This window comes from Sarcophilus harrisii, chromosome 3 (genome assembly GCF_902635505.1).
Source record: "Sarcophilus harrisii chromosome 3, mSarHar1.11, whole genome shotgun sequence".
Taxonomy (NCBI): domain Eukaryota; kingdom Metazoa; phylum Chordata; class Mammalia; order Dasyuromorphia; family Dasyuridae; genus Sarcophilus; species Sarcophilus harrisii.
The window spans coordinates 329,951,135-330,012,082 of NC_045428.1; the positions used below are offsets into that span (position 1 = coordinate 329,951,135).

Here is a 60,948-nt window from a genome sequence, read left to right on the forward strand (position 1 = left end):
AGGATTTAGGCCATAAAACTGTGGAGTGGTCTCAGGAATTTGGTTATCACTGACCAGCAGATCTAGGACTATCCTAAGGCCAGAAGACTTTAGAATCATTGACAGATAGATAGATTGTCAGAACAATAGCTCTCTAATGTTAGAGACTCTCAGGTTCACTAATGTATCTTCCCTAAAGTTTAAGGGAAGAAATATTATATTCCTAGGTCAAAAGACTTTTACAGTCATCGATGGACAGATTGTTAGAACAATAACATTCTAAGGTCGTTGGGAGGAGAGAGGAGGAAGACCTGAGATGGGGCTTGGAATCACTGATTCTAAATCCAGAAGACTAGAGTCATTGACAGATTGTTCCAAACAGAGCACCTCAATGTCAGGGGGACCTCCCTTCTGCTGTTTCCCCCTATAAGCTATATTCCATCAGAAAGAAGGAATTTTAGTAATTCAGTTTAACTATAATGCTGATTGTGCAAAAGGAAATAGATGAAGACCCTGAGCTAGCCAGAGATGAAAAAAATGTTATAGTTAGGATTTTGGTGCTAAGGATATTTTATTCTATGGGAAATAGGAAGCAAATAAAAGAGGTTTTTGAGTAGGTGAGTAACAGTCCCTTATGTACTAGAAAAGTTATTTGGTAGCAGTGCACACAATGGATTGTTTAGTTCCCTTTTTTTTTTTTTTTTTTTTTTTAAATCAGAAGAGAATAGAGATTTTCTTTTAATAAGTTTTAGTTAATCCAACATTAGGTAGACTTCAATTTTACAAATAGTAATAAAATTCAAATTCTCCATCTTAACCTATACAAACTTTACCTGAGTTTACTCTATATCCTATTACCATCTGATTACCAACAATTACTTTTCTTTTCTTTTTTCTGGATTGTCCTTTAAATTATATTCTATTTCTCCCCACCCTTCCTGTACTTTTGTCCTATTTTTTTTTTCATCTACTAATCCCAGATTGCTTAATAATTAACTTGGGAATAGCAATGCAATTCCATAACTGATGGATTTGTAAGGGCTTTTCTTTCAATGTTATTGAGAGGTCAAAGGATTTTTTAAATTTTAATTTACTTTTTTTTTCTTTTTGCTGAGGCAATTGGAGGTTAAGTGACTTGCCCAGGGTCACACAGACAGGAAGTGTTAAGTATCTGAGGCCAGATTTGAACTCAGGTCCTCCTAATTTCAGGGCTGGTGCTCTATCCACTACATCAACTAGCTGACCCTAGGATTTTTAAAAGATAAACAAACTGGAAACTCAGTGCTTTTAAGGAGGAAACAATGGGGCCACAAGCAGTGGTCAAGTTAAAGGGCTAAATAAATTAACTGTGTAGGCATCTTCATCTCAGGGTAACAGAATGGTTGATTTAGATCTAGAAGAGACTTTGACATGAACTGAGATCTTTTGGGGGGACTGGATGTAAACTGTATCCCCTTCAGGGAGCTCCCAGACACTGGGAAAAGCCTGCAAACTCCCAGTTAAGTTGTTTCATTCAATTAGAGATCTTGGTCAATCACCCTCCACTGAATTGCCATAAACAACTCTCAGTGGCTCAGACTCCCAGTTAAGTAATCTCATTCAATTATAAATTGAATTGAAAATCAGTTTCTCAGAAGTTGTCTCCCCCCACCCCCAATTAAAGCAAACCCCAATATGCCAAGGAAGCTGTCTTCTTAGCAAGCTGTCCTGCCAGGACTTTTTGCCCACTTGTGAAGATATTCTCTTCTCAGTGGTAACCTTTGCTATCTTTCTAACAGGATCCTTTGCCCACTAAGAAGTCTGTCTTCCTAGCAAGCTGGCTTCTGAGTGCCAATAAATCCCTTTTTGCCACATAGATTTTGGGTTTGTGAATTCTTTTGAATAGGATCTGTGCCTCTGAAGACAGGGGATTTCCCACCTCAATTTTCACACCTCATTACAACTACCACTAATCTCATCATTTGCATCTCATCAACCTTAGAGGTTGATTTGTCCTATCCCATAGTTTTACTGATAAGAAACTTTGGCTTAGTTAAGTTCAATGTCTTGTCTTTTTATTTTTTAAAATTTCAATAGTATTTTATTTTTCCAAATACACGTAAAGACAATTTTCAACATTTGTTTTTGTAAGACTTCGTGTCCCCAATTTTTCTCCCTCCCTCCCTTACCTCTCCTCTCCCTCAAGGCATCAAGCAATCTAAGTTAAATATGTGTGACCCTTTTAAACATATTTCTGTATTTGTCATATTGTACAAGAAAAATTAGAGCAAAAGGGAAAAAGCCATTAGAAAGAAAAAAAAGCAAACAAGCAAAGAGTGAAAATAGTATGCTTTGAGTCTTCATAGTTCTTTCTTTCAATGTGGAAAACATTTTCCATTCTAAATCTATTGGAATTGGCAAACTCACCACTTCCTTTAATGGTAGAACCAGGATTTGGACTTAGACCTTCAGACATCAGATTCATCTTTCCCCTGAAGCTGGTTTCTTTCCTCTCCCCAAATCTTACATCACAGAATTTAAGAGTATATCAAAGTACTGAGATGGATCAATTATAATTCAGTTAATTTTTTTTTTAAATCTGTAGGACAAAGAAAGTACGTGTAGTAGCAAGACAAAAGTCAAAATGAGTAGTGATGGGGGCAGCTAGGTGACACAGTGGATAGAGTACCAGCACTGAAGTCAGGAGGACTTGAGTTCAAATCTGATCTCAGATTTGACCTTGGGCAAGTCACTTAACCCCAAATGCCTCAGGGAGAAAAAGATGACTGGTGATGGATTGAGATGTGGTGTTTTTATTTCTAACTAATCTCTAAATACTCCACAGAACCTGCTTCAGCCACCTTCAAAGGCCAATGGAACATATTGTTCTCATCTGTAACATCTGCCTTCCTTTCTTCCTTCCTTTTTCCTTCTATCTAGCACAAAGCATCTTTGTATGCTTGGGGTAAACAAGCCCCTAATTCACCAATGAATTTGAGACCCTTTGATTACTTTCAACCTGATTTAGTCCTTCTGCCAAAATAGTTCACCCAGGTGTGATTGTGATGGATGCTACAGCTGCTTGGAGCCACAGTGAGAGTTGAATGAATCAGTAGACTCCAGAGGTGGATGAGCAGCCCTGTAAAGGGACTCAGCAGTTCTCTTACCACACCTGATAGTTTTCTCTGAACCTCCTATATCTCTGTGGTATTGTAAAAAAAGTATAAAAAGGACAGTTTTAGAGAAACCCGGGAAGACTTGAGTAAACTAATATAGAAATGAGCAGAACCTAGAGAGCAATTTATGCTATAACAATATGGCAAGAAATGAACAAATTTGAAAGACTTAAAAATTCTGGTCAGCACAGTGATCATAATTCCAGAGGAATGATGATTTTAAAAAACAAAACTATTCACCTTCAAACATGGAGTAAATATACAGAATAAGATACATTTTAACCAATATGCTTGATTATGTGTATTTGTTTAAAGGGTTTTACTTCTTTTCTCTACTTCTTTCTTTCCAGTGGTATGGGAGAGATGGCAGAGAGAGAGAGAAAAAAAAGTTTGTTAATTAAAAAAAAAAAAACCCAAACTGAAAAACCAGCTTCTGCCCTCAGGGGACTTACATTTTTGAGAGAAGCAAAATGCCAATTTGATGGCTATGAGTGAAATCTTAGATTTATTTTAATTTGCATTGCTTTTAATGTGTGACTTGGAACATTTTAAATTATTTTTGATGGTTAGTAATTCTTTTGAAAACTGTTTATATCTTCTAACAACTTATCTATTAGAGAAGAGCTCTTAGCCTTCTATAATTGTGTTGATTTCTTATATATTTTGAATATTAGACTTTTATCTGAAATATTTTATGAAAAGTTTCCTCCAGTCTGGTACCTTTTCTTCTTATTGCTGTTGCACATTGATCTTGCAATATGTATTTTGTATTTTGTGATTGCTCTTCTTACTTCTCTAGTTATGAAATGTCCTTATCTGCCAAGAAATGTTTTTTTCTGTTCTCTAATTTTCAAATAAAATATGATCTTTTATATATAAATCATGCATACAATTTGCTTCTGACCACCACTTCCCTTCCTTTTTTCAGTCTCTCCCCCCTTTCTTAGCCCTTTCTCCTTCTATTTCTGCCTTCCCTTCTATTATCCTCCCCCTTTCCTTTCCCCTCCTACTTCCCTATAGGGTGAGACAAGTTTCTATATCAAACTAAATATGTATGACATTCCTTCTTTGAGCCAAACCCTATGAGATTAATGTCCCAACAATATTCATTCTCCTCCTTTCTTTCCCTCAATTGTAATAAGTCTTTTTTGACTCTTAATGTGACATAATTTATCCCATTTTACCCCCTTTTTCCTCTTCTTCCAATATAATCCCTTTTCCATCCCTAGTTTTTTTTTCTTTTTATATCATCACATTATTATACACCCTTTAAATACACCCTAAAAAAGACAGAGTTCTTAAGAGTTATACATAGTATTTTCCCAAGTAGGGATGTAAATAATTTAACCTTTAAAATATAGTTTTTTTCCTTTCTTTTTTATCTTCTTATGCTTCTCTTGAGTTCTGTATTTGAAAATCAAATTTTCTGTTCAGCTCCAGTCTTTTCATCAAAAATACTTGAAAATCCCCTATTTCATTTAATGTCCATCTTTTCCCCTGAAAAATAATGTTGAATTTTGCCAGGTAGTTGATTCTTGGCTGCAGTCCAAGCTCCTTTGTCCTCCCAAATATATTATTCCAGGTCTTTCTATCCTTTAAAGTGGAAACCTTCAGGTCCTAGGTAATCCTGATTGTGGCTCCTTGATATTTGAATTGTTTCTTTCTGGCTTCTTACAATATTTTCTCCTTGATCTGATAATTCTGAAATTTAGCTACAATATTCCTTGAAGTTTTCATTTTGGATTTTTTTTCAGGAAGTGATTAATGAGTTCTTTCAATGGCTATTTTACCTCTGGTTCTAGGATATCAAGGCAGTTTTCCTTGATTTCTTGAAAGATGTCAAGCAAGGCTCTTTTTTTTTTTTATCATGGTTTTTCAGGTAATCTAATAATTCTTAGATTGTCTCTCTTGGATCAGTTGTTTTTCCAATGAAGTATTTAACATTTTCTTCTTTTTTCTTTTTGTTTTGTGTGATTGATTCTTGATGTTTCATAGAGTTATTCCCTTCCATTTGTCCAATTCTAATTTTTAGTAAATTTTTTTTTTCAGTTATCTTTTTTTTAAACCTCCTTTTGCATTTGGCCAGTTGTACTTTTAAAGGAGTTGTTTTGTTCATTGGATTTTTTTTTTTCCAATTTCACCAATTCTATTTTTCAAGTTGTTTTCTTTTTTCCATTTCTCTAAGTCTATTTTTTAAGGAGTTGTTTTCTTCAACTTCTGTATTTCTTTTTCCAAAGTTTCCTGCAAAGCTTTCATTTCTTTTCCCCATTTTTCTTTGAACTCTCTTTTAGGATCTTTTTAAAAATTCTTCCAAGAGAGCCTTTTGAATTGGAGATCAGTTCATATTCCCCTTTGAGGCTTCATCTGATGTGAAGTCTGGGTTAGCTCTCTGGAGGCCTCAAGAATCAGCCAGAGTAAGGATAAGCAAAAGTCCTTGGTCTTTAGGGGGGGGAAGTGAAGGGGATGGATAAGACTGCCACACACTCTCCACTGACCAACTTCCCCTCTTCTCGTCCTCCTCTAAAGTGACTCTGGCTTTTCTTACTCTATCCCCTAATCCCTCCTACGATTATCTATATACACCAAAAGATGGAGCCAGCACGGAATAGTGAGAAGGGCCATTTTCCAAGCATATGCTAATAGAGTATTGGCCAATAGGTAATTAGCCTTAAGTGCTCGGTTGTCTGATTCCTATTCAGAGTTTCAGCCCTTTACAATCTGGAGGTGTTTTATCTTTAGTGTTGTCAGGATTTGAGTTCTGTTCTTCCCTATCTCTTAATAGAGCTCTATGGACAGAGTTCTTTTTGCTTATTTTAAAAGGTTGAGGTCTGCTTCTAGGGCACAGGGGAAATTGTATCAAGTTTCTTTTACAAGGTGACAGGGGGCTTCAGGCCTTGCTGGGGCTGTTGACTTAGGCTTCCTCAGGCTTCCTCCCTAAGCTGAGTGGCCAAGTCTCACTTGTTATGCTGGGATTCACTGCTCACTCTTTGCCTTCTATAGCTGCATTGGAGGTCTCATGGCTAGTCTGCTGATCTACTGGCCTTCTGAACCAGACTGGAGTTGTCAATGCTGCTGTATTTCAGCTGAGAGCCTCCCACTAGATTCCTTCAACATGAGGCTTCTCTGCCCTGGTCCTCTCTGCATTGAGACTGTGGCTGGGTTATGTCTTGTAGTAGAAATATTGAGATATATTTAGATCAAAGAGACCATAGTGAAAGCCTCTCTTGGGAAATGATAAAATCAAGGCTGTTGGGGAGGTCAAAGCTGGGCGTGAGTGGGTAGGTGGAGATGGAGAAACTCCAAGGAGTATTACAAGACATTAGAGTGACATTTTGATTTTAATTCTGATACTTAATGCTTTTCTATAAATGATTTAATCCAAGTCAACAATTTCTTTTCCTTCCTTCCTTCCTTCCTCTAGCCCTCCTTTCACCCCCCCCCCCCTCTCTTTCTTCTTTCCTTCCTTTTTTTTCTACCCAGCATAAAGTATTTTACTGCAATAATAAACTATGAAATATATGTAGAACTAGGTGAAAGTAATAGTGGGAGTAGCTACTCAATCAGGCACTATTTAAATAAACATCTTTTTGTTCTTATTGGAGCAGAGTGATATGAAAGTAAAACTAAATGATCTTGAAAAACTGGTTTTTCTCCAGAGAGTTCTTGGACTTGCCTGCTCCTCTTCTGTTAAAAATATGAATTTAAACTAGTTACTTGTTAAAGTTGTGGCAGCTCTAAATATCCTATTTTGGGACATCCCAGGTGAGCACAAAGAAGAAAAGACAAGGAGGACTGGAAGGAGACCAGAGTGATCTTCCATCAGAGAGAGAAGGCTGCCAAAACCTGTGTACTACTGCTGCCTACAAAATGGAATTAGTCAAAGAAGATTTCTTGGCATACAGAGATTGTCCTGATCCAGGTGAGAGCTGGGGTTCAAAGGAAAAGAATTTCAGTGAGTGGAGATGAGAATGAGCGTGTTTCAGGTTTTAGGAACAGTCTGTGAATGATTAAAGTTCTTTTGATAGTTGTGTACAAGATGGGATTGTTCAATTGCATTTGTTCTATCAGAAGGAAATAGAGTCTTTAAAAAAAGGGATAGCTAAGTTGGACAGAGCATTAGCTATGTGACCCTGGGCAAATCACTTACCCCAATTGCCTCACCAAAAGGAGAGAGAGAGAGAGAGAGAGAGAAAGAATTATCTTCCTTAACAAAAAAATTAAATTAAATAGAATTTGGTCTGTCTTATGAATATTAATAAAATTCAACTCCCCACCTCAACCCACACAAACTTTATTTAACTTTACCCTATATTCCACCACTCTCTAATAACTAGCTGTTTCTTTTTAAAATTTACATCACTCCTTAAATCTATGGGTTTCTCCTCAGATGCTTCTTGCATTTTTGTTTATGTTCTTTTCTACTAAGCTTAACTTAATTGCTTAATGATTGACAAGGATATAGAACTACATTTCTTTTCTTTTTCATTTCCCCTCCTTTTTGATCTGATTTTTCTTGTGCAGCATAATAAATGTAGAAATATGTATAGAAGAATTGTACAAATTTAACATATATTGGATTATACAATATAGGGGCGGGAGTAAGGGGAAGGGAAGAGAAAAATTTGGAACACAGGTTTTGCAAGGGTGAATGTTGAAAACTATCTTTGCATGTATTTTGAAAATTAACAGCTATTATTAAAAATAATGAACTCCCAAACAAAAAAAAAATATTAGTCCTTTCCTAACCAATTTTAGTTAAGGAATACTTGAATTCAAATCTCACTTGTGACATCTACTAGCTGAGTGTGTCATTAATCTTCTGTTAAAACTTTCGTTTAACCTCGCCTGTAAAATGAAGATCGTTTTAGCATCCACTTTCCGGGATTTTTGTGAGGAGCAAATATGAAAATAATTGTAAATCCCTAATGCAGTGCCTGCCATCTAGTAAGTGTTGTGTCACTGAGAACTGTTTATTATAATTATTACGTTCCAAGCATTGTGAAAAGCGTTAAGGTTTATGTGAACTTTGACCTGAAGTGGGTGGAGCGCTAGCCTTGAAATCAGGATGACTTGAGCTCAAATGTGGCTTCAGACATTTCCTCTTTGTGATAATTCGGTGGATACATCACTTAGCTGCTGATTACGCGGTTTGTAGAGTGAAAAGACCACTGGCCTGAAATCAGAAGTAATCCAGGAAACGTGGAGGAAAGTGTGCACCAGTGAGGGTGAAGGACCTCTCTAATGTCTTGCATTTAGTTCTAATACTCATTTTCTTCCTCCGTAAAAAAAGGAAGAGCGGGCTAAGGGAACTCTTTAAGGTCCTGTCCAGCTGTGGCTCGGAAAAGGCCAGCAAGCGTTCCTTTGGTCGTTAGAAACCAAAAGGCAGAAGGTGCCACCCAGTGGCAATCCTCATCCGCAAACATTCCTCTAAAAGTTCCCTGTCACGTTGACTTTGGGTAGCGTGCCCAGCCTTGAAGTCGGGCTCATCTACCTAAGTTCAATTTGTCCTTCGACATTCACTTACGTGACTCTGGACTCGCCACTGAACCCTGTTCGTTTCAGTTCCTCACTTGTAAAAAGGAGCTTGAGAAGGAAATGGCAAACAATCCATTAACTTTACCCAGAAAACCCAGAATGGGATCGTGGAGAGGATGAAAAGGCTGAAAAACAATATGCTGAGGGTTGGTTCTACTTACTTTTACTCTGTTGGAATGAATATGAAAACTTGTTGGAGACCAAAAGGAAACCTTTCATGTAATTTTGTTGTTGTTTTATAGTTTTAAAATAGTTTCAAAAATAATAATATCCTTAAGTAGCAGATACTTGATTTGTCTCAGGAAAGTCACTTTTATATGGATTTGCTAGTTTCTCCTCCCTCCCCAATAAAAAGAATATAGGATGAAAAAAGCGGCTGTCAGAACCAATTTCAGTAGTTCTCAGTGTAGGAAAATTTTTGTCACTTAAAACAAGGCTTGTTGGTGATGAAATATCAAATTTTCATGAACAAATATCAAGAGAAATAATTACACATTGTTAAGAATTAAAATCTATAATCCGTTGAATGATTTGATGATGTCCACATTCAATATGTCTCTTCTTTTAACCTGCATAGGTATATAAGATCACTCTTGATATCCCAGTCAGCATCTGTTTCAGAATTACTGGAGTGAATGTCAAATAGGGAAGACGTTCTAGGAACAGATCATAATTCATCTGTTTGTGTAGCTGCAGCCCATGATTGTTTACTTGATATTTTTACTTTGGCCTGAATGCCCACACTACCACGAGGAGGCCTTTTCAGAGAAATTTGTGTACTTTCCTGCATCTTAAGTGCATGAACATCAACAACTACAGACACTAAGCCTTCTTCTCAATAAGCAAACACCGAAGTGACATCATTAGATTGGTGATCAACATCTACTTGTGTCTGGGGAGCTTCATATTCATATGCAATCCGGGTACTCACAGGCTTCTTCCCGACGGGGTGGAGGGGTCTGCAGGACTGGGGGTCGGCTGGGGCGGCGTCTGGCTGCTGAGCGGCCATTGGGGAGCTCCGTGCTTCTCCACTCTGGGGGCCGGGGCTGGCTCCTCCGGGCGCTCCTCGGGTCGGGATGGGGGTGGGGTAAGGCCGGCGTTCGTTGCAGTGTAACCACCGCGCGAGCCACCAGTCGCAGACACTGGCAGAAGTGCAGGTTCTTCTAGATGACTGACAGGACGTAGAAGCCGCAGGATGACTTCCGGCTGCTGAGTGGCGGCTCGGGGCTCTTTCACCCTGGGGGATGGGCCTGGCTCCTCGGGGCGCTCTTCGGTGGGGGTTGGGGGGCAGGGCCGGCGTCCGAGCCCGCCACCGGCGCAGGAAGAAGTGCAGGTTCTCGGGGATGACTGACGAGATGTAGAAGCCGCAGGATGACTTCCGGCTGCTGAGTTACGGCTCCGGGCTCTTTCACCCTGGGGGCTGGGCCCGGCTCCTCTGGTGGGGGTGGGGGGCAGGGCCGGGCTCTTTCACCCTGGGGGATGGGCCTGGCTCCTCGGGGCGCTCTTCGGTGGGGGTTGGGGGGCAGGGCCGGCGTCCGAGCCCGCCATCGGCGCTGGAAGAAGTGCAGGTTCTCGGGGATGACTGACGAGATGTAGAAGCCGCAGGATGACTTCCGGTTGCTGAGTTACGGCTCCGGGCTCTTTCACCCTGGGGGCTGGGCCCGGCTCCTCTGGTGGGGGTGGGGGGCAGGGCCGGGCTCTTTCACCCTGGGGGATGGGCCTGGCTCCTCGGGGGGCTCTTCGGTGGGGGTTGGGGGGCAGGGCCGGCTTCCGAGCCCGCCACCGGCGCTGGAAGAAGTGCAGGTTCTCGGGGATGACTGACCGGACGTAGAAGCAGCAGGGGGCGAAGTTGTCAGAGCAAATGACGGAGCAGTGGTTGCCTCCGCACCAGTCCGAGTGGTGGCCCCTCGGGAACCAGAACTAATAACTTTTTATTGACAGAACCCAGGCCAGGGTAATTTTTTACAACATTATCCCTTGCCCTCACTTCTGTTCCGATTTTTCCCCTCCCTCCCTCTACCCCCTCCCCCAGACGGCAAGCAGTCCTATACATGTTAAATATGTCACAATGTATGTGTGCAGAACCAGACAGTTCTCTTGTTGCACAGGGAAAATTGGATTCAGAAGGTAAAAATAACCTGGGAAGAAAAACAAAAATGCAAACCGTTCATACTCATTTCCCAGTGTTCTTTCTTTGGGTGCAGCTGATTCTGTCCATCCTTGATCAATTGAAACTGAGTGTGCCAAAATGTTTGTGGCAGCCCTGTTTGTAGTAGCTAGAAGCTGGAAAATGAATGGATGCCCATCAAGTGGAGAATGGCTGAGTAAATTGTGGTATGTGAATGCTATGGAATATTATTGTTCTGTAAGAAATGACCAGCAGGATGAATACAGAGAGGCTTGAAGAGACTTACATGAATTGATGCTGAGTGAAATGAGCAGAACCAAGAGATCATTATATACGTCAACAACGATACTGTATGAAGATGTATTCTGATGGAAGCGGATTTCTTTGACAAAGAGACCTAATTCAGTTTCAATTGATCAATGATGAACAGAAGCAGCTACACCCAAAGAAAGAACACTGGGAAATGAATGTAAACTGCTTGCATTTTTGTTTTTCTTCCCGGGTTATTTTTACCTTCTGAATCCAATTCTCCCTGTGCAACAAGAGATCTGTTGGTTCTGCACACATATTTTGTATCTAGGATATACTAGGACATATTCAACATGTATAGGACTGCTTGCCATCTCTAGGGGAGGGGGTGGAGGGTGGGAGGGAAAAATCGGAACAGAAGTGAGTGCAAGGGATAATGTTGTAAAAAAAAAATTACCCAGGCATGGGTTCTGTCAATAAAAAGTTACTATAATTAAAAAAAAAAAAAAAAAAAAAAAAAGAAAGAAAGAAACTGAGTGGATCTTCTCTTTGTGGAAGAAATCCACTTCCTTCAGAATACATCCTCATACAGTATCGTTGTTGAAGTGTATAAGGTCGTTATTATTATTATTATTTTTTTTTTTTACCTTGCTTCCCTCCTCTTTTAAATAGTGGTGGTTGTTGTTTAGTTATTTCTGACCGTACTTGAAGTTTTCTTGACAAAGCCACTGGAGAGGTTTGCCATTTCCTTTTTCAACTCATTTCATGGGGAAATTGAAATAGGATTAAGTATTTGAATCTGGATTTGAACTCAAGTCTTCTTGACTTCAAGCCTGGTACTCTATTCATGGCTCCGGCTTGATGCTTTCCTCTCTTAAGCAGGGATCATAATAACACCTACTCCCAGCATTATTGTTGAGAGTCACACTGCATATTTGTAAAGCATATCTGCCCAGCAAAGTGCTTGGCAAAGAGTGATCACTTTATAAGCATAAATCACTCACCCTCATTTTGGTTTTCTCATTTGTAAAATGGAGACAATAATAGCAGCTCATTATCAAATTGAATATTTGTAAAGTGCTTAGAAAACCACCTGGCAAATAGGGATGACTTTGGAATTGGAATTGGAATGTAATATTATTACATCCCAAACATCATGTTGAGGGGATGGGGTTTACAACAGCCAAGAAATGCCATGGATAGAATGCAAAGTGGGGACTGCAAATCTGGCCTCAGATTTGCCTCAATTCATTCTGAATCTTAACATAATCCTTACAGTGTTTTTTACAAACCGATTTAATCTTTTGTATTATCAGCTCATTCCCATCTTCTGTATATGTCTCATGTTCCCAATACATCCAGAATCATTTCTAGTTGTCCTGATCTATATCTAGCCACTGGATGCAAATGACCCCAGATGGAGGAGAAAGTGAGTTTGGTGACTTTGTTCAGCCCTCCCTCAATTAAATCCAATTTATTTGCATGTCATAGCATCACCCAGTGATGTCATGGTCTTCTTTAAAAATGAAGGACAAACAACCTCTGTGAGTAGTAGTAGGGGCTATTCTTCTGGATACTCAATTAGATCTGGTCATGTGAGCAACACAACTCTCTGTTCTTTTCTTTCCTCCATCTTCCCTCCTTTTCTCCTTCTCTCCCTCCCTCCCTTTCTTTCTTCCTTTCCTCCTTTCTTTTTCTATCACTGTCTCTCTGTCTTTCTCTTTTTTCATTTTTCCCTTTTCTCTGTCCACATGGAGTATCTTACTTTTACTTGTGAGTGGTCTGCCAAAGAAATGTAAATTTTGATAGCTGAAATCTCACAAGATATCTTGGGGTTTACAGGACTTAAATGCAATCGCAAGATGACTGAAGATTGCCCTGGATGCAGTGGGAGACCTTGGCCTTTTAAAATTAAGGTCTTTAACAGATCTCAGTTTCACTGCCCAACCCGTAATTAAAACTAGATAAGAAATGAGGCAGAGAATGGCTTCTTTTTACTTAGTTAAAAAAAAAATCTGGGAGGGAAGATTCTCAAGATTTATGGCCAAAATAAAAACAATTGCTATTTATATTCACTGTGAGTCAAAAACTTTCAGACCTCCAGAACTAGCTCTGAAAACATTAGTACAAAGAAGTCACTGAGGGGGTCATTTAACCAGTAACTGTTAGAAGCCATTAAGAGAGAAGCAGAATCTAGAGTTTTATCCCACCAAGAAAATATTAAAAAAATAAAAATTGAATAAATATATACATATATATATACTGTTCTTTTTTGTCATGTCATCTATGTTTAAAATCAAATTAGCCTTTTCCTGAAGTCATTTTCATATACCTTTATTTTTTGTTTAATTGTCCATTAACCTGTCGATCTGTGTATTTGTGCCTCTCAGAACCTGTGTGAATGTAATTAGGTATACCTACATTAACCATGTCTGCTAGTTTTGTTACTTCTAAGATAGACTGAGTCTGGGAGAGCTGTGGTCACTGCTCTCTTTGTCTCCTCTGCTTTGGTTTTCACCCAGACCCCTGCTCCCCTACACCTAAAAGTGCTAGTGTTCCTTTCCTCTTTGGAACTGTGAGCAGGGTTCGTCCTCCCTTGTGATTGACCACATGCACTCCTCTCTATTCTAGAACTGAGATCAGAACTGTGTATGGGCAATAGAGTTGCCAATCAACACCAGCTATACTGCATGCCAGAATAGGATCTTCTATAATCTCTTTCTGGTCAGTTGTCTCACCCCCTTACCATTTATAGAGTAAGCATTCCTTAACTTCTGCTATCGCTGGCGCTGCTGTCATGGCTGCTTTCAAAGCTCCTTCTGTGTTATGGGCTAGAACTCTGAACTTGAAACAAAGGATTCTTACAAGGTACTAAGTCAGTGGAATTGATAGAGACAATAGTTATCTAATTTAGCATGGTGCTTAACAGTTCTCTAGTTCAGTACATGTACTTAGTACTTACTATAGTTCTACAAGATTCACATCTTTGATAAGAGAGCATATATAAGCTAGGAGCCTCAGCCAGTATTCATTTAGGGAGATTCAGAAGTCAGAGAAGGCAGGCAGGAGCTTAAGTTCTCAGAACCCAAGATCAGATTGAAAGGCTTTCCAGAAAGCTGCCCAGCCCCAGGAAGGAGATAATAAAGGATCTGGACTATAAGAAAGCTAACTGGGCCCCAGGAAAGGAGACAAGACTGAAAGAGATAATAAAGGATTGGGACTTTAACACCTGGCTGAACTTGTGGTGATTACTGAACTGACACGAAGGCTGCTCCCAGAGAACCCCAAGAAAACCCCAACAAGAGACTATTGCCTTTTAGAGAAGAATATTACACTTCTGGAAGGCCAGGGCCCACCCTGCTATCATTTCTCCTACTAACTTCTTAAATTGTCATTGGCTGGAAAAATGTCTTGTTTTGACCTTTTTTTGGTTTTGCTGCTCTAAAAATTTATTTGAGGTGTTATTTTAAAGTTGTCTGAAGGGAAATACTAGAAGAATTCATTTGGGTCTCAGGCTGTCATCTCAGGCTGTCATCTTGGATCCTGCATTGCAGTTTTTTAAAGTGATATCCTTTTCTCAAATTTCCCTTCTCTACTCCACCTCCCACTCAGTTGCCAGAGTGATCTGAGTTATAGGCCTACACTTGTGCTTAATAAAGTCCACTATGTGGGGATTAAAATTGTCCTACCTACAATAAAGGAGACTGAGGAAGAGCTCTGAGCCAATGACACTTTGTTAAAGGATCCACGGTCCCCTCTAATGAAGTGGATCTCACATTTTCCTCATGGTTTGAGATGTGTCCTCATTCTGGGGCCCTATTTTTATAGAGCCAGATATCTAGACATTTAAGAACATAATAATTCTATGAATTGACATAAGATTCATAAGATAAATAAGCAAAATGATGTGTCAGAAGATCATGAATTGAACAAGCAAGGAGTATCTCCACTGACTAGCTGGTCATAAGATGAATGGCCTTCTCCTTAGGTTAGGCAAAAGGAAATGGTACAATTTATCAGATGAAGCAGGGCCCATCTGACTAGGTGGTCATAAGAGGGTCATCTGTTCTTATTGGACAAGAGAGAATGACCTGAAGGTGCAAAAATATACTGGGTTACTTTTTACATAGTTGAGTCACCACTGCTACACTGACCTTGGTTGCTATGACAAGGAAAAACAAAGGTGGAGGGCTCTAACTTCCTATAATTAAACAAAGGAACTTAGAATTTTCAGTTCATAGCTCTGGGGCCTAATATAGAGAACTTTGACATGACTCTATTAAATTGATTAATATTGATTGGAATAGATTAGGGGTGCAAATGAATTGTTTCTCACATTCCTCCCTTTCAATCTCCAGGAAAATGCTAATCTTTCTTTGAATCATTACAATTGAAATGCATGGAAGGCTGTCCTCAATGAGCAATGCAAAACCAGAAGGGAGCAGCCCCCTTACTAGGGTGCAAAAGTGACACTAGAGAAGAGGGAAATGGGCATAACTTATAACATATTCATTATGTTCCATTATGAGTTAATACTTTATAATATATTAAATGTAACTATCTGTGGTGATGCTCTCACTAACCAAGAACAGTTAAACATGTCATACAAGACATGAAAATTCAGGGATCATGGGGCATTTGTTCAAGCATGGCAGTATAAACATTGTTTGTCATACATACAATTCTGGAAATCTTTTGAGTTTATGAAAATGACTCAAATAATTTTGACAAACATCACATTATGGTGATACAAGGCCTCTAATGTACTCCTATGGTATACTAGAATCTAGTGGATTTGGTTTTCCAGTTTAGATTGCAGAGATTTCCCTTCTCTGTTAAACATCTCTGGCAAAATAGATCTAAATACAATTCTATTACAATATCTAGGTCAGGTAGTAAATGTCAATTCAAACCTTAATAGCACTAATATGAATATCACTAGATCAGAGAACTTGCAAATTCAAATAACAACTAAAAATGCTGAACCAGAATTTTATATTTGATATCTATAATTACCTAATCTTATTACAACTAAGATGGCACAATGAATAGAGCATCAGCCCTGAAATCAGGAGAATCAGAGTTTAAATTTGGCCTCGGACATGTAACACTTACTTGCTGGGACACTCTGGACAAGTCATTTAACCCCAATTGCTTCACCAAAACAAACCCCTTCCTATTTATTAAATCAATTTAATATTTATCACTCTAGCTATTTTCTCTTATCTGTTCATCCTCCCCTAGGAAAATGAGATTTTGCTAGGGAATTTTTAATAGGGAATTTTAAGATGACCCCTGAATTCATTTAAAAGTTGCCAAAATAATTGCAATTGTCAGAAAAAGTTCTGGAATGGAATATATAAATACATTTGATGGTTGATATCAAGATAATTTGGGCCAAATAAGTTATTTATAATAAAACATTTTTGCCTTTGAAAACATGTTCAAAATTCAGGTGGTAATAATAAAAACAAGCAAAATTGGTTTTTCTCATTTAGGTAACACAAGATATTTTATGATTTTTCTTAAAAAATACAAAAACTAAAGGTGTATTGCTAAATTGTTAGTAGAAAAATAATTTGGTTCCACAAATTGTTCCATTACTACCCAGTTATCCTCACATTAATTTTAAGAAGGACTAAAATTTTAGGCTAACTACCTCAAGTCATACCTGTATTTTATTATAACAGTTCCAATATGCTTCCACATTAATCTATGAAATGAATACTTAATATTGTATTTATACTGATAACTTCCATGTTGATAGAAATTTGCCAAAGAAAGAAATAGGGACATTATAAAGGAAGGGAAAACTGTTTCCTTAACCCCATGTCAATTCCATACTGGAGTCACTAGATAGCCACTGTTATTGAACCATACTTGAGATGGAATATTTTCCACTTAAAAGAAAATATTGGGTAAATCAAGTGAGGAATAGCCTACTTCAGCCTATGGCAAGAATCATTCTTCCAGCCTTCTCCCCAAGAACTCTACTTATAATTCATGGATGTTAACCCCATAGAATTACTGGCATTATGGATCATTGACTAATAAGATTCCTTGATGATCATACCTGGAATCATGCTCAGAATAATGTCAAGTACAGTCCCATGAAGTCTAGCAGCAAGTACCAGTAATCATAGCTTCTTGGTTTTAGGTGGATTAAGTTATTAAGGACCATATATCCTTGGTATAGGTGAAAAAATTCAAAGTGTTTAATTTTATAAATCTAAAACAAACCACATTCTCAGATCAGCTCTGAAGGGGCTTCTTCCTTTTAAATATATGTCTCAGATGCCAAGATTTAACACAAACTCAATATAAAATAGAGTTATAAAAAGAATTAGTATGTTAAAAATATACAATTCATCTAAAACTTCAGAAAACTTTAATTGTATCATGAGGGCCTGAATAAAAATGTCATTGTCTCCTTTGATATCATTTAATAAATGTTTCACACCAATTTTCCATGTGAAATTTTTAATACAGTTTTTAAAATTGTGTCACATTTCCTATTGATCATATTATCATGATGAAAGAATGTTATAGGGTAGACTTATATAAATTAAATAGCTCACCAATTGTAAGACTTTATGGTCTTTATTATCTGTGAATCAAATGACAAGTCAAAATGATCTCTTACTATATACTAGCATGTATTACTTAATCAAAAATCACCAATAGAATTGATCTTCTTTTTCTTATTATTTTTACTTTTCTTTATCAATGGAATTTTCTTTGTGAGGAGAAAGGCAGGGACAGTGTAGCATATTAGTTCTGTTTGATTTCAGGTATGAGTCTTAGGTAACCAAGTATGACAAGATGTCATGGTCAGGTTCAGAATTAGCCAGATGGGAAATTTTCTTATTTACTAAGATGGGAATAGGTCAAAAGAATCCTACCTTCACTTTTACAAGGTCATTTTCTTTACTTTCCCAGGGACAAACATCTCTACTGTGGCAGTCAGATTGTAGGGGAACATGGCATTTCATATGAATGATGAACCAGCAGTCAAGGGTCAAGATGCAAAGTCAAGACACTAATACCTGGCTTCAAGACTTAGAATAGCAACAAACTGAAGTTCTTCAAATAGCAAAATTTCACTATTTTTTTTTTTTTACTTAGGGCTAGATAATTATTATTTTCCTTTATATATTAGCCATAAAATCCCATCTAGAATTAAAAAAAAAAAAAAAAAAACATTCAGTTATTGTTCCCTACCTTAGTCTACAGATAAAGCCAAAGGGAGAACATTAGACAATTTCTAGAATACAATGGGATGGAAATGAGATGAGATTCTTCCAAGAGTTTATGGAGACAATGGGTCATACCTGGGCACAATTTTCTTGGTAAAGGTTATAATATCAGAAGGAGCTGTGGCTTTAGAAGTAGGGAATAGTTCAGTCTTGGTCAAGGACTTACCTGAGCACAATAATATTCTTTTTCTGTAAGTGCTCAAAAAGGGGTGCAACTAATGGCCATTGTGATTTGAAATATAAGATAATTAAAAGCTACACAAATTAACAAGTGCCTGTCATGCAAGTTGCCACTAGGATAGTATCTGGTGTAACCCAACCCACTCTTGCTTAATTAAATCTGTTATACCTGTCTCAGTCATCCAGACCCAAAGATCTGTTGAACCTTGTATTATTGTTTCCACTTCTTCACTACAAATTCATACACAGCTAATAGTTGGTTTAATAATGGCATTAAAAGATACACAAGTTTCTAAATGATTCCAAATTATCTCCTTTTTATTATTCAAGAGTTTCAGTTCTCTGCTTTAGTTAAATACCTTTCAAACTTATCAATTCATAGAAAGTTATCTTATTACTCCTGGAATTTTCATGCTAATTCTAGTAGTTTAGGTAGTGCCTACCATGTGCCAGGCTTTTTCTATGTATTGAAGGTTGCTTAAACCTGCTTTGAGTAATACTTTAAAATTTTTAGTCTATAATTTCCCAGTTTTGTTAACATTCCATGCCAATTAGAAAAAGTACATGTAAAAGGTATAGCATTTTGCTCAGTTGTATTCCCACAATACAATATAGCACTCATTCTGTACATAAGCCAGTCACTGTGGTAAGCACTTCACAACTGGGGTTTTCTTCCAACAACACTGGGAGCTAGGTGTAAATATTTGTTATTGCTTTTATACATTCAAAAACTGATTAGATTCTCTAATTTACTATTATTACAATTTCCAACCCAATCAATTTTGATTTATAATCAATAATTAAACTTCATTTATTTTTAGTTGGTATATAATTAAAAAAAAATCTTGGTGATGCTACCAACTTTGCATTACTGCTTCTTTGTTTCCTTGCATTACCCACAGAGCCAAATCAATTCTTTTAAATTTTCTAAATTATTAACCTTTTAGCATAGACTTTTGAAACCAGAGCATAGAGATAATTCTTTCTCTATCAATCAATTAATTAGCATGCATTTTATGAAACATTTTGTGATGTTAGATTGATTGGGGAAGAAAGATATGCAGCAACTATCAAAAAGAATGCTTAAGAATGCTATTTCAGTGGAATTAAGACCCTCTCTGAAACTTTCTTTTCAAAACTCCAAAACTCTTTACTTTCAAAACCCTAATTTATGCTGAATGTGCGAACTCCAAATTTCTTTACCGGTCCAATCTTTCTTAACTTTTTTTTATTTTGTTATGCATTTCTACTCTTTCTTTTTTTCTACTTACTTAATTTCTTTAATAAACCTCTTTTTAGTTTTTTAATGGTGGCAAACACATACTTTAGACCAATTTCTGTGAGGGCTTTTGAACAATTAGGATTACTTATACTCATAAATATTTTTTGTAAGTGATAGGCAAATAAACTAAAAAACAACTCACTCAGCACAACAAATTCCTCATTTTAGGCTGTCACAGATTTTAGCAAGCAAGATGACTTGAGAGAAGAAATGATCTACCCCTCAAAGTCAGCTTCTTTTTTTTTTATTTTTTTTATTTAATAGCCTTTTATTTACAGGATATATACATGGGTAACTTTACAGCATTAACAATTGCCAAACCTCTTGTTCCAATTTTTCACCTCTTACCCCCCCCCCTCCCCTAGATGGCAGGATGACTAGTAGATGTTAAATATATTAAAATATAAATTAGATACACAATAAGTATACCTGACCAAAACGTTATTTTGCTGTAGAAAAAGAATCAGACTCTGAAATATTGTACAATTAGCTTGTGAAGGAAATCAAAAATGCAGGTGTGCATAAATATAGGGATTGGGAATTCAATGTAATGGTTTTTAGTCATCTCCCAGAGTTCTTTTTCTGGGCATAGCTAGTTCAAGTTCATTACTGCTCCATTAGAAATGATTTGGTTGATCTCGTTGCTGAGGATGGCCTGATCCATCAGAACTGGTCATCATCTAGTATTGTTGTTGAAGTATATAATGATCTCCTGGTCCTGCTCATTTCACTCAGCATCAGTTCGTGTAAGTCTCTCCAGGCCTTTCTGAAATCATCCTGTTGGTCATTTCTTACAGAACAGTAATATTCCATAATATTCATATACCACAATTTATTCAGCCATTCTCCAACTGATGGACATCCATTCAGTTTCCAGTTTCTAGCCACTACAAAAAGGGCTGCCACAAACATTCGTGCACATACAGGTCCCTTTCCCTTCTTTATAATCTCTTTGGGATATAATCCCAGTAGTAACACTGCTGGATCAAAGGGTATGCACAGTTTGATAACTTTTTGAGCATAGTTCCAAACTACTCTCCAAAATGGTTGGATTCGTTCACAACTCCAAACAATGCATCAATGTCCCAGTTTTCCCGCATCCCCTCCAACAATCATCATTATTTTTTCCTGTCATCTTAGCCAATCTGACAGGTGTGTAGTGGTATCTTAGAGTTGTCTTAATTTGCATTTCTCTGATTAATAATGACTTGGAGCATCTTTTCATATAACTAGAAATAGTTTCAATTTCTTCATCTGAGAATTGTCTGTTCATATCCTTTGACCATTTTTCAATTGGAGAATGGCTTGATTTTTTATAAATTAGAGTTAATTCTCTATATATTTTGGAAATGAGGCCTTTATCAGAACCTTTGACTGTAAAAATATTTTCCCAGTTTATTGCTTCCCTTCTAATCTTGTCTGCATTAGTTTTGTTTGTACAAAAACTTTTCAGTTTGGTATAATTGAAATTTTCTATTTTGTGATCAGTAATGATCTCTAGTTCAAAGTCAGCTTCTTTTATGTTAAAAATGCATTCATCTAGCTATTTTGACAATGTCTGAGGGGTTTGGCCAAAGCACAACTATGGCATAGGAATGTAACAGGTATTGCACTATTTGAAATCTGATAAGAGATTACTTTTCTGAAGGGCTCAGGATGTAATTTTTCCCCTATATCCTTTCAAATCCCTCAAAATTAAGTCCATGTATTTTTTTTTTTAAGAATTTGCAAATTCTGCTTTTACCTCTCAAAATTTTTGTATTTTATACCTTCGTAAACCATGAGTTCATCTTAATTTGATCTTTTCTAATCTAATCCAGAATGATGAAGAATTAAGCAATATCAATAGTTCATTTGTTCTAAGCTGATTTTGGGAGATTGGTTAATAAAATTCCATAAAGCTCTAAGTAAAGTTTTGATTACTTATCAATTGGTCAAAACAACCCTAAATTATTTTTATTCTCAAACCAAACTTTACTCAATTTAATTGCTCTTTCTTTAGTCATTCCTATTCCTACTCCCCACATAGGAAGTCCATCCTTTTTCCAATTGGGATCCTATAAGATTCATTTCTCCTATTATGCCCGACTCCATCTATCCTGTAGGATTCCTGACCAGGTGTAGCACTTCTTTAGAGGAACTGAAGAATTAGACTGAATATCCAAGGACACTGCTTATTGGCTTTTCCTTCTGACAAATTCTGGGATAATCCCAGAAGATCTGAGGAAAAATACTAGGACAGAGGCTTGATCTATGTGTGAAGTGAAAACATATCCAGGCTAGTTGCACTTGGACAACAAGCAGTGAGCTCTGGGGCTAGTTAGCTTGGGAGATGGTCTTGATTGCAGTCACAGGAATTTTCACACCTAGATAGCATAGGGAGTGAGATATCTGAGTCAGAAGTTTGAGGGAACCTTTGCTGATCAGGAATGCCAGTCCCTGCAATGCTGACAAGATGGCTCTGGGTAAGAAGCAACCAGCACAGCTGCCTGAGTGCAGAAGAAGTGGGGCAGGACAGCTGTTGGCTGAAAAGTATTTACAGGAGGGCAGAGTTCTGGATCCCAGATCAGAAGGGAGAACTGAAGGAGGATGGGCCTGAGGCTAGAGGCACATCTCTCATATTCCAGGATTATAGGTGACTACAGCAACAATCTGCTGTAAATTACAAACATTGAGCATGCAAAGAAGAACGCACTTAACCACAGAACATCACTAGAGGAAGATTGGGGTTCATGTTCAGAGGAGGATACTGAAGCAAAAAAGGCTTCTCCTACCCAAAGAATAATGTTAAATGATCACCTGCCCAAAAAGAATTCACAGAACTCAAAAAAAAAAAAGACTTTAAAAAGCAAATGAAAGAGTTTGAGGAAAAGCTAAAAAACAAACTAAACCAAACCAAAAACCAAACCAACAACAACAATCTAAGAAAAAAAAAGATTATGGAAAGAAACTCAACTGACCAGAAAAGGAGATTCAGAAAGTTAAGGAAGGAAATAACTCCTTGACAACTAGAATTGGGCAAAGGGATGACAGAGAAAGTATAAGAGATCAAGAAATAATAAAACAAAATATAAGGAATGAAAAAAATTGAAGACAGGGTGAAACACCTGGTAAGAAAAAGAATTGATCTTATAAGATGTTTTATATTCTCTTCTATTTTTTTATTTTTAAAATTTTGTTTATCTCTTGATCTCTTATACCTTTACTGGTTTCCCTTGACCACTTCTAATTTTCAAAGAGTTGTTGAAGGATCAGGTATGTGTCATGGTGTCACCTCTGAAAGAATTCAGGCTCAGACAATCTCCAACCCAGGCAAAGGCATTTGAATGAGATTTCTACTTTCAGTGGGTGGGCCAAGCTCCCTGAAGGAGTCAACTGTCAAAGCAAGACAAGGATATTTATAGAATAAATGGTGCTGATTACATCACAAGATATGTAGTTTGTAGGAAGACTTTGCTAATATGGGGATGTTCTAAAGCAGTGGTGCAATAGCCCATGTGGTTACCCAGAATGCATATAGAAAAGCCCACTTAAAGGCTTATTAATGTATGGTAATGATATTATAACTAGCTTTGGTTCACCCAAGGACAACAAAGAAGGGAATTTTGTATGCATCATATTGGGATAAAGAGCTATTGAGGTTTGCAATTCAATGTCCTTTTCTGCATCCTGTTGGTGCTACTTTTTTTTCCCCCGAGGCAATTGGGGTTAAATGACTTGCCCAGAGTCACACAGCTAGGAAGTATTAAGTGTCTGAGGACAGATTTGAACTCAGGTCCTCCTGACTTCAGGGCTTGTGCTTTATCCACTATGCCATCTAACTGCCCCTAGTGTTACTTTCTAATTGACTGATTTCTGTTTGTGGTAACCTGGTGAAGTAGTTACAGAATATGCTGACCTGGTGAGACCAATGACTAATGCTTTCTGTGGGGCTCAGGGCTGGGGGCAGGTATGGGGGTAGCCTGGGAGCAACAATCAAAATCCCATTAAAGTCATTTTCTTCTTGAAGACTGGAACTTTTTTTCTTGTTGGTTATTATATTTGACTGTATAATTATTTGATTTTGTTATTATTTTTTTGAAAACAAAATTTTCTAGTTATTTAGTCTAGTTATTTACTTATAGCTGCTCATTCCTCCCTCAGGAGGATGAGATTCTGTTAAGGAATTAATAACAGAACATTTAAATAAGATGACTGCTAATGCACAACTGAATTCTTTTAAAAGATGTCATATAGGGGCAGCTAGGTGGGCAGTGGATAGATAGAACACTGTCCCGAAGTCAGGAGGACCTGAGTTGAAATCTGACCTCAATACTTCCTAGCTGCATGACCCTGGTCAAGTCACTTAACCCCAGATGCCTCACCCTCAAAAAAAAAAAGTTGTCATATTAATTTTAAGTGCAATTAAATTTTCTGAGTTGGAATGTTTAAATACATTTTATAATTTCAAAACAATGCATGTCAAATAAGTTATTCATAGTAAAACATGTTTGCACTTCAAGATATGCTCAATACCCAGGTGTAATTCTAAATTAAATTATAAACTCCCCCAAATCGACTTTACCCCTCTTAGGTAACATAAGATATATCATAAATTACTCTCTTAGAGAATTGATTGCATTAAAAATGTTCTCTTCAAAACAAACCAAGTTGTTTCTGATTTATTCTTTTTTTCATGTTAAACATGTTAAAATATATGTTAAATACAATATATGTGTACATATTTATACAGTTCTCTTGTTGCACAAGAAAAATCAGATTTAGAAAGATAAAAATGCCCTGGGAAGAAAAATAAAAATGCAAGCAGTCCATCACTTCCCAGTGTTCTTTTTCAGGGTGCAACTGGTTCTGTTCATCACTCATCAATTGGAACTGAATTGGATCTTCTCATTGCCAAAGATAGCCACTTCCATCAGAATTAATTCTCATATAGTATTGTTGTTGAAGTGTATAATGATCTGGTTCTGCTCATTTCACATAGCACCAGTTCATGTAAGTCTCTCCAAGCCTCTCTGTATTCATCCTGCTGGTCATTTCTTACAGAACAATAATATTCCATAATATTTATATATCACAATTTATTCAGCCATTCTCCAATTGATGGGCATCCATTCAATTTCCAGTTTCTAGCCACTACAAAAAGGGCTGCCACAAACATTTTTTGCACATACAGGTCCCTTTCCCTTCTTTAATGTCTCTTTGGGATATAAGCCCAGTAGTAACACTGCTGGGTCAAAGAGTATGCATACTTAGATAGCCCTTTGGACATAGTCATAGTTCCAAATTGCTCTCCAGAATGGCTGGATCTTTTCACAACTCCACCAATAATGCATCAGTGTCCCAGTTTTGCTGCATCCCCTCCAACATTCATCATTATTTTTTCCTATCATCTTAGTCAATCTGACAGGTGTGTAGTGGTATTTCAGAGTTGTCTTAATTTATATTTCTCTGATCAATAGTGATTTGGAGCACTCTTTCATATGAGTGGAAATAGTTTCAATTTCATCATCTGAAAATAGACTGTTCATGTCCTTTGACCATTTATCAATTGGAGAATGACTTGATTTCTTATAAATTAGAGTCAATTCTCTATATATTTTGGAAATGAGGCCTTTATCAGAACCTTTAATTGTAAAAAATGTTTTCCCAGTTTGTTGCTTCCCTTCTAATCTAATGGCTTGCATTAGTTTTGTTTGTACAGAGGCTTTTAAATTTGATATAATCAAAATTTTCTATTTTGTGATCAATAATGATCTCTAGTTCTTCTTTGGTTACAAATTCCTTCCTCCTCCACAAGTCTGAGAGGTAAAGTATCCTATGTTCCTCTAATTTATTTATAATCTTGTTCTTTATGCCTAGATCATGAACCCATTTGGACCTTATCTTAGTGTAGGGTGTTAAGTGTTGGCCCATGCCTAGTTTCTGCCATACTAATTTCCAGTTTTCCCAACAGTTTTTGTCAAATAGTGAATTCTTATCCCCAAAGTTGGGGTCTTTGGTTTTGCCAAACACTAGATTCCTGTGGTTATTAACTATTTTATCCTATGAACCTAAACTGTTCCACTGATCAGCTAGTCTGTTTCTTATCCAATACCAAATGGTTTTGATGATCACTGCTTACAATATAGTTTTAGATTGGGTACAGTTAGACTGCCTTCGTTTGATTTTTTTTTTTCATTAGTTCTCTTGAAATTCTTGACCTTTTGTTCTTCCATATGAATTTTGTTGTTATTTTTTCTAGGTCATTAAAATAGTTTCTTGGGAATCTGATGGGTGTAGCACTAAATAAATAGATTAGTTTAGGTAGTATTGTCATCTTTATTATATTTGCTTGGCCTATCCAAGAGCACTTGATATTTTTCCAGTTGTTTAAATCTAACTTTGTGTGGAAAGTGTTTTGCAGTTTTGCTCATATAGTTTCTGATTTTCTTTTGGCAGATAAATTCCCAAATATTTTATCCTATCAATAGTTATTTTAAATGGAATTTCTCTTTGTATCTTTTGCTGTTGGATTTTGTTGGTGATGTATAAAAATGCTGAGGATTTATATGCATTTATTTTGTATCCTGCAACTTTGCTAAAGTTGTAGATTTTCTAATAGCTTTTTAATAGAATTTTTGGGATTCTCTAAGTATATCATCATATCATCTGCAAAAAATGATAATTTGGTTTCCTCATTACCTACTTGAATTCCTTTAATCTCTTTCTCAACTCTTATTGCTGAAGCTAGCATTTCTAATATATCAAAATGTAACGGTGATAGTGGGCAACCTTGTTTCACTCCTGATCTTATTGGGAATGGTTCCAGTTTATCCCCATTACATATGATACTGACAGTTTTAAATAGATGCTACTATTTTGAGGAAAAGTCCATTTATTCCTATCCTCTCAAGTGTTTTTAATAGGAATGGATGTTGGATTTTATCAAATGCTTTTTCTGCATCTATTGAGATGATCATATGGTTTTTGTTAATTTGGTTATTGATATAGTCAATTATGCTCATAGTTTTCCTAATATTGAACCAGCCCTGCATTCCTGGTATAAATCCTACTTGGTCATGGTATATTATCCTGGGAATGATTTTCTGTAATGTTTTTGCTAATATTTTATTTAAGATTTTTGCATCAATATTAATTAGGGAGATTGGTCTATAATTTCCTTTCTCTGTTTTCAACCTCCTTAGTTTGGGTATCAGTATCATGTCTGTGTCATAAAAGGAATTTGGTAGGACTCCTTCAATCCCTCTTTTTTCATATAGTTTATATAGCATTAGAGTTAATTGTTCTTTAAATATTTGGTAGAATTCACATGTAAATCCATCTGGTCCTGGGAATTTTTTCTTAGGGAGTTGATTAATAGCTTGTCCTATTTCTTTTTCTAAAATGGGACTGTTTAACCAATTTACTTCTTCCTCTCTTAATCTGGGCAAGCTATATTTTTGAAGGTATTCATCCATTTCATTTAAGTTATTGAATTTAATGACATAAAATTGGGCAAAATAACTCTTAATTATTGTTCTTATTTCCTCTTCATTAGTGGAAAGTTCTCCCTTTTCATTTTTAGAACCAACAATTTGATTTTCCTCTTTCCTTTTTCTAATCAAATGTACCAAGGATTTATCTATTTTGTTGTTTTTTTCAAAGAGCCAACTCTTAGTTTTATTTATTAATTCAATAGTTTTTTTTTTACTTTTAATTTTATTAATCTCTCCTTTTATTTTTAGAATTTCAAGTTTATTGTTTGACAGGATATTTTAAATTTGCTCCTTTTCTAGCTTTTTTAGTTGCAAGCCTAATTGAATGATTTTCTCTTTCTCTATTTTATGCAAGTAGTCCTCTAGAGATGTAAAATTTCCCCTTATTACCGCTTTGTCTGCATCCCACACATTTTGATATGATATCTCATTATTGTCATTCTCTTGGGTGAAATTATTAATTGTGTCTATGATTTGCTGTTTCACCCAATCATTCTTTAGGATGAGATTATTTAGTTTCCAATTATTTTTTGGTCTATTTTCCCCTAGCTTTTTATTGAATGTAATTTTTATTGCATCATGATCTGAAAAGGATGCATTTACTATTTCTGCCTTTCTGCATTTGAGTTTGAGGTCTTTATGTCCTAATATATGGTCAATTTTTAATAGATTCTATGAACTGCCAAAAAGAAAGTGTATTCCTTTCTGTCTCCATTTAGTTTTCTCCAAAGATCTATCATACCTAACTTTTCTAATATTCTATTTACTTCTTTAACTTCTTTCTTATTTATTTTGTGATTTGATTTATCAGTTCTGAGAGTACAAGGTTGACATCTCCCACTATTATAGTTTTGCTGTCTGTTTCTTCTCGCAGGTCTCTTAAGTTTTCCTTTAGGAATTTAGATGCTATACCACTTGGTGCATATATGTTTAATATTGATATTGCTTCATTATCTATGGTACTTTTTAGCAAGATATGGTTTCCTTCCTTATTTCTTTTAATTAGATCAATTTTTGCTTTTGTTTGATCTTATACCATGATGGCTACCCCTGCTTTTTTTACTTCACTTGAAGCATAATAGATTCTGCTCCAGCTTTTTACCTTTACTCTGTATGTATTACCCTGCTTCAAGTGTGTTTCCTGGAAACAACAAATTGTAGGATTCTGGCTTTTAATCCAGTCTGCCATCTGCCTCCACTTTATGGAGGAATTTACCCCATTCACATTTATGGTTAAAATTACTAATTCTGTATTTCCTGCCATCTTGTTAGCCCCAGATTATGCTTTTCTCTTTTCTTTCCCCCTTACCTCCCTCCCTAGTATTAACCTTTGAGAACCATAAAATTACTAATTCTGTATTTCTTGCCATCTTGTTAACCCCAGATTATTCTTTTCTCTTTTCTTTCCCCCTTACCTCTCTCCCCAGTATTAACCTTTGAGAACCACTTGCCTCAAGCAGTCTTCCCTTTCCTTTAGGATCCCTCCCCCCACCTTAGAGTCCCTCCCCTTTTCTTAAACCTTTTCCGTACAATTTCTGTATTCCCTTCTATTTAGTTTACTCCTTCCCTTTTCACTTTTCCCCTCCCACTTTTCAATGAGGTGGGAGAAGTTTCTCTGCAAATCGAGTATGTCTAATATTTTTCTCTTTGAGCCAATTCTGATGAGAATAAGATACATACTATGTTCATCCCCCTCCCTTTTTTCCTGCAGATATAATATGTTTCCTTTACCTCTTCATGAGATGTAGTACCTCCACTTTTCCCTTTTTCTGGTACAATTTCCTTTCTACCTCTAGCTTCTTTTTTATGTTATAACAATACAACCAAATTATCCATGTACTCTATGTATACTCATAACAGAAATATAGTTCATAACAGAAATATAGATTTCTTTTTATCTTTTTATGTTTCTCTTGAGTCCCATATTTGGAGAGAAAACTTTTTGTTTAGTTCCATTTTTTTTGTCAGATATAGACGGAATTCGCCTATTTCATTGAATATCCATCTTCTTCCCTGGGGAAAAAAAAATGCTCATTTTGGCTTGGTAAGTTATTCTTGGCTGCATACCAAGTTCCTTAGCCTTATCCTTAGCCTGGAATATCAGATTCCAGGCTCTGGTATCACTTCTGCAATCACTCTGCTTCAATCTCAACACAGGTTGTCACCAGCCCTTGACTTCTCAGGAAGGTCAAGAGCCCTTAGAGGAGACGGTGTACTGAGCCAGACATTATCAGCAGGTTCCCTCCTGGCTGAAGGGTCTTATACCTTACCCAGAGTTCTCCCACTGACTGTGACCCTCTACAAATACAGTGGTGCTTGAGTTCAAATATTCATCTTCATCTTTCTAGGCTTTCTGCTAAAGCAGGTATTTGAGAGAGTATATGTCAACAAACACAGAACTGGTAATAGATAGGATTCTACTTATTTTGGATTGCTAGTTGTCTCCAGTCACACAAAAATTAATACAATTATTATAATTTACATTCTACAAAGATTGACAAAAAAACTCTGCTTTTTAAAAAACATTATTTAGCATGTATACAAGAAAGTCCTTAAGTCACATTCCCTGACACACACACACACACACACACACACACAACATACACATACACCCCTACCTATACACACAGATACCCCTCACCCCACACTCACAGACATGTTAGGCTAATACAGAAGTTCTTGAGGTTCTCTCTCATGTCCTTCATACCTCCTGAGTATTGGGATTGTCATTTTCTTTTTTTTTTGAGATCCCAAGTGACCTTATTCTTCTTAGAGGAAAAATATTTTAAATTCAGCCTCTTTTTTTTTCCTTTTTCTTTTTTTAGTTATTAGCTCTTTTTTCTTGAAAAAAATTTAAAATAATTTTTATTTTCAAAATACTCATGAAGATAATTTCTAACATTCACCTCTGCAAAACTTTGTGCTCCAAATTTTTCTTCCTCCCTTCACTTTACCCCCCTCCCATAAACAAGTAATCTAATATAAACTAAATATGCAAAATTCTTCTAAATATATTTTCATATTTATCATGCTGCATAAGCAAAATCAGATTAAAAAAGATGAGAAAGAAGAAAAAAGCAAGCCAATAATAAAGCAAATATTGTGACCCATAGTCCTCTATCTGGATGCAGATCACTCTCTCAAATCACAAGTCTATTGAAATTGTCAGTTTATTTTTAAATTTTGAATATTTAAAAAAAAAATTTCTGGAGGGATGAAAGCTTAGTTTCTCCTTCTCTCTTAATAGTTTCTAATAGCCATTGGTTAAATGAATCCTACTCAGGAAGTTTGATTTTTGACTCTGTCTTATTGAGGAATTTTATTTAATAGCTAATTTTATCCTATCAAATGAACAAATTGGAGCAAATAGTTTCAGAGATCAGATTTTGTCAATGATTGCCAGTGTTCCAAAAACTTGCAACTATGTAAACTATACTCTGAAATCATCTGCCTGACTATGGTTCCTGTTGGAGGACTAGGTAAAGTGGACCCCAATTGATTGCCCATGGATATTTTACAATTCTTAATTAAAGAGGCAACTCAATTGAAAAAATACAGGAGTCCAGATCAATCATGATTAGGTACTTACCAGTCCAATGGGAGGGTGATTGGGCACTGGGCCCAAGGGGCCTCTGTTGGTACCAGGGCATCTAGCAAGTCATTCCCGGGATTGTGAAAGATATAATCTTCAAAGAATCCCCTCAGTGATGGCATCAGTTAATGTTAAATTCTAAATAAAATCAAGTTTATAAGTGGAAGAATAAAGCATCTTTAATAAAGATAACAGAGTAGCAAAACTGTCACTCTGGGAGATGTCTCATTAGGATACTTGCAGGAATGATTCTTACACTTTTAAGAGAAAAGGAGAAGGAAAATATATGAGGTAGCAAGGCCTAGAAATAAAATCTCAATCACCTCTGACAATCAGTGAAGAAAATGCAATTATTCTGGTTAACTTATTCTTCATGATCTAACTCACCATAAATATCAAGGAATAGGAACTAATATTGAGCTCAAGCTAGGTACCTTTACAAGGTAAGATCCCCAAAAGGAAGACTTTTGTGGTTCAGGGCAAGCTAAAAAAGAATGCAAGGACATTACCAGAATTATGAAATTATTAGGATTGTTAAGAGTGACAGGTAATAGGTAATATTATATTTGATATTAATGACATTTCTATTGTTTTAGCAATTTTTCTGTGAGTCATTTATGTATATGAGGCAACTTTTATTTTTATTTTTTTAAATAACTTTTTATTGACAGAACCCATGCTAGGGTAATTTTTTACAACATTATCCCTTGCATTCACTTCTGTTCCGATTTTTCCCCTCCTTCCCTCCAAACCCCTCCCCGAGATGGCAATCAGTTCTATACATGTTAAATAGGTTACAGTAGATCTTGGATACAATATACGTGTGCAGAACCGAACAGTTCTCTTGTTGCTCAGGGAGAATTGTATTTAGAAGGTATAAATAACCCGGGAAGAAGAACAAAAATGCAAGCAGTTTACATTCATTTCCTAGTGTTCTTTCTTTGGGTGTAGCTGCTTCTATCCATCCTTGATCAATTGAAACTAAGTTAGATCTTCTCTTTGTCGTAGAAATCCACTTCCATTAGAATACATCCTCATACAGTATCATTGTTGAGGTATATAATGATCTCCTGGTTCTGCTCATTTCGCTCAGCATCAGTTCATGTAAGTCTTGCCAATACTCTCTGTGTTCATCCTACTGGTCATTTCTTACAGAACAATAATATTCCATAACATTCATATACCACAATACTCAACCATTCTCCAACTGATGGGTATCCATTCATTTTCCAGCTTCTGGCCACTACAAACAAAGCTGCCACAAACATTTTGGCACATACAGGTCCCTTTCCCTTCTTTAGTATCTCTTTGGGGTATAACCCAGTAGAAACACTGCTGGATCAAAGGGTATGCACAGTTTGATAACTTTTTGGCCATAGTTCCAAATTGCTCTCCAGAATGGCTGGATGTGTTCACAATTCCACCAACAATGTATCAGTGTCCCTGTTTTTCCACATCCCCTCCAACATTCTGTGTTATCTTTCCCTGTCATTCTGGCCAATCTGACAGGTGTGTAGTGGTATCTCAGAGTTGTCTTAATTTGCATTTCTCTGATCAATAGTGATTTGGAGCACTCTTTCATATGAGTGGAAATAGTTTCAATTTCATCATCTGAAAATTGTCTGTTCATATCCTTTGACCATTTATCAATTGGAGAATGGCTTGATTTCTTATAAATTAGAGTCAATTCTCTATATATTTTGGAAATGAGTCCTTTATCAGAACCTTTGACTGTAAAAATGTTTTCCCAGTTTATTGTTTCCTTTCTAATCTTGATGAGGCAAATTTTAAAGAGCATACATCATGAAAGTAATGCATGAAAAGAAGAAGGAATAGATCACTTATAAAAACCTAAAATTCTTGGCAAAAAAAAAAAATATATATATATATATAAAGTTCAGAAAAAGACATAGACAATAAAGGAAGTATTAGTTCTACCATGTTAAATTTCATAATGTTTGCATCAATTGAGAAGTCCAAAACACTCTTTTCAAAGGTTTACTATCAAAGTTGATTTACTATCAACTAATCAACCCAGAAGCATTTATAAGTGCCTATTCTGTTCTAAGTACAGTGCTGAGTGATTCTGGGATTTATAGTAGCTCTGTGATGGAGTGAATACAGTGTAGTGTTCAGTTCAAATATGACCTCAGACATTTACCAGCTGTGTGATCCTAAACAAGTCACTCATCTGCTGGTTACCATAGTTTCCTCACCTGAAAAATAGGGAAAATAATAGCACTTATATTCTAGAGTTGTGAGAATCTAATAAGATATTTGTAAAGCATTCAGTATAGTACATGGCACATAGTACTCTCAGTATTAGTTATTATTATTATTATTACTAACTATGTTCTAAATACTGTGTTAAGTGTGGGAGTTTACAGCAGTCATGTAGTCTAGTGGATAGAACAGGATATAATCAGAAAAACCTGAGTTCACAACTATCCTTAAACATTTATAGGCTCAGTGACCTTGGGAAGTTAATTAACTTCTGTCTGCCTCAATTTCCCAACTGTAAAATAGGGATAATAGCATCTACCTCAAATAGTTGTGAGGACCAAGTCAGATATTTGTCAAGAGTTTAGCACAGTGTCTGGATCAAAGTAACTATTATATAAGTGTTAGCTAGTATTATGGTTACTATGTTCTAAGTACTATGATTAGCAATGGCATTCATAGTTGCTGTCTGTTGCAATGGATGCTGTTGTTGCAATGGAATGCTAGACATGGGTCTGGAAGATTTGTATTCAAATGTAGCCTGAGACATTTACTAGCAATGTGACTCTGAATGTGTCATTTGTTCTCTGTTAAAACATTATTTTATCCTCACCTGTAAAATGGGGATACTATTAGTACCTTCTCCCTAAGGTTTTTGTGCTGATCAAACAAGAACATATTTGTAAAGCCCTATCCCAGTGCCTGGCACTTAGAAAATGCTACATAGCTGATGGCTGTTATTAAAATTACTATGTCCCAAGTGCAAAGTGTTAAGGTTTATATTAGTTTTGACCTGTAGTAGATGGAGTGCTAGGCTTGGAGTCAGGAAGACTTGAGTTTAGATCATGAACTCTTTTATCCTCTCTTTACTTTGTGTTCTTTATTAGTAAAAGGAGATTAATAGTGATGGTTTTAAAAATTTTTTTCTTTTTATTCATTTTTTTTGTTACATTTTACATTTTGAACTGCCTCTCTCCTTCCCCATCCTGCACTAGAGAAGGCCAATATTTGACAGTATAAATATACTGTGCGTACTTCTATTATCTGTTCTTTCTCTGGAAATGGATAACATAGATGCTTTGTAGGTGATTTGAGGATTTATAGTACTTAGTTGTTCGCAAATACTCTTTGAATAATATTGCAGTTACTGTATACAATGTTCTCTTGGTTCTACTCATTTCATTCATCATTAGTTCATCCAAGTCTTTACATTTTTAAAAAAATCAACTGGCTCATCATTTTGTACAGCCCATCACATCACAATTAGAAACTTCAGGTTGTTTAGAAATTCCCCAATTTATGGGTATTCCTTCAGTGTCCAGTTCTTTACCACCACAAAAAGTGCTGCATTAAATACTGGTTATTTCCCTTTACCCTTGAATTCCTTGGGAAGTAACAGTATTGCTAGAGCAAATAGCATACTTTGTTTTCCAACTCTTTGGGTATCATTCCATATTGTGTTCCACAATGTTTGGATCAGTTCCACCAACAGTGTAAAAATTAAAATTTTTCCTCATCCTCTCTAACATCAGTAATTTTTTCCTTCTATCATTTTAACTAATCTGATAGATGTGAAATGATATTCTAATTTGATTATATCATTTATGCTTGATTCTTTGTGACTCACATTTGGGGATTTCTTGGCAAAGACATTGGAGGGGTTTGCCATTTCCTTCTCCAGTTCATTTTCCAGATGAGGAATAGAAGCAATAGGTTAAGTGACTTGCCCAAGGTCAAACTGTTAGTAATTGTCTGAGATTGACAATTCATTTAGTTGAGTCTTCTTGATTCCAAGGTCATTGCTCTGTCCACTGAGCTGCCTGATATCTCAAAGTTTTTTTAAATTTGCATTTCTCTTATCAAATAGTGATTTAGAATATATATTTTTATGTGACTACATACAACTTTGATTTCTTTTTATTCCAAAAACTGCCTGATCATATCCTTTGACCATTTATCAAGTGGAGAATGACTCATATCTGAGATGAGGCCTTTTCCCAAGAAATTGCCTATAAAATTTTTTCCCTCCATTGTTTGTTTTTCTTATAATCTTGGCTACAATTGTTTCATTTGCACAAAACCTTTTAAATTTAATCTAAGCAAAATTATCCCATTTACATCTCACAGTGCTCTCTATCTTGTTTATTCATAAATTTTCCTAACTATAAGTCTGATAAGCAACATGTTTCCTTTTGTCCTAGTTTTCTTATGATATCTTTCTGAATATCTAAGTCATATCCTTTTTAATAGTATGTTGGAAAATGGTATAAGATACTAATCTATACCCTAGTTTTTGCTCGACAACTTTCTAGTTTTCTCAACAATTTTATCAATAGTGCATTATCCCAAAAGTTTAAATCTTTATATCTGTGAAACACAAAGTCACTTTAATTATTTCCTATTGCAGGTTATATATCTGTTCTGTTCCACTGACTCATTTATTTCTTAGTCACTATGAGATAGATTTGATAATTATCACCTTATAATATATTTTAAAATCTGATACTGCCAGATATCCTTTATTTTTTTTTAATTCCTTTGATATTCTTTCCTTTTTGTTCTTCCAAATAAATTTTATTCTTATTCCTTAATCTACCCACTTTTGTAAGAATCCCTGCTTCATTTTCCCTTTTAATAATATCTCTTATTCCCTCCCCTTACTCTCCTGTTTCTTAATTTATTTATCCCTTCAAAAGTCCTTCCCTGATCCTCTCCCCTCATTCTCCTATCTTTTGATTTGTACAGCTTTCTTAAAAGTCCCTCTTATCTTACCCTCTCACCCTCCTATTTCTCTGTTACTTAAAATAACTTTTCTACCCTTCAAAGGATACTCTTCCTTTGTTATTTTTTCTTTAACCCATGAGACTACCATCGATCCTCTCCTACCTTCTCTATAATGATTATTCTATTCATACTTCATGTGTATGAAGTAATTGCTTCATTTTACTTCTCTCTACCCAAATTTAATTTTTTTGGATCATCTCATCATATTCAACTCAACCTCAAACCTATTACTCATATATGCTTTTTCAAACTATCCAGGTGATGATAACATTCATAGGAGTTAAAGAGAATGTTTTCCCATATAACAAATAAAGTTTTGACTATTAAGTCCTTTATAATTGGTCTTTAAAGTTTACCTTCTTATATTTTTCAAGTCTAGAAGGTCAAATTTTCCATTCAGTTCTGATCTTTTCTTCACAAATACTTAAAAGTCCTTTAGTTCATTAATTATCCATTTTTTAACCATTCAGGATAAACACATCTTTGTTGATTAAGTTATTCTTGGTTGCAAGCATCATTCCTTTGTTCTTCAGAATATATTGTTCTTTGTCCTTTGGTTTTTTAATGTAGAAACTGCTAAATCTTATATTATCCTAACTGTGGCTCCACAGTATTTAATTTTTTTTCTAGTTGATTGTAGAAATTTAAATATAATATTCTTGTGAATTTTAGTCTTGGGATCTTTTCTAAGTGGTGATCATTGGATTTTTTTTTTGGGGGGGTCCTACTTCTATTTTACTTTCTCATCCTAAGCTTCAGGGCAAGCTTCTTTATTGATCTCTTGAAGTAGAGTATCTAGATTCTTATTTTCATTATAATTTTCAGGTATTCCATATTGTCTCTTCTCCATGGTCAGTAATGAGCTGTTTTATATTCTCTTCTATTTTTTTTTTCATTTTTGCTTTAGCTTGATTATTTCTTGGTGCCTAATAATGTTATTAGCTTTCCCTTTCTCAATTTTAATTTTTAAGGAGTTATTCTGTAAATTTTTGGATCTATTTTTTCCATTTGGTTGGCTTTTTTCATATTTTTTTTGTATTAATCTTATTTTTTTCCCTAATTTTTCCTCAACCTTTCTTATTTGATTTTAAAAAGTCTTTTTAAAGTCTTCTAAAAAATCTTCTTAGGTTTGGAATAATTTTGCTTTCCCCCCTTTAAGATAGAAGTAGCTGTTTTAACTTTACTATCTTCTGAATTTGAACCCAGATCATTTCTATTACAATAGTAATTATCTGTGGTTGGATTCCTTTTTTGGCTTACGAATTTTTTTTAGTAGCTTATTTCTGTTGATTTTGTGTTAAAGTTGGGCTCTAGTCCCAAATTCCACCTAATTATAAGCAAGAGTGGGTGATAATATCTTCTTTTCTGAAAACTATCTGGGGACCTGATTTCATTTATTTCTTTCTGCCTCTGATCCATGACTGGATACCCATGATTGCTATTACTACAAATATTCTTGTTTCCTATATTCCTTCTTATGACTGCTCACCCCTCTGTCCTAAAATCAAAGCCAGGCACTCTAAGAATGTCTATAGCTAGCAGTCACCCTCTGTAACTGTACTACTTGGCATGTGCATGCTCCTTGTGTCCCATAGATACATCCTTGAACTATGTCAGGTCAGTGCAAGTAGGTCGAGAGTGCAACAATGAAAGAGGACCCTGCAATCTCCTTGATTAGGTATCTTATACTCAAATTGTACATTAGTCAAAATGTGCGGAGAAGCTGAGGCTTCTGACAGAGCTGTCCTCAGGGCTTGTTGTTTGTAGGTTTTGAGAGTATCTGCCTGGAGTTATTTGCACTTCAATTAGACCAAACCACCATCCTAGAAATAGGGTGTTTCCTCACATCCTCCCAAGTAGTTTTAGAAGAACAACTGCTTTCTCTTCACTTTTAATTATTTCTGCTTCTCAACATTCACTTTAAGGCATTATTTTATATTATTTGTAGAAGAATTAGGAGAACCAAATAATTTCTGAATTATTCCAATATCTTCCCAGATCCTACATTATCAGTAATGTTGTAAGGATTAACTGAGGGATTGGCAGAACACTTAGTACGATGACTGGCATATAGTTAAGCCCTATATAAAAGTTAATTTTTGTTTCTTATGACTATGTTCCAAACTCTCTGTGAAGGGATTCAATTTATAGATACCATGTGGTTCAGATTATAGGGCAGAATCTGCAGACTGGAAAATTTGAGTTCAAACCTAGACTCAGAGATTTCCTTGCTATGCAACCCTAGACATGTCACTTATCTCTGAGGCTTGCCTTGTTTACTTCATCCTTAAAATGAAAATAGCAATAGGACCTATTTGCTAGGATTGTCTTGAAGATCAAATGAGATTTTGGTAAAGGGCTTAATGTAGTTCCTGACACAAAACAATGAGTATAAAAATATTAACTCTATTATTTCTACCATATTCCAATAACTGTGCTAAGTGATGGGGTTTATAGTAGACACATAGGGCAATAGAGTGCATAATGTGGAATAAGGAAGATTTGAGTTCATATTTAGTCTTAGATAATAATAGTTGTATGATCCTGAACAAGCCACTTTTTCTCCTTTTCCTTTGGTTTTCTTATTTGTAAATAGGAATTAATAATAATTTACCACTGAGGGTTGTTTTGAGGACTAAGTGAGGAACTTGTAAAGCTCTTAGTCCTAGGAGAGGGGAACAATAATAATCCCCTCCTGCAGAGGAAGAAAGGATATGACAAAAGCAGCATTCTTTTCTTTGGGAACAGGATACAAATAACAAACTGTATTTCAGTTTCTGTAGTTCACTATGAGGGGCAAGATGTTATTTGGGCTTCATTTTTGACATATTCAAGGCTTCCTGTACGCTTCAAGCCCAGTGTGTCTGCAACATAACTCAAGAAGACAAGTTCAGTGGGATCCCTAATACTTACATAGCCAGACTAATTTCTGCACCATTATTTCTTCCCTGTTGTTGTAGCCTTACCACAAAGTCTTGCACATCAGTAAATGCTTACCTGTTAAATTAAATTTGGCTGGTCACAATTATTCCTCAAATTACTATTACTATACACAATGTTTATTTGGTTCTGCTCATTTCATTCTTCATTAGTTCATACAAGTCTTTCCATGTTTTTTAAAAGTTCAACCAGTTCGTCATTTCTTATTGCACAATAGTTATTCATGACAATTATATACTGAAATAGTGTAACCATTCCCCGGTTGATGGGGAGCCCCTCAATTTCCAGTTCTTTACCACCAGAAAAAGAGTTACTTTAAATATTTTACAATATATAAATTCTTTTACTTATTTCATAAGTATCTTGGGAAATAGACCTAATAGTAAGTTTTATAACTCTTTCGGCACAATTCCAGCCTGCTTTCCAAATAGTTGGATCAGTTCAGTTTCACCAGCACATCATTTTTAATTTTATGTAATCAATTGTCTGTTTTACTCTCTTGTTTATTCATAAATTTTTCCAGTCATAAGAATGATTAGTAGTACGTTCCATGTTCGTCAATTTTCTTATGCCATTTCTTTTCATCTAAATCATGTATCCATTTTGACTTTATTTTGGTAAATGGCATAAAATATAGGACTATTTTCCAGTTTTCTCCCAAAATTTTTAAAACAAATAATATATTCTTATTACAAAAGCTTTTATGTATACATTTGTCAAATACAAGATTAATATAATCATCTACTACTGGTATTATATGACTACTCTGTTTCTCTGATCTATGCTTTTATTTATTTTTCTATTTTACAAGGCATTGAGGTCAACTCCAGGGTCACACAACTAGTAAAGTATTAAATGTTTGAGGTTATATTTGAACTCAGGTCCTCCTGACTTTAGGGAAAGTTTTCTATCCACTGTACCATTAAGCTGTTCCTATCTTTTTACTTAACTAATACCAGATAGTTTTGAAAATTATTGCTGTATTGTATAGTTTAAGATATGGTCTTGGGTATTTTATACTGTCAACAATTATTTTAAATGAGATATCTATTACTATGTCTTCTTGGAAAGTATTATTGCTGATATATAGAACTGCTAATTATTTTTGTGAGTTTGTTTTATATCCTGCTCCTCTGCTAAAATTAATAATTGTTCCAAAACTGTTTAATTAATCACTGGAATTTTTCAAGGATGTCATTATATTGTCTTATGTTTTATTTTTGAGATGATTTTATTTCCTCATTGTTCATTCTGATTCCTTCAATTTCTTTTCTTTTCTTATTGCTACTGATAGCATTTCTTTTTAATTTAATTTTTTATTATATATGTATATATAATTTTCCAATTAAACATAAAACAATTTTTTACATTGATTTTTAAAACTTTGAGTTCCAGATTCTCCTCTTGCTCCCTTCTCCCATCCCCATAGAGAAGGCATATGTGAAGTTATACAAAATATTTCCACAAAAGTCATGTTGTAAAAGAAAACATAGATTTCCCCCAGGTGAAAAAAAATTCTTTAAGAAAAATAAAGTTTTAAAAAAAGTATGCTTCAATCTGAATTCAAACACAATCTGTTCTTTCTCTGGTAGGGATAGCATTTTTCACCATAAGTACTTCAGAGTAGTCTTGGATCATTGTATTGCTGAGAATAATAAAGTCATTCACAATTGATCAACCCACAACAGTTATGACATTGTAATAATACATTTCATTTTGCATTAGCTCATGGAGGACTTTGTAGGTTTTTCTGAGAGCATCCTGCTCCTCATTTCTTACAGAACAATAATATTTCCTCATACATTCCACAATATCTTTAGACATTTGCCAATTGATGGGCATCCCCTTAATTTTTAAATTCTTTGCCCTGAGAAAATATTCTGCAAATATAGATTCCTTTTATTTATTTTTTTAAAATCCTTTTTGGGATTCATGGCTAGTAGTGGTATTATTAGGTCAGAGTAAAGAGGACTCAATCAGAGAAATATATTTTAAAATTCTTTTCACAATTACTATGCTGTGTTTATTTTATACTCTCTCTCCTTTCACCCTATTCTTCCTCTAAAGTGTTTTGCTTCTGATCACTCTCTCTTCCCCTCTACTATAAAAGCTTTTTCTTAATTCTTTTGTGGCAGATAAATTATGCCGTTCCACCTCTCTCTTTCCCTTTTCCGCAGTACATTCCTTTCTTTTTCCTTAATTCAACTTAATTTAAAAGATATGTTATCCCTTTCATATTCAGTTCACACCTGTGCCCTTGTCTATATATACTCCTTCTACCTTCCTATAATGATAAAATTCTTATGAGTTACAAGTATCATGTAGGAATATAAATAGACATTTTATGACAGTAGGAACTTCAGTTTCCCATCACCCCTGGTAAAATAGAAAGCTTCCATATTATAAGTCTTCAATTACTTTCTTCTGGGGAATCATGAGTAGATCAGTCTCTCCTCTAAGAACCATTACTGTATAATTCATGCCTTTTCTCAGCATATTTGTTACATATTTCTTACATGCTGTTTCCTTCTTTCTAACTATGCAATATTAGTTTATTAAAATTCCAAGACTGCCTTTTTCATGTTTTCATATCCCAAGCACTTAGCACAGTGACAGGTACATGGTAACTTCTTAATAAATGTTTATCAACTGACAAATCTTCTGTATACTTGGTAGATGTTATACGTTTTGTAATATTTGGAATGGGATTCCCTTTTCTATTATTGTTTCTTTTTTATTTTTATGTAAAAGTGAGGATTTATTTTGTAGCCTGTAACTTTGCTGAATCTATTGACTTAGTATCTGTGGATTTTTCTTGGGAAACAATCATATCAGCAAATAAGGCTTTTACCTTTATTTAAATTTTTTTTTACCCCCTCTTTACCTGTCTTGGTTCCTTTAATTCTTTCCCTTGTCTTATTATTGTTCCTGGCATTTCTGTGGAAATAGAGGGGAGAGTGGAATTTATTGCTTCATTCCCGTATTTATTAGAAAAAGTTCAACTGTTGTCCCTCCTGAATATGGTGTTTGCTTTTGGATGTAAGATAGCTGCTTTTTATAATATTTTTAAAAAGATGCCTTTATGCCAATACTTTTCCCCATTCAAGTGTTTTTTTTGTCAAAGGTTTTTTTTTTTTTTTCCCCCTGCATCTATGGAGATGATCATATGATTTTGGATGTTTTGGTTTTTAATATAATTAATTATACTTGTTTTCCCAATCTTGAATAATTTTTGCATCCCTGGTATAAATACCACTTGATCATTATGCATGATTTCTTGGATAAGTCACTGTTGTCTGCTTATTAAGATTTTGCTTTAAATTTTTTGAGTTAATTTCATTAATGATATTGGTTTTTAGTTTTCTTTGTTTTATTTTTCCTGAGTTTAGGCACTGGGATTAGATTTATGTCATTAAAGAAGTCTAAGTGCTTTCTTTCTCAAATTTTGAGGATAATTTGTTAAATATGGACTCTGTTTCTTAAAAGTATGATAAAAGTCAAGTCTAAAGTATCAGGAGTAGGAGCCCTTTTTCCCCTTACATTAAGAGAATGAGAAGTTCATAATACGATCCCAAAATTAGATATATCCATCATAGGTTTGCTGTTACCGTTTTGGCTAAGCAGTTGGGTTAACTTGGACGGGATCATACAGCTAATTAATATTAAAGACTTCAGGATCAGTGCTCTATTCACCGTGCCATGATGCCCATTTTAGGTAATCACGCCCAATTCCAGTTTTATGCCCGCCCTTCAGTAGTTCTAAGCAAATAACACACGGGGCGAAATTTTCACGTTTAGTCAGACTGTCGACAGCAATCAGTAAGTTCCTGCGTTCTCTTTAAAGCAAATCAGATAACGTCACAGCAAGTCTGTGTTGTTTGAGGCTAAGAAAAGATGACACCAGAAAAAAATGCGTCCTACAGCCTTCTATTTCTGTTCATCCTGTGGCCTTTGGCTAATGCCCGTGAGTATGCCCGCGATCCCTTCCTCTCTGTCCGGGTTAAGACTTCGGACCCCATTCCCGGATCTGTTTCTATACTCCAGCTGTCCCCTTTACCCCCATCCCGGGAACACCCCCATTTACCACCTGTCTTTAGGATGTAATGGGGTCGGCCCGTAGTCAATTCAAACTTGTTTAGTACTTTCGCTTATAAGTTTTTCCTTTGGTTACTTGTGTCCCGTCGCAAATGAATGAGTCTATTCGCCCGGGGCTCTCACTCCAGTGGTGATACTAGATTTAATTACGAGTTTCCTTCCCTTAGTATTTCCTCCCTTCCCCCCCCACCCCTTAAGTCAGTCCCAGTCAGAGTGCGTTCTCTTCGGCATTTGCCAAGTTCCCTTCCCCTAACCCCTCCAACTCTGCATCTCTGCATCTCTGCCTCTCGAATCTCATTCAGTCCCTTGCTAGTTTGGAAACGTGGAAAAAGCCGACTTCCACCTTCATCCTCTTCCTACTATCTTCTTCCCCCATTTTCATCTGTTAATGGCTTTTACTGTTTTTTTTTTTTCCTTTCATCCCACCCTTCCACTCCCACTCCCATACATCTCCTCTCTCTCTACCCCATCCTTGCTTTCGCTCTCGGTGGCGAAATTTCTGAGGAGAAATAGTAGAATGGGAGTGGGGGTTGCTGTTGGGGTTGGGTGAGGGGCTCGGACTCTAGCTCCGGCAAATGGCTGCAGTTCATTCCTCAAGCAGCATGAATTAGGTGCTGGGGGATATAAATCCAAAGAATTTTTTAAACTTCTGTTTGCAAATGAGCTTACATTCTACTGGGAGAGATAACAAATATATAAAAGGCACATACAGTGTAAATCTTATAAATACACATATCCACCCAAAGTAGAGAACACAAAATAAGTCATTTCAAGAGGAGATTAGGGAGGTGATATGATTTAAAAGGGACTTGGGGGCTGACAAAGGAGAGCACCAGAGAGCCCCAATCATAGAAAGAGGCAACTGCTGAGTAGAACTGAGACTTGTGAGAAAGGACAGTCTGCCAATCATCTTGTGATGATGAGAGCCCTCCTTACCCAGAGAGAGCACTGTGGAAACTGAGCATTTTCACTCTTTTTGTTGTGGTTTGCTTAAACTTTATTTTTTCTCGTTTTTTTGTTTTTGATCTGATTTTTATGGTACAGCAAGATAATTTTTTTTTTAATTTAATAGCCTTTTATTTACAGGATATATACATGGGTAACTTTACAGCATTAACAATTGCCAAACCTCTTGTTCCAATTTTTCACCTCTTACCCCCCCCACCCCCTCCCCTAAATGGCAGGATGACCAGTAGATGTTAAATATATTAAAATATAACTTAGATACACAATAAGTATACATGACCAAAACATTATTGGTACAGCAAGATAATTGTATAATTATGCCTATATTGGATTTAACACACATTTTTACCTTCTTTAACATATTTTGGATTATTTGCTATCTAGGTGAGAGGGTGGAGGGAAGGGGGGGGGAATTGGAGTATAAGGTTTTGTATGGGTCAATGTTGAAAAATTACCCTTATATATGTTTTGAAAATAAAAAAAGTTCAATAAAAAAAAAGAAGAAAAAACCAGAAGGGCAGGAATTGGCAGTGGCCTCTCCTTCTGGCCAGGGTATTTGCTGGAGGTGAGTGGACAAAGGGCAGGGGCATGAGAAATAAGTGACTTGGGTAAAGGTCTTTAGTCTAAACATACAAACTTCCTTTCTCTTCTCCACTTATGATAATCATGATTAATTCCACTTTCATACATGAAACCTTCACTTTAAGAGTGCAATGGGCGTGAGAGTAGAAAGTGGGAAATATAGAGCAGGGGAGTTGCTATGGTGTTGGGTAGAGATCAGTTAAATCCTTAAATATTTATTTGGTGAGGTGGATAGAGCACTCTCAGGAAGGGGGATAAAGGATATAACTTTCTAAACCCTCAGATCCATATAATAAAAGACTACAGGTCTTGAAATATTATATATTGACAATCAAAAAAATTAGAGTTATAGCCAAAAATATTAGACCAAGCAAAATTAAATATAATATTGAATGAGGGGGAAGAGGACATTCAACAAATTGTCAGATTTTCAGGATTTTGTCTCAAACAAAACTGGACTCAATAGAAAATTTAACATATAAGAGCCAACATCAAAGATACTTTCAAAGCATTCAATGAAGACAAATTATTTATATTTTATATGGGAAAATTTATAAACCCTACATCTAAAATTGGCAGTAGCAATTTGATAGTTCAAAAGAAAAATTGGGATAGGATTGGGTATGATGTAACACTAAAAAGCAAAATTATCTAGAAAAAGGTAAAATAATAATTATGCTATAGGAATAAGGTGTGACAGCAAGAATTGAAGTGCCCAGATGAGAGAAAATACAGATCAGCCAAAATAATGTAAATTTAAGAACATTTATTTCTAGCTAGTGACTGAACCCCACCCGAACAGGGGAGTCAGTATCAAGAGATTTCAGGGATACATATTTATAGAAAGAAACATAGAAGTTCCCTAATACCTTTGTCATACTAAAGGAATTTCATCCTAGAAAGGAAGCAAAGATTATCACACTAAGGGTGCCATTCCCAGACAGGCAATAAGACAGCCTTTCTTTATGTTTATCAAGTTGTCAAGTTTTTTTTTTTTTTTTTTTTTTTTTAGGGTAGCACATCTGGGGGTGTAAAAATACTATCTACACTAGGGTGTGAAAAGCTAGTAACAAACTTCTAATTACAGAATTTCAAGATTATGTTCCTCATTGTTCAGAGGGGTGTCCTTCCAATTCAGAATCAACACAGAATTAGAAGGGGAAAGAGAGCCAGAAGTCCTGAAAACCTGTTTGCACTGGGAATGTGTTAAAGAGAAACAATACCTATATACATTTTACACAAACACACACACACACACACACACACACACACACACACACAGAAAGAGAGAGAAAGAGAGAGAAAGAGAGAGAGAGAGAGAGAGAGAGAGAGAGAGAGAGAAAGATATAGCACCCTCCAAAATCTATAAAGAAAAAGGGGGGAGAGAATAGAATAAGGTGATATATAGAAGGGTGTGCAAATCAACAGGAGTGAGACAAGGCATGTAGATCGATAGGAAAGGGATAGAGGTAGGGGGAAAGCATAGGAAAAAATGGAGTATGGAAGGGCGTTTAGATTAATGGGAGTGGGATAAGGTGTGTAAATTAATAGGAAGGGAAAAAAGAGAAAGGGAAAAGATGGAGGGAGAATGTAAGGAAGGTATCCATAGCAGGGGTGATGAGGGGTGGTGGTGGGTCGTAGTGGTGGGATGACGGGGAACTTAAGTATTAGCAAGACAAGTTAACAAGTAGAAGCAAAGTAGAAGAGTTAACAGGGATAGGAAATGAGTAATATAAACAAACATAATAACAATGATCAAGAGTAGAATTTGTTAGAAAAAAATTAGGGATGGTAATCATTGATCTCAATCAGAATCAGACTTAAAAATAGATTTAATCAAGAGAGAAATCTACATTATTTATTTTAGATATATGTGTGTGTGTATATGTGTATATAAATTTGTGAGATGTATGTGAGAGAATGTGTGCATGTGTGTTGCTGCTTGACTGAACCCTCCTTGATGGAATTGGGGAGGAAGGAAAGGGGGTAAAAGAATAAAATAAAAAGCAACTACAGAAAACTAAAGAATATCTAAATGAAAGAAATAAAAAGATGGATAGTTATGAATACATCTATTATTTTATATGTTTTCTTGATATGGAAATTCATTATATATTTTGAATTTACCCTGATGTTTTATTGGGCACATGGAAATGTTTTGTTTATTTTCCTTTTTTGTCTTTCTTTTTCTTATTTTGTATTTAGTTTTAAATAAATATTTTTAAAAATAGAAAAAAAAATTACTTTATTAGATCTACCTCTATGTTCTGGCCTTTGAAGCCTATTTTGTCAATCACTGTCTTAGCTAATTCTACACTGTGTACTTTATACATTAGACAAGCTTATCACACACACACATACATATATATATATATGTATATATACATATATATATATACACACACACACATACACAAATGCATGCACACACATATCTGAAATAATTTTTATATGTCTGATTTCTCCCTTGATTAAAGCCTTTTCAAGTTTAACTTTGAGATCAATGATTAGTATCCTCACTTTTTTTTCTTACAAATTCTACTCCTTATCATTTTATATTTGTGTATATTTCTCATTTCCTATTCCTACTAACTCTTCTATATTATTTCTATCTGTTAAACTCCCTATCACCCCTCCCTACATGGATACCTTCTTTATCTTCCTCCCCCGTCCTTCCCCTACCTCTTTATCCCATTCCTATGAACCAATACATCTTTTCACACTCTATTAATCTACACACCCTTCTGTATCCCACTTTATCCTGTGCTACCTTTTCTGTCCCTTTTTATCTTTCCCATTTTCCCACTTCTGTTGATTTGCACTCTCTTCTGTTCCCCACCTGATCCTATTCCTTCCTCCTTATTACTTTATAGATGTTGGAGGGTGTTATATCCTTCTGTGTGTGTGTGTGTGTGTACACATATGTAAATGTATGTATGTTTTGCTCCTCTTTAACCAATTCCCAATGCAAGTGGGTTTTTCAGGATTCTTAGTCCTCTTGCCACATATAATTTTTCTTTGTAGATTCTTGCTATCATATCTTATTCCTATAACAATCATATTTTTACCTTTTCCTAGGAGGTTTTGCTTTTTTACAGTCATATCCTACTCAGCCTTACCTCAGTTTTTCCTTTGGACTACTCAATTACTAATGTCAACCGTAGACACATATGGTTTAGATTTCCATATATAGAGCATAAGCAATTTGTCTTTATTGAGTCTTTTGAAATTATTCTTTGTTATTGATTCTTACATGTTAAATTTTCTATTGAGTTGTTTTGTTTGAGACAAAACCCTTGCTGAATTTAATATTTTTGGCTGAAATTCTAATTTTTTGATTGTCTATCTATAGTATTTCAGGACCTGAGATCTTTTATTGTAGCTACTGATAAATACTGTGCATTTCTCATTGTAATATATTGATTTGTCTTGGATATTTGAATAGTTTTTTTTATTATTGTTGTTTGTAAAATTTTCTCTTTGGTCTGGGGGTTTAGAAATTTAGCAATGATTCTCTCTATTTTCCTTGTAGGATCTCTTTGGGGTGGTAATAGTTGGAATTTTTCTATTTTTACTTTCTCCTCTTGTTCTATCAGCTCAGGTCAGTTTTCCTTAATTATTTCTTGTATTATTGTGTATTATTGGATTCTTTTTTGGTTATAGCTTTCAGATAGGTCAATTATTCTTATATTTTCTTTTCTTGATCTGTTCTACAGATTGGATGTTTTTCTTATAAGATGTTTCACATTCTCTTCTATTTTTTCATTTTTTACATTTTTCAAAGAATTATTTTCTGGTCTCTAGGAATAAATGGACTTCTCAAAATAGGAGCATCTATTTAAAACTGTCAGTATCATATGTAATGGAGATAAACTGGAACCATTCCCAATAAGATCAGGAGTGCAACAAGGTTGCCCACTATCACCATTACTATTCAATATTGTATTAGAAATGCTAGCTTCAGCAATAAAAGTTGATAAAGAGATTAAAGGAATTCAAGTAGGTAATGAGAAAACCAAATTATCACTCTTTGCAGATGATATGATGGTATACTTAGAGAATCCCAGAGATTCTGCTAATAATCCACAACTTTACCAAAGCTGCAGGATACAAAATAAATCCACATAAATCCTCAGCATTTTTATACATCACCAACAAAATCCAACAGCAAGAGATACAAAGAGAAATTTCATTTAAAATAACTATTGATAGGATAAAATATTTGGGAATCTATCTGCCAAAGAAAAGTTAAAAAGTATATGAGCAAAACTACAGAGTACATTCCACGCAAATAAAGTGAGATTGAACAACTGGAAAAATATTAAGTGCTCTCAGATAGGCCAAGCAAATATAATAAAGATAACAATGCTATCTAAACTAATCTATTTATTTAGTGCTATACTAATCAGACTCCCAAGAAACTATTTTAATGATATAGAAAAATAACAACAGAATTCATATGGAAGAACAAAAGGTCAAACTTTCAAGGGAATTAATAAAAAAAAAAATCAAATGAAGGTGGCCTAGCTGTACTTGATCTAAAACTATATTATATAGCAATGGTGAGCAAAACCATTTGGCATTGGCTAAGAAATAGACTAGCTGATCAGTCGAATAGATTAGATTCACAGGACAAAATAGTCAATAACCATAGCAATCTAGTGTTTGACAAACACAAAGATCCCAACTTCTGCGATAAGAACTCACTATTTGACAAAAACTGCTGGGAAAACTGGAAATTAGTATGGCAGAAACTAGGCATGGACCCACACTTAACACCATACACCAAGATAAGATCAAAATGGGTTCATTATTTAGGCATAAAGAATGAGATTATAAATAAATTAGAGGAACATAGGATAGTTTACCTCTCAGACTTGTGGAGGAGGAAGGAATTTGTGACCAAAGAACTAGAGATCATTATTGAACACAAAATAGAAAATTTTGATTATATCAAATTAAAAAGCTTTTGTACAAACAAAACTAATGCAAACAAGATTAGAAGGGAAGCAATAAACTGGGAAAACATTTTTACAGTTAAAGGTTCTGATAAAGGCCTCATTTCCAAAATATATAGAGAATTGATTCTATAAGAAATCAAGCCATTCTCCAATTGATAAATGGTCAAAGAATATGAACAGACAATTTTCAGATGATGAAATTGAAACTATTTCTACCCATATGAAAAGGTGTTCCAAATTACTACTGATCAAGGAAATGCAAATTAAGACAACTCTGATACACTACACACCTGTCTGATTGGCTAAGATGACAGGGAAAGATAGTGGTGAATGGTGGAGGGAAGGCGGAAAAACTGGGACACTGATACATTGTTGGTGGAGTTGTGAACCCCAATTTGGAATTATACTCAATAAGTTATCAAACTGTGCATACCCCTTGATCCAGCAGTGTTACTACTAAGCTTATATCCCAAAGAGAGATTAAAGAAGGGAAATGTGCCCAAATGTTTGTGGCAGCCCTTTTCGTAGTGGCTAGAAACTGGAAATTGAATGGATGCCCATCAATTGGAGAATGGTTGGGTAAATTATGGTATATGAATGTTATGGAATATTATTGTTCTGTAAAAAATGACCAGCAGGATGAATACAGAGAGGCTTGGAGAGACTTACATAAATTGATGCTGAGTGAAATGAGCAGAACCAGGAGATCATTTTATACTTCAACAACAATACTGTATGAGGGTGTATTCTGATGGAAGTGGATTTCTTCCACAAAGAGAAGATCCAATTCAATTCCAATTGATCAATGATGGACAGAATCAGCCACACCCAGAGAAGGAACCCTTGCATTTTAGTTTTTGTTCCCAGGTTATTTTCATCTTCTGAATCCAATATTTGTTGGGCAGCAAGACAACTGTATGGATCTACACGCATATATTCTAAGATATACTTTAACATGTTTAACGTGTATGAGACTTGCCTGCCATCTAGGGGAGGGGGGTGGAAGGAGGGAAGGAAAAAGTCGGAACAGGAGTGCAAAGGATAATGTTGTAAAAAATTACCCATGAATATGTTCTGTCAAAAAAAGCTATAAAAAAAGTATTAAAGACTTGAGTCTTAAAGTGGTCTATCCACCGCGCCAGTGATACCCTTCCTAGCTATCACGCCCAATTTCAGTTTTCTGCCCGCCTTTCAGTAGTTCTGGTTTCTGATTGGACAAAATCACGATTCGCAAAGGGGCGAAGTTTTTCAGGTTTTGTCACGCAGTCCAGAAGACAGCCCTCAGTGCGTTCCCGCGTCCTCTTCAAAGCAAATCAGATAATTTCACAGCAAGTCTGTGATGTTTGAGGCCAAGAAAAAATGGCACCAGAAAAACAAAACAAAAACCTGTCGGACAGCCTTCTATTTCTCTTCCTCCTGGGGTCTTTGGCTAATGCCCGTGAGTATGTCCGCGATCCCTTCCTCTCAGTCCGGGTTTTGACTTCGGACCCCATTCCCGGGTCTAATTTCTACACCCCAACTGCCCCCCTTTCCCTCCTCCGCCTCATTTCCCACCAGCCTTTAGGATGGAATCGAGTTGGCCCGTAGTCGATTCAAACTTGTTTAGTCCTTTCGCCTATACATTCTTCCTGGGGTTAGTTGCGTCCCACGCCCATGAGTGAGTCTATTCGCCCGGGTCCCTCTTTCCAGTGCTGATACTAGGTTTAATTACGAGTTTTCTTTCTTTGGTACCTTCCCCTCTCCCCCTCTAACTCTCGACCCCTACTCCTACCCCAGTCCCAGTCCCCGTCCAGATCCGTCCTTTTTGGCCTTTGCGAAGTTCCCTCACCCCAACCCTTGCACCCCGCATCTCTGCCCCTCGAATCTCGTCCAGTCCCGTGCTAGTTTGGAAACTATTGGAAAGAGACTTCCACCCTCACCCTCTTTCTAACATCTCTTCCCCTCAATTTCATCTGCTTTTATTGTTTTTTGTTTTCTTTCACATCACACTTCCTTCCCCCTACTCCCCCCCCCCCCCCCCCCCCCCCCCCCACCCTCCCACTCCCATACATCTTTTGCTGAATTGTCCTCTCTTTCCGCACCATTCTTCCTTTCCCTTCGCGGGGCGTCATATGTTAGGAGGCTGGAGTGGATGTAAGACTTGTTTATGTGAACTCGGGTTCCGGCTCGAATTTGGGCTTGGACTCGTGGCTGTAGGTACTGAAAACTGGCCCAATTTCAGCTGTAACTCTTAGCTAAGTGGAGAAACTGAGAATCTTTTAAGAGCTCCTTCAATTGAGTCTGGCGGCCGGATTTGTTGGACTAAGCTGCGCTTGCTGACCCGGGATCTTGGGGAAGAAAGCTGTTGTAGGTGAAGGTGGGTGCATGTGGAACTTCACTTCTTCCCCTGGGGAGCAGTGTTAGTTGCCGCACAATAGTGGTGGAGAACATTTTTCTGTGCTGGAGTACTAGACTGCGGGGCTGGTGCTGAGTGACTCAGTGATTTTGCTTTTTTAGTCACATCATACTTAGTCCTACCCCAGTCTTTCGTGTGGACTACTCAATTACTAATGTCAATCTTAGACACATATTTAGATTTCCATATATAGAGCATAAGCAATTCATCCTTATTGAGTCTTTTGACATTATTCTTTGTTGTTGACTCTTACATGTTAAATTTAACATTGAGCTGTTTTGAGACAAAATCCTTGCTGAATTTAATATTTTTGGCTGTTACCCTAATGTTTTGACTATCTATAGTATTTCAGGAACTGAGATCTTTTATTGTAGCTACTGATAAATTCTGTGCATTTCTTATTGTAACTCTAAGATATTTGAATTATCTTTTTTGTTGTTGTTGCTTGTAAAATTATCTCTTTGATCTGGGGGTTTAGACATTTAGCAATGGTTTCTCTCTCTTTTCCTTGTAGGCTCTCTTTGGGGTGGTGATAGTTGGATTTTTTTCTATTTATACATTACCCTCTTGTGCTATCAGTTCAGGACAGTTTTCCTTAATTATTTCTTCTATTATCGTGTATTATTGGATTCTTATTTTGGTTATAGCTTTCAGATAGGTCGATTATTCTTATATTTTCTTTTCTTTATCTGTTCTACAGATTGGATGTTTTTCTTCTAAGGTGTTTCACATTCTCTTCTATTTTTTCCATTCTTTATATTTTTCAAAAAATTATTTCCTGGTCTCTCATAACTCCACTGACTTCCCCTTGCCCAATTCAAGTATATAAAGAGTCATTTTTTTTTTTTAAAACTCTGAATCTCTTTTTCTAATTGATTGACTTTGTTCATAATCTTTTTGGGTTTTTTGGTACTGTTATTTATTTATTTTTTAATTTTCCCTTGATCTCTTTCATTTGATTTTTAAAGCCTTTTGTTGAGTTCTTCTATAAGTTCTTTTTTGGGGAAGTAGCTATTTAATATTACTCTGTGGGAAAGAGGAAGCTTTTTTTCCACTACAGTAGCCTGCTCCACTACAGAAGCTCTGAACTTCCCTTAGTTGTTCAAATTTTCTAATAACTTATTAATTTTGTAGCTCTCTTAAGGAAATTCTTTGGTTTAGTAATCAATTGTCATTTATGATTTTATGGATTTCCCCCCTGTGATTTGGGTGCCATATTTAAAGTGATATACATGAACAGATGTAATATGGTGTGTATATAATATACAGATATGTATATATATATATAATATTTAAAGTGACAGAAAAACATAAGGTCTTTGGTATTGACAAAAGAAGTAGCTTATGCAAAGAAATGGTCCTGGAGTACAGAGATAGAATAAAGATAACATTGAAATTGTCTGGGTGAATAACAAATTCTTATTTAAGTGGTAGAAAGGATTTCTCAAAAATGATGTCACCTATATTATGCAAGATGATAAAGAGAGAAGTTTAGTTTCTTCATTTGTAAAATGGGAGAATTATATTTTAGTGAAAAATGCAGGGAGTTTGTAAGGAACCCTGAGAAGTATTATGGAAATATAAGCAATTGTAATTATGATGTTTATTTTAACTTTCATATGTGATATAGAGTTTTTGATGTTTCTAAGTAGAGAAGTGAAGTCTTGGACTGAGGCAATGAGTAAAGAAATTGGTATCTGAATTATCAGTGGGAATATGGTGCCTGATAAAAAGCAGAGAGTTCTGGAACATTCTTCCTATTAGAGAGGATGACAAAGTTGAATGTGCAATATTATCAGAGAAGGTCCTGAATCAGTGATAAAGGTTGAGAGACTATTCCCAAATTTTTATTCAGAATTTTAAATGGTGCTCTATATTTGAGAGAGGAGGAGAGGGGTGCAAAGTTCCGAGTTTGGTGTGTGTCCTTATCTATAGAAAGGGAGGAGTCATTGGGATTGTGAGGACAGACATAATGGGAAAGAAGTCAGATTCAGAAGCAATGCATAACTGGGTAAAGGATCTAAGGTGGAAAAGGGGGAACTACAAGTCAGTTTGGTGAAGACATTTTCTTGGATAGAGCAGATGGAAGAGAATAGGAAGAGAGAGTGACTTCAGTCTCTTCATCAGGCATTTATTTCTGCTCTGCTCTTGTCTTTCTCTTTCAGAATCTCATATTCTTCAATACAATGTATTTGTCACAGTCATAGATGGAGAACTCTTATTTTCGGTCCTTGGCTACCTAAATGATGAATTATTCTTTTATTATGATAGTAAAAGCCAGACACCTGAACCTCGAGGCATTTGGTTAGATAGCATTATGAAAACAGACACGTGGAAGACAGAGAACAGCAATGTGAAAGAGATTATAAAGGCTTTCAGGATTATTATGGGCAAAGTTATGGAGCAGAGCGACCAAAACACAGGTAAATTTTGGGTTTAGAACAAGGGCTAGATGAGTGTGGGATTCAGTCTACCTAGAAACCGGGGTGTAGTGGGAGGCTATTGGATTGGGAGTTAAAGGACCAAGTTTTAAATCTCCAGCTTTGTCCCTTACTACTTGTATCACCCCAGGCAAGTAATTTAACCTTCCTGGGCCTCAGTTTCATTATTGTATATTTAGGGAGATCCCTTCAAGTTCTAAATCTTTGATCCTAAAAGACTGGGGAGAGGTGCTCATATTTTCCTCTCTTTTGTAAAAGAGTCTGTGGGATCTGGGGATCTACTGAGGAGAGGACTGGAAGGGATCTAGGAAAAGATTCTTGTAATTCATTAAAAAGGGAGAACAGAACCATGACCAGCATGGGGTTGGGGTGGGGGGCAGATTCTCACACCTTCCAGGAAATACTTGGCTGTGAACTCCATAAAGATGGGAGCATCAGAGGATTTTTGAGATTTGGTTATGATGGAGAGGACTTCCTTATCTTCCACTCTGAGACCCTCACCTGGGAGGCAGTCCACCCTGCTGCTAGAAGTCTGGAGAATGCCTTTGAGGCAGAGCCAGTAGAAACAAAGATACAAAAAGCAAAGTTGGAAGGAGACTATTGTGCTGGACTTCAGGGGTACCTGGAAGTTTGGAAGGAGGAAAAACCAGGTAATGACTTGGGATAGTGTCCCTCACCCCCACCACCCTTGAAAACCACTCACTCTGTCCCTTATCTCCTGCCTGAGGTTTTTCTCATCCTGTATATAGGATAAGAAATCAGTCCTTTGTCTGTTGGTAGGATTAAATTTCCTCAGTCTCAGTTCTCACTTGTGTAAAACAGGGACCCCAATGGGTATAACACATACACTTTTGTTTGATGGGGAGCCTCGATGCTTGGGAACTGGACTAGATTTTCTTGTTTATGGTGGTGGTGGGGCTCTCTATATCCTTCAGGAAGAAAAAGACTGTGCCTTCACCTCTTTCTTCATTTTGGTCTCTTCCCCACAGTGTTCCCTTCACTGAATCTGACTCAAAGCAAGAATCCAAAAGAGATTATCACTCTGAAGTGTCGAGTTTACAACTTTTTCCCTGGGGACATCAAGATAATGTGGTATAGGAATGGCGATACATTGAGCCAAAGGGACCAGGAAGGAGGTATCATTCTACCTAGTGGAGATGGTACCTACCAAACCTGGGTGTCTACAGATGTCTACTCTGAAAAGTCAAATTATACTTGCCATGGGGAACATCAAGGAAGGAACCAAAGCACCTCTATATCCTTGGGTAAGTAGTGACAGTCATAATAAAGAGACAGCTGGGAATGGAGCTAGGATTCTTGTGGGAAATTCAGCCTCAGTTTCTTCATAAATCCAATGAAGGGATTAGACCCAATTATCTCTAGTTTGTTTCTACTTTTAACAGTACATGAGTCTAAGGGAGCTCTTATTTGCTTCTCCACTGTAAAAGTGCATGAAAGGCTGTCTTAGTGTCCTGATATCATAACAGAGCTACAAGATTCTCCCTTTAATGTCCTCGCGGGAGTAATAGTTCATTCAGTGCTATGGGATCCAAAAGGGTGATATACTATAAAATCTATTAGGAAGTCAAGTGAGACTTATCATAGAGAGCTAGATGTGCTATTTACTTTCTTTGTATCTACAGTCAAAACCCTTGAACTGTCTCAGTCTCAGTTCCCACTGGTTGTGAGGAAAATGCTTTGCCCACCTTAAGATTTATAGAAATGTGCTCTCTCATCAAGAATGTCTTCCAGGTCCTGTTTCAGAAGCAAACCGGAAATATGGGATCCCTCCTGCTCTGTTTTTTGGTGTTTTTGTTGCTGCTGTGCATATGGTATAGGAAATGATGATATGATAATGGAATATTATTGTTGTATAAGCAATGACCCTCAGGATGGTTTCAGAAAAGCCTGGAGAGACTTACATGATTTGATGCTGAGTGAAATGAGCAGAACCAGGAGATCGTTATACATGGCAACAATTAGAATATACAGTGATCAATTTTGATGGATATGATTCTCTCGAAAAATGAGATGATTCAGGCCAATTCCTGAAGAGAGCCATCTACACACTGAGATACAGCTATGGGAACCTGGGGTGCATTACAACATAGCATTTTCACTCTTTCTCTTGTAGTTTGCTTCAATTTTGTTTTTTTTCTCATTTTTTCTCTTTTTGATTTGATTTTTCTTATACAGTATGTATAAATATGTATAGAAGAATCACACATGTTTAACATATATTGTTCTAAGGAAGGAGGTAGGGGGAAGGGAGGGAAAAATGAGAACATAAGGTTTTGTAAGGGTAAATGTTGAAAATTGTCCATGTATATTTTTTGAAAATAAAAAGTTTTAATTAACAAATAAAATTGTTTTAAGAAAAAAAGGAAAAAATTAAAAAAAATATTTTTAGGGTTATATAACTTTATTGTTGTTCATCCTTTCAAGAGGATTATGACAGCAGGTTGATGATGTCATGAAATGCCCATAAATGGGATTGAAGTGAAAGAGGGATATGCAAGGTCACATGTCTTACTTTCTTCTCCAGAGACACCTAGGTCCAGTGGCCAGATAAATGAAGAAGACTGGAGATGGCCTCAGATGAAATGGGATCATAATTTTATCCTGAGCTAGACAAAAGGGGCCTCTTAGAAATGCACTAGTCTAATGGCTTGGGAAAGGTCTAAGGGACACAGGAAATGGAAACCATGGGGAGGAAGAACAAAAGGTGAAGGAGTAACGTCCTAAGTATTAATAAATGTCTTAACTCTTTATTTATACATAAACTGATACATATTTGTTATTGGAGAAATTAAATTGATTATCATTTAATATACCCCATTTTGCATGGTTTCTCAGGCCACATTCCTTAAGTGCCAAGGAAAGGGCAGGATTAGCCCCACTTGAATATCAGCTCACTTCTCCTATTGTAGTGAGGTGGTTGTATTGCTAATTGTACTTGTTCCACAACTTCCAAAATCCTCCCTTTTCTTGTGTGTCAATAAAGAAGATGTCTCCTCATTGTGGTTGGTGACCTTATTGAGTGACTTGTTTCTGATCTGATTTGTTAAGTTACATGTTTCATCATTAATGAACTGATTTTGCTTGAAGTATATACTTCAATTTACCTTTATTGAGTTTACTTTTGATGTTATTATACAAGCTTACTAATATTGTCACTATTTTACTGCTCTTTTATTTATTTTTGTTCTATGGCTATGCCTGTACTTCTCTATATACACATCTTATATATAATCTAAACCTGCATTCACTGATACAACCTGTTGAGCAATATTTATTTGGGGATATATCTCTTGTATGTATTATTTATGTGTAGTTTCTCTGAATAGAACCCTGAGATGATTACCTGGGCAAAAAAAGAAATGCCCCAATTTAAAGGGATTTGATAGAATTCCTTTGGAGTCTGTGATAACATTCATGAGTGTTCTTCAGTCATTCTAGTTGTCCATATATACATGTCCCCCTCTTCTGGGAAAAGTCTAGTGGACTCCTTCCATTAGTATATCCAAAGCAGAACTCATCTTCCCCTCCCTAAATCCCACCTTATTCTACTGTTTCTAGGTCAACACCATCTTTTCTTTTCTTTTCTTTTTTCTTTTTAATTTTTTTTATTTTGAAAAAAATTTCTTTATAATATTATCGCTTGCACTCACTTCTGTTCCGACTTTATTTCTCCCTCTCTCTACCCCCTCCCACAGATGGCAAACAGTCCTAAACATGTTAAATATGTCACAGTATATCCTAGATATAATATATGCAACACCATCTCTTCAGTCCCTCCTACTCACAACCTAGGAATCATCCTGGATTCCTTGCTATATTTAATCCCTGATTCTCTGTTCTACCCTTCAATCTATTGCTAAGGTTCTATTGATTTGACCTGTGTGAGATCCTTTCTATACACCCCCTCTTTTATGCTGATACTTCCACCATTCACCACCTCATGCTTGAGTTATGGCAATACCCTGCTGTTAGGTCTTTCTGACTCTGTCTCAGTTCTTTCCTCTTTTCAATCCATCCTTCCCCCTCTTCTTATATGTGTCTGTTAAGTTTTTAAATACACATTTTCTTATGAATCATTTTGGGAGAGAAAAATAAAAAGAAAAGGGAAAAACCATGAGGAAAAAAAACTAGAAAAAAGTAAATATAGCATGTGTTGATTCAGATTCAATCTCCATAATCCTCTTTCTGGGAGCAGATGGTTCTGTCTATATCAAGTTTGTTGAAATTGGTCTAAATCACCACATTGTTGAGAAGAGCCAAGTCCATCACAGTTGATCATCTCATAATCTTGTTGCTGTGTACAGTGTTCTCTTGGTTTTTCTCCACTTAATATCAGTTTATACAAATCTCTCCAAACCTTTCTGAAACCATCCTGCTGATCATTTCTTCTAGAACAATAATATTCCATTACATTCATATACTATAACTTACTCAGCCATTCTTCATTTGAAGCCATCTACTTATTTTCTAATCCTTTGGTACCACAAAAAGAGCTGCTGCAAACATTTTTGCACATGTGGATCCTTTTCCCGCCCTTATAATTTCCTTGTGATACAGACCCAATAGTGACAGTACTGGATAGAAAGATATACCTGATTCTATGGCCCTTTGAGCATAGTTCAGATTGTTCTTCAGAATAGTTGGATCATTTCACAAGTCCACCAACAATGCATTAGTGTCCCAGTTTCCCCCATGCCTTCTTATCTTTTCTCATCATCTTAATTAATCTGAGAGGTGTGAGTTTTTACCTCAGAGTTTTTAAATTTGTATTTCTCTAATCAATAGTGATTTAGAGAATTTTTCATATGATTATAGATGGCTTTAATTTCATTATCTGAAAATTACCTGTTCATATTCTCTGAGCATTTCTCAATTCTTGTATTTTTATAAATTTGACACAGTTCTTTATATATTTTGGAAATGAAGACTTCATCAGAAATGCTGGTTGTAATTTTTTTTTCAGTTTTATATTTCCCTTTTGATCTTGTTTGTGCTGGTTTTGTTTGTGCAAAACCTTTTTAATTTGATATTATCAAAGCATCCCATTTCACATGCCATAATGTTTTCTAGTTCTTTTTTGGTCATAAATGACCAAAGATCTGATAAGTAAACTACTCCTTGTTCTCCTAATTTGCTTATGGTATCTCCCTTTACATCCAAAAGTAATTTGGTCATTTTGGTACGGGGTGTGAGATATAGATCTACAAGTTTCTGACACATTATTTTTCCAGTTTTTCTAGCAATTTTTGTGAAATAATGAGCTCTTATCCCAGAAGCTGAAATTCTGAGATTTTCCAAATACTAAATTACTATAGTTGTTGATTATTGTTCCATGTGTATGTAACCTATTCTGCTGATTCACCCACTCTACTTCTTATCCAATAACAAATGGTTTTGATGACTGCTGCTTTATCATACAGTTTTAGGTCTGGGACTGCTGGGCCAGCATCCTTTGTATTTTTTTTTTTCATTAATATCCTTGATATTTTTATCCTTTTTTTTTCTTCTAGATGAATTGTTATTGTTTTTTTTCTAGTTCTCTCAAATAATTTTTTGTAGTTTGAGTGGTATGGCATTGAATAAGTAGACCAATTTAGGTAGTTATCATTTTTATTATATTATCTTGGCTTACCCATGAGTAATTGATATTCTTCCAATTGTTTAGATTTGACTTTTATTTGTGTTAGAAGTGTTTAAAAACTGTGTTTATATGTTATATAGTTCCTAAGTTTGTCTTGGCAGATAGACCCCCAAGTAGTTTATTTTATCTACAAGTTATTATAAATGGGATTTTCCTTTCTATCTCTTGCTGCCGAGTTTTTTTTTTTCCAGTAATATATAAAAATACTGATGATTTGTGTGGATTCATTTTATCTCTCTCTACTTTGCTGAAGCTGTTAATTGTTTCAAATAGGTTTTTGGATGATTTTCTATGATTCTCTAAGTATATCATGTCATCTGCAAAGTGATAGTTTTATCTCTTCAATGCTTATTCTTATTCTTTTAATTTTCTTTTCTTTTCTTATTGCTAAAGTCAACATTTCTAGTACAATATTGAATAATAGTAGTGATAATGAGCATCTTTGTTTCACTTCTGATCTTATTGGGAATGTCTCCAGCTTCTCTCCATTACAAATAATGCTTACTGATGGTTTTAGAAAGATGCTGCTTATTATTTTAAGGAAGAAAATCCCTTTTGCTCTATGCTCTCTAGTGTTTTTTTTAAAAATAGGAATGGGTGCTGTATTTTGTCAAAAAGCTTTTTCTGCATTTACTGAGATTATCATATGATTTCTGTTGGTTTGTTATTGATATGGTCTGTTATGGCAATAGTTTTCCTGATATTGAACCACTCTGCTTTCCTGCTATAAATTCCACTTGGCCATAGTGTATTAAGTTGTTGATGATAAGTTGTTGAATTTTTTTTAATATTTTATTTAAAATGTTTTCATTGATATTCATTAGCAAGATTGATCTGTAATTTTCTTTGTTTTGGCTCTTCCTGGTTTAGGTATTAGTACCATATTTGTGTCATAGAATTTGGCAGGACTCCTTCTTTACCTCTTTTTTCAAATAGTTTACATAGTATTGAAATTAATTGTTCTTTAAATACTTGGTCAAATTCATTACACTGGAGATTTTTTTCTTAGGGAGTTCATTGATGGCTTGTTCAATTTCTTTTTTCTAAAATGGGACTATTTAAGTAATTCAT

The 60,948-nt window shown here is 35.8% G+C and overlaps 1 protein-coding gene across 4 annotated transcripts; it reads left to right on the forward strand.

Annotated features, from left to right (window-relative positions):
* The first annotated feature begins 6,916 nt into the window (after positions 1-6,916).
* LOC100925861 (major histocompatibility complex class I-related gene protein) lies at positions 6,917-56,091 on the forward strand. Of its 4 annotated transcripts, none has more exons than XM_012544666.3 (5): positions 6,917-7,053; positions 53,940-54,197; positions 54,596-54,865; positions 55,205-55,480; positions 55,968-56,091. In XM_012544666.3, the coding sequence occupies exons 1-5, from the start codon at positions 7,002-7,004 to the stop codon at positions 56,051-56,053; spliced, it is 942 nt and encodes a 313-aa protein (XP_012400120.1). In that variant the 5' UTR covers positions 6,917-7,001; the 3' UTR covers positions 56,054-56,091. The 4 variants fall into 4 exon arrangements, with proteins under 4 accessions (XP_012400120.1, XP_031815811.1, XP_031815812.1 ...); XM_031959951.1 differs by lacking the exon at positions 6,917-7,053 and adding an exon at positions 42,573-42,739; XM_031959952.1 differs by lacking the exons at positions 6,917-7,053; positions 55,968-56,091 and adding exons at positions 50,639-50,817; positions 55,859-55,961.
* Positions 56,092-60,948: the final 4,857 nt, after the last annotated feature.

Coding starts and splice junctions, on each gene's coding strand:
- LOC100925861 (XM_031959950.1), top strand. CDS start 50,739: ATGGCACCAGAAAAACAAAACAAAAACCTGTCGGACAGCCTTCTATTT. Junction 50,818..53,939: donor GGGGTCTTTGGCTAATGCCC/GTGAGTATGTCC, acceptor TTTCTCTTTCAG/AATCTCATATTCTTCAATAC. Junction 55,481..55,967: donor AAGCACCTCTATATCCTTGG/GTAAGTAGTGAC, acceptor AATGTCTTCCAG/GTCCTGTTTCAGAAGCAAAC.